This window comes from Pogona vitticeps, chromosome 1 (assembly GCF_051106095.1).
Source record: "Pogona vitticeps strain Pit_001003342236 chromosome 1, PviZW2.1, whole genome shotgun sequence".
NCBI lineage: Eukaryota > Metazoa > Chordata > Lepidosauria > Squamata > Agamidae > Pogona > Pogona vitticeps.
In genome coordinates, this window is record NC_135783.1 from 71,353,774 (window position 1) to 71,417,430 (window position 63,657).

Here is a 63,657-nt window from a genome sequence, read left to right on the forward strand (position 1 = left end):
AGCTAACACCTGAAACCCCAGTGAGATTTCTGGAGGAAAAGGGGATTTTATATAGAGAAACCCTGAGGAATATCTCAAAAGGGGGAGATGGGATCAGAAGTCAGCTGGTGGTACCTGAAAAGTATCGCCCCATGATCTTACAAAGGGGGCACTCTGACATGTTTGCTGCACACTTAGGGGTGAAAGGGCCCCTTGATTTGATCAAACAAAATTGGGAGCAGATCACCCAGGATGACCCACTAGACGTTGTGACATACATAGACACCTTGATGAATGACCTAAAGCGAAATCTAGAGCTGGCAGCAGAAAACCTGCAAGCTCAGAAGGTCAGACAGAAAACATGGTATGACCACAAAGCTAGAGAGAGGCACTTTGACCCAGGGGAAGAAGTGCTTTGGCTTAGGCCCTGCAGAGAGAATAAACTGCAGCTCAAATGGGCAGGACCATATAGGGTCATTTCCAAGATGTCAGACCTGAACTACCTAATAGAGCAGGAGGAGAACCAAGCAAGGAGGGTGGTTCATGTGAAGGCCCTAAAACCCTACTACAGAGGGGAACAGAGGGTTTTATTCGCGATAAAAGCAGCTGAGAGTGAGGAAGCTGAATTACCCTTCTGGGAGGGTAGAGGGGAAGTAAAATACAACCCAGAGGAGGTAAAGATCAGTCCTGCACTCACCCAAGACCAGCAGCAAGAACTAAAAATGCTGCTTAGTAAATATCAACAGGTGTTTTCCAACAAGCCGGGGATAGTGAAGGGAGTGATGCATCGGATCCACACAGGGGATGCACCCCCGCAGGCAGTATCCCCATACCGAGTAACGGGACCCTATAGGGACAAGGTGCGGAAGGAGCTGGACGAGATGCTTAGGGAGAACATAATCGTCCCCTCTTCTAGTCCTTGGTCCTCTCCGATAGTCCTTGTGGACAAGCCTGATGGGAGCATTAGGTTTTGTGTCGATTACAGGAAATTAAACCGTGTAACCACTCCTGATGCCTACCCAATGCCCAGGCTAGACAACCTGATTGAAACCATAGGGGGTTGTCGGTTCATCTCATCATTGGACCTGGTAAAGGGATATTGGCAATTAAGAATTGATCCCAGGGATCAAGAAAAGACTGCCTTTTGCAGCCCTTTTGGTCTCTATGAGTTTCGAGTCCTGAGCTTTGGTCTCAGAAATGCACCAGCCACATTCCAAAGGCTGATGGACCAGACCTTGGCAGGGCTCAGTGACTTTACAGTGGCCTACATTGACGACATAGGGATCTTCAGTAATACCTGGGAAGATCACCTGATACACCTGGAGTTAGTGCTGCAGAGGTTAAGTGCAGCCGGGCTAACAGTAAAGGCCAGCAAGTGTCAGCTGGGTAGCCCAGAAATAAAATACTTGGGTCACATGGTAGGGGGAGGAATGATAAAACCCCTGGAGGCCAAAATAGAAGCTGTTCGTGATTGGCCTAGACCCAACACCAAGAAAAAAGTCAAATCATTTCTTGGGTTGGTGGGCTACTACAGAAAGTTCATCCCGAGGTTTAGCGAGATTGCGGCTCCGCTGACCGATCTGACGAGGAAGAAGGCTGATGACCGCATCCCGTGGACCAGCGACTGTGAGGCGGCGTTCCAGAGGTTGAAGGAGGCGCTAATCAACTATCCTGTCCTGCGGGCTCCAGACTTCGACCGGGAGTTCATCATCTACACAGATGCGTCTAACAGCGGGGTAGGAGCAGTTCTGTGCCAGGAGGATGAGAATGGTGACCAACATCCAGTGTCCTACCTGAGTAGGAAACTTCAAAAAGGTGAGAGACATTTGGCAACCGTGGAGAAGGAGTGTCTGGCCATAGTCTACGCGATCCAGAAGGCCAAGCCTTACATCTGGGGAAGACATTTTATTCTGTGTACTGACCATTCACCATTGCAATGGTTAAAGACAATGAAAACCCACAATAGCAAACTTATGAGGTGGGCTTTAAACCTACAGGACTATGACTTTGAAGTGAAGGTGGTCAGAGGGTCAGTGAACTGTGTTGCTGACGCCTTATCAAGAAGACCTGAAGAATGAAGACGGCGAAAGAACATGGACTATATGTGTATATAATGATGACAAAAGTTAAATGTACCTGGTTTTGAATTTGGTTTGTAAGAATAAAGGTAAATTGATGTAATGTATAAGGTAAATGTTTAAATGCTTAATTGCTATGGTTTAACTTAGAATGTAAGTATGAGTAAGTATTATATGGTATGTATAACTGTTGTTGTGTATTTTATTCAGGTTGTTTTTTGGTGAAAAGCACCTTAGCTTTCCCCCTACAAAACAACTTATAAAGAGGGGAGGTGTTACATACAGCACTGATGTTACCTGTCTGTCATGGGTTTGGAGGGAAAGTTCCATCCTATGGGGAGTGGAAGGCGGGACATCAGGAGGAGGGGCTGTACTGTATAAATATGTGGAGTGTGTGTGAAGAGTTTAGGAGATGAGGAGATGCTAAGAGACACTGGGTTGTGACGAAGCAGCAGCTGGGAAGAAGAAGCTGTTGTGGGAGTCTGTGTGTCAGACAGGGTACTACTGTGTGTCAGAGTACCAACCTGATAGGTTCAGGTGTCTGTTGGTTAGCCAGAACTGATAGGTTCAGGGTCTGTGCTTCAAGTTAAGGGTTCTGGGTGAACCAAACTGTATGCTTGTATGAGTGAGAATAAGCCACGTTACTTTATGTTATTCACCTGATTGTTTATTTTTCCCTGTGTGTATTTAAATAAACCTTATTCTTTTTATTGTTTGAAAATCCATCCCTGGTCTGTGTGACTTCTTATAGGGAATGGTTGGTGGCAGCTTAGTGTAACTGTGTGACATATCCCAGTAGGTCTGGGTTTGTCACAGGCCCCTCCTGACTAATGAATTAAATCAGATACAGGTTAAAAGAGAGGAAGTTTTAGACCTAATTGATCAGTTGAAGATCAACAAATCACTGGGCCCAGATGGCATTCACCCAAGGGTTATTAAGGAACTGAGGAATTGCTGATCTCTTATACATCTTCTCCCTTAAAACGGCCACAGTGCCAGAGGACTGGAGGATAGCACATGTCACGCCAATCTTTAAAAAGGGAAGGAAACTACAGGCTGGTTAGCCTAACGTCTGTTCCAGAGAAGATGGTGGAAAATCTCATCCGAGATCAAATCTTGAAACACACAGAATAACAAGCCTTGCTGAGGGAAAATCAGCACGGCCTCTGTAAGGGTAAGTCTTGCCTCACAAACCTTTTTTTAAGAATTCTTTGAAAAGGTTAACAGGTATGCAGATGCAGGCAAACCACTCTCTGCTGAGTGGTTTTTTCCCCTTTCTTTGGTGATGTTTTTTGATGATCTGTTCAGTTCATTGCTAAATATGAGTGCAGAAAAGAAAGCAGTATACACAACCTGAAATTTCAAGCAACTGTAAGTAAAGATAATTTTTTTTCTCCTACAAATGTCTCAGAGTGAGACTTTAAGTGCCAGTTAACAAGAAAGGGGTGGACTCTGGGGAAGTCAAAGCTATTCTTTTCTGTGAATCTCTGCACTTTTACTGCATAACAAAAAGGAATTTTACCAAAGTCAAAACCCTGCAACTCTCCAAATCTGCTGACATCTCTCTCTCTTCTGTATGTGTGGAAGGTGCTATTTTGCTGTGTATGGATCTATAGTTGGAGAATGACTGTTAGTAGATACTGTGCCACTCCTGATGAAACAGCAAAGTTTACTGCTTTACCTCCTCTACTAAACTACATGCTAACACACCACATGCTAACATGACTTCTATAATGCAAAGCAAACCCATTAGCATTAGCATGGGATTTGGTAACTAGAGTTAGCTAAATTCCTTTAGCACTTGTCTGTAGTCTTTGTTGCTCAAGTACATCCTGATTGTGGCTGACTGTCTTAGAGTAGACTTATATTTGAAAGTGTATATACGCCTTTGTGTGCATGTGATTTCTTTCCTTTTCTTTTGTGTTTAACGTGTCTCACAATGCTTGCATTGCTATCGCTTTTTACCAGAAGTCATTATAGGCTGTTCACTCAGCATAGGAACCACCTACTAAAAACCTGGAATGTGTGGGCATAATGTACTGCTAAAATAGCGCATAACACAAAAGCAAAGAGCACATATTCAAATATGAAATGTGCTCTCAGAAATAGTACATGGTAAGTATTCTCATTTGTGGTAAAATATTTTAAGCCATTCTAAGCATCCTCTTTCCCAGTAAATATTGTAGCTCATTCCTTTAGTGGCATATGCAAATTAAATTCTCAGTTTTTTTTTAAAGAAATAGGTCAGAAATAAAGCATTATGCTTCTCTTGCAGAAAATAAAATTTAATTAACAATTGCCAAAAGCAACAGGACCAAGTTCTTGGCAATATACCTATAGTAATTATTAGGTTTTTCTATTATTGCAACATTGTGGCAAAGATATTAAGCCATGAACCAGGAAGTCCTTCAAACTATGAACTGCTACCAACTTACTAGTTAGCCCTAGGTAAGCTTCTCTCTCTTTCTTTCTCGCTCTGTCCACGTACATGGAGATAATCAGATACACAGAGATTATATTTGTAGATAAATAAATAAATCATGTGTCATCAAGTCAATTCCAACTTATAGCAACCCTTTTCAGGGTTTTCTAGTTAGAGAAGGCTCAGCAATGGTTTACCTTTTTTCTTTTCTTCTGGGGGCATCCTGGGGCTGTGCAACTTGGCCACGGCCACATAGGCTGACTCTTTTCCCCAGGATGGACCCACAGAGAATACATGGAAAAGAGGAGAACAATATGGCAGAAAGCAATGAGGGGGCAGCATTGGGAGGTAGCACGTACAGCGGTACCTCGACTTACGAACTTAATCTGTATTGGAACGATGTTCGTATGTTGAAATGTTCGTAAGTCGAAGTACCATTTCCCATTGAAATGCATGGGAATGGAATTAATCCATTCCAGCATTTCAGAAGGCAAAAAGGCAGGGGGAAAGGGCTGGAAATTCCAATTTCCCACCCTTTCTCCCTGCCTTTTTTGCTTCAGAGCTCTCAAAGGGCTTCCTCCGATGTCGGGCGGAAAGCCCTTTGAGAGCTCCGAAGGTGCCGATCGCGGCAGCAGGGACCCCCAGGGAGGTCTCCCAGGGCTTGCCCGCCACCATGGGCTTCCATTACATACTTCCATTATGCTTTGCCTTGAATGCCAGAATGCACCAGTTCGTATTTTCTCCCAGGTTCCCCACATTGTAATGGCTCAACACTTTCAGTTTCCCCTGAAAAAGTAAAAGGGCTAAATTCTATGCTTTAGTAGTCATGTGTGGCTCACTGTTACAATCTAATCCACAGGGAATTCTTGCTCAGCATAGAAAAACAGTTACTCTTTACTGCCCAGAAGGCAATTGTCTTTGTTGGAACATGTTTTTTGCCTCATGGAATTCAAGATGGCATGGTATTTCCAGATCATTACCAATGCAAAGAGAACTCAGATCCAAGCTGCTTAGCTGTAGCAAAGTGGACTTACATCATCTACATGCTGCTCATGCTGAACATCCATTCCTCCACAGTTCACACACACCTTGACTCAATTGCTTCTTGAGCAGTAGATTCTACCTTATTTCTTCAGTCAGCCTGTGACATGCATTGCCCTTGGGTTATGTGCATCAAAAATGAGGGTGGTACACTCATGTGAGGAGGTACTGCTTAAGGAAAGGTCAGGTTGGTAGACCTGTTTATTATCTGGCTCCTTCCAGATAAGTTACAGGTAGGTGACTACGTGTTTCCTTCTCTTTCCCTTTTAACCTCACCCTGCTTTCTGTAATACAGCTGACAGGAAGGAGAAAGAGCAACCATTTACTGGCTTTGCAGAACTGTCAAGAATGCCACAAGAACTCCTTAGGCAGATTGAACTGCAATATTAACTGGTTCACTTAACAATGAATCTGCATTCCCCTCTTTGTTGACATCAACATGCCTTTTAAGAAGAAAAAGGAAATCTAATAAAAATGTCCATGTGTAGTTATGTTGAACAGTAGCATTTGGGGAGCAAAGTGGGATATAAAAGAAATAAAATAAGAAGAAAATAAATAAATATGAAGCTATAATGTCTTGGAGAGCAAGGCCTTTTTTTTTAGCTGTGCAAAAAGAAAGGAAGAAACCTCTTAGCCACCAAATGAAGTGACCCAAGCTAAGACAAACCCATTCACATGGAACATTCCTATCACTTTTCCCCATCCACTTCTAACTCTTCCAGGGCATTTTTATACTACAACCCCTCAATGGTGGTCGGGGGGGGAGGGGTTGGGGAATGAAGTGAAAAGCTCACCTCTTTAACCACTAAAAGAGGCATCCCCACCACCACCACCACAAGTCCTGTCCTGTGAGAAACTCCAGACACACATCCCAGAATTTCTGATTGCTGGTCATACTGGAGGGCATCAGGAGAGGAGGACTGCATAACGGCATCACTTGTTTGTGACCTGATGGGCCTTTTCCATATGCTTTGGACACCTCTGATACCACTTACATTTACCCTTCCTCTCCATAATATGACACACACACCCTTGGAGAAAGAAGAGTAGCTGGGAATAGAAAACTGATATCAGGAGCATCTTTTGAGTGCTCTTTCAAATACTTGAAAATCTTTAAGGTTTCCAAAGGTTACTCAGGAATTCTCTGGAGGGTCTACTTTATTGAGGATGAAGAGGATTAAGACCAGACTGGAATTTCACTAGTTCCACTATTGACTGTGGAGCTGCCTATTCCTGTTACAAAAAGAACAAATTGACTTTGCTTTCCAAATTCAAATGAGAGAACAGTAATAATTTAAAACTCAAATCAAGGGGTGTTTTGTTTAAAAACGGTCCAGTATTTCAAGGAGAGTCAGTTCTGTGAAATGTGCCCAGGAGAGCACACTGTGCATATATTTTAAACATGATACATGTAATCCTTTTTGGAGGGATGTTTGATACTGGATGCCTTGAATAAAAGGAGCTGTGAGAAGAACAACATGCCCACTATGAAAACTTTGTCTTTTTCTATAGATAGAAGGGTGCTGTCCACTATAACGGCAGCTCCCAGAGAAAGGCAGCCATTTTGAATATACCACATAGCCTCTCCCCACAGAGACAAAGCAAAATATACAGTATAGAGATAGATGGAATGGTTCAGAAATTGTCCTATTATCTATTCAATACAGCTTTACAATTACACACTGGATAATATTTTCCTCTAATACATGGTAAGAATAATGTCTGGCATACGTCATGCCCTACGTGTTCTGCCTTATATATATGTGAGCTTTTCAAACACTTATTCTCCCTGCAAATTTAATGAGATATGAAAAAAAACACGTAAAAAGCAACCTGAAGAATAATAAAATAGCTTTCTTTGCACAATCTTTGGACACCCTTTCTGTGGCTTTGGTATAGATTTTCCAAGTATTAAAATCTTTATTTCGTATTTCAGCTTCGTGGGCTGTTATCTTCCTTGCAAGAGTTAGATAAGGATTCAAAATCATCCTCTGTTATTAATCATAGCTAATCTATTTCATATTGATAAGTAACTGTTTGATTTCAGATTTTGCTCAAAGGGCTCATTCAGGATTACATTTCTAAGAGGAACAATGCAATCATTTCTCATTCTTTAAGGGAATCATCAGTAGTAGCATAGTAAAGTTAAATCACTTGACACCATTCCCTTCTAAAACAAGTATTTTTTTTTAAAAAGGAAGAAAAATGTAAAATGTTTCACTGTACAGATGTTAACATTAAAACGTTCAGCTCTATAATTTGCTTTCTGCTGGCAATGTAGGAAATCTAGAAGACGATTTTGTGTAAGAATGAAAGTGTGTTTGCTGCAGAAGGCTGAGAATCAGTTATATAAGACAGCTGGTTTGAAAACAGCACATGATTAAGATATTATAAGCGTGACCCAGTATATGCACACAGATGCCCGTTTCCCATTTGGAATGGCCAATTTTAATCAATAAATTGTCTCATCTTTGTCTGCAAAATTAGATACTATTCCTTCCATAGGTAATTAAGTATGTGGCTTGGTTGGGGCCATGTGCTGCTGTTGGTGTCCCTAGCCTCCCAGCTCTTGCACACAATCAGAAACAAACAGCCTTAGCTCTCTCATCAATCTCTCATATACACGTACACACAACTTTTCTCTTGCCTCCACTTTCAAAATGCACATACAAGCAAAGCCTTCTCCCAACAGGCACTTTTGAATAGCTTTTAACAAACCCTAAAATTCTCCCACTCACTTCTCTCATACATAAGCATTTAAGAATGCACAAAGAATAATAGAATTGCAGCATTGGGAAGGATCCCAAGGGTCATCTAATCCAACCTCCTTCCAGTGCATGGATCTGGAGCTAAGTCATCTTTGACACCTCTTCAGCACCCAGCACACACACATGTGGAAAGACTTTATTTGATCTCAGAGTGGTGGAAGGGAGGGGGGAATTTAAACCTCCTGTTCCTGCATAGCGTGTTCATTTGTGTGTGTGTGTGTGTGTGTGTGTGTGTGTCTGTGTGCTCACACACACACACAGCATGCTGCCCAGCATATTGGCACTCATAAACATCAAGGAGTGCTGATTCTCTCTGCATAAGTCCTCCACATTGAACGTATGCTTTTTCTCATAATTTTCAAGGATGCATTTGTAACCATTTATTACATCACTCTTCTATGCAGAAATTGTATCACATGAAAAAGGAAGGAAGACCACGTATTGACATCAACAAGACTCGCGATCAAAGAAAAGTGAAGGAATTTGCCCAAGCACTCGAGGAAACCCTTCCAGGTCCAGCTAATGTAAATGCACCTGAACGATGGGAACACTTCAAGAACACTGTCTACAACACCGCCTTGTCCACCTTCGGCAAGAAGACCAGAAAGATGGCTGACTGGTTCGAAGCCCATTCGGAGGAGTTAATGCCAGCCATTGAGGATAAGAGAAGAGCTCTAGCAGCATACAAGCCTGTCCTAGCGAGTACAACCTGCAAGCTCTTCGAGCCGCTCGTAGCCAAGTCCAACAGGCTGCCAGGAGATGCTCCAATGACTATTGGCTTCAGCTTTGCTCCCAGATACAGATAGCAGCGGACACAGGTAACATCAAAGGAATGTATGATGGTATCAAGCAGGCCTTAGGTCCATTACAGAAGAAATCTGCTCCCTTGAAGTCTACTACAGGTGTGATCATCCAGGACCGAGCACAGCAGATGGAACGCTGGGTGCAGCACTACTCTGAGCTATATTCCAGAAAGAATGTAGTAACCGAAGAAGCATTAAATAACATTGAGTGCCTGCCTGTCTTGGAAGAGCTGGACAGCGAACCAACCCTAGCAGAAATAAATGCGGCCTTGGATTCCCTCACCTCTGGCAAGGCACCTGGAAGGGACAACATCCCTGTTGAAGTGCTGAAATGCGGTAAGGAGATCATCATCACTGAACTGTATGAAATCTTTTGTCTCTGCTGGAGGGAAGGTGGAGTACCACAGGACATGAAGGATGCAAACATTGTCACGTTGTACAAGAACAAAGGTGACAGGGGTGACTGCAATAACTACCGTGGTATCTCTCTTCTTAGCGTTGTAGGGAAGCTGCTTGCCCGTGTTGTGCTGAAGAGGCTCCAGGTGCTTGCAGACAGAGTCTATCCGGAATCACAGTGTGGATTTCAAGCAAATAGATCCACCACTGACATGGTATTCTCCCTCCGACAGTTGCAGGAGAAATGCAGGGAACAACAACAGCCACTCTTAGTGGCCTTCATAGACCTTACAAAAGCATTTGACTTGGTTAGCAGGGATGGCCTTTTCAAAATACTTCCCAAGATTGGATGTCCACCTCGTCTCCTTAACATCATCAGGTCCTTCCACGATGGAATGAAAGGCACTGTAGTTTTTGACGGCTCAACATCAAATCCCTTTGACATCCGAAGCGGAGTGAAACAGGGCTGTGTCCTCGCACCAACACTTTTTGGGATCTTTTTTGCTGTCATGCTGAAGCATGCCTTTGGAACTGCAACAGAAGGTGTCTATCTCCGGACTAGATCAGATGGAAAGCTCTTTAATCTCTCTAGATTGAGAGCGAAGACCAAAGTCCAGCTGAAATGCATGAGGGACTTCCTCTTTGCAGACGATGCAGCCATTGTTGCCCACTCTGCTGAAGACCTCCAACAACTCATGAACCGTTTCAGCAAGGCCTGCCAAGACTTTGGACTAACAATCAGCCTGAAGAAAACACAAGTCATGGGCCAGGGTGTGGACTCACCTCCCTCTATTACCATCTCCACACAAGAATTGGAGGTTGTTCATGACTTTGTGTACCTTGGCTCAACCATCTCTGACACCCTCTCTCTAGATGTCGAGCTGGATAAACGCATTGGGAAAGCAGCCACCATGTTCTCTAGACTCACAAAGAGAGTATGGCTCAATAAGAAACTGACAACACATACCAAGATCCAGGTCTATAGAGCCTGTGTCCTGAGCACACTCCTGTACTGCAGCGAGTCCTGGACCCTTTGTGCCCGGCAGGAGAGGAAGCTGAACACCTTCCATATGCGTTGCCTCCGACGGATTCTTGGTATCACCTGGCAGGACAGAGTTCCAAATAGAGTAGTCCTAGAACGAGCTGGAATTTTCAGCATGCATACATTACTGAAACAGCGACGTCTACGCTGGCTTGGGCACGTTGTGAGAATGGCTGATGGTCGGATTCCAAAGGATCTCCTATATGGAGAATTAGTGCAGGGAAATCGCCCCAGAGGGAGACCACAGCTGCGATACAAGGATATCTGCAAGCGAGATCTGAAGGCCTTAGGAATAGACCTCAACAGATGGGAAACTCTGACATCTGATCGTTCAGCCTGGAGGCAGGCAGTACATCACGGCCTCTCCCAATTTGAAGAGACCCTTGTCCAGCAGGCTGAGGCAAAGAGGAAGTCACAAAGGAAGCAAAACCAGGGAGCTGGACAGGGGACAGATTGGATTTGTCTCCAGTGTGGAAGGGATTGTCACTCTCGAATTGGCCTCCTCAGCCACACTAGACGCTGTTCCAAGTCCTCCATACAGAGCACGATACCATAGTCTTTCGAGACTGAAGGATGCCTACACAGTATGCAGATGGCACATGCATTTCTAATTGGAATCAGAAGATCATTGTGTATAAGTGTGATCTGAAAACAGCGGAGACCTACTGATCATGGTTTTATTGGCCACTATATGTTAAAATTGGGCAAAGGCAGAATAGGCAGCAACTTTGCCTGTACTAGTTCTCGTTCCTGTTTTCCTCCCACTGTGGCACCGGCACAGACAGGAAATGGTCATTGTTGAATCCTTCACTAAAACAAATCACTCAGCAGTATTAAGCTATCACATAACAATGGTGAAATGATTGGAAAGCTCATTTCTTTGGGGGGGGATGGAGGTGAAGTATGCATTCTTATCTGGTCACTTGGCTACTGTGGCAAGTTATTCATAGGCAGCTTTTGCACTGAATTGGGAGCATGCCCTCCGGATTAGTGAGCTACTAACTGGGTAATTGCCAAAATTTGGAAGCAAAGTGTGATACAGTGATGTGAAAAAGAAAATACACCCTCTTTGAATTCTATGGTTTTACATATCAGGACATAATAAAAATCATCTGGCCCTTAGCAGGTCTGAAAATTATGAAGTTGTATTTACCTAATTAAAAGTGGGTCTGTTTTCTTTTTCACGTGACCATAACATGTTATTTGCAACTCACTCCACTTAGCATTAATGATCATGACATGATGTTTTTACAACGAAGACTAAATTCTCCCGTTTTTGTGGTATAGAACTACCATTTGTAGTTGCTTTCAGAGCGAGCCCTCACTAATAGTGATGGAGGAAGGGTATTCCATTTTTTGAATGTTAGCTTCTTCTGTTTGCTTCAGGCTTGATCTATAACAAGGATGCTCTACTGCAGACAGCAGATTGCTGACTATAGCCCACGTGGCTGAAGCCCGGACTTGAATATGATAATAGGCTCTGCTTGCTGCTTAAGCTACCATGTTTTCTCTGAAGGTAGAGCTCAGGCAGAGCACAGCTCTTTGAAGAACTGTGCCTCAGATATTTCTTTTGCCAGCTTTGGCAGTGGGTTCTTTGAGAAACCCACATGAAGGAGGAAATCCTTACTGTTCCACTTTATCTCCCTTAGCCTGCCTTAAGGGAATCCAGGCTGCCTTTTTCAAAGATGGCAGCTCCAGCTTCCCTACCCTAAATGAAGCCACAGCCGCCATCATTGCAAAGGGCAGGCAGTGTCCCTTTCTACAGGCCATGGCTGTGGAAGCCAACTGGAGATGGCAGTGGCGGTGATTACAGTGTGGATGCATTGGCGGGTGTGGCGGGGATGCGGTGGCGGTGGGGGAGGGTTTTTTTAAGTAACCCCCCACGAATCAACAAATGAATTCATGCTTCGTCAATTAATGGGGGGAGCTTCGTGAACGTTGACGAATCATAAAGCAGGACGACTCAGTCATCCCCATTTCTAATTCAGATATTGCCTCTATTCCAGAACAGGTTTCTGGAGCATGCCCAGTGCCTTGCCTGAGAGGCATTATCACTGTTCCTAACTCATGCCCAGTTAGGGCTTCTGGTACTGGTTTTATTGGCTATCCCTGCACTATCACTGTAAGTATATTATCTGCTTGGACCATTAAAAACAGGCTACATCACAAATAATGTAACATGGTATTTGAAAAATTCCACAGTGTTAACACCAAGGTACTACTTTTCTGGGATTTGCAATGAATAACCAAATGAAATGACATACTTTACAAGCTCTGGCTATTACTTGCAAGTAACTGGTATTAGCTATTTTGTTTATCACATTTGTTCATCTTTGTCTTTCTTCCAATGTGCCAAGAATCACATATGCAAAATTGTCTCTTTTATTCTGCCTGCCAGAACAATGTTGTGAGCAGATTTAGGCTGAAAGAGGAAATATACTAGTAAATGAAGTAACCATTTGTTGCCCATTTGTGATTTCTAGATAATCCAATGAGATTTGTGTTCCATATGATTATGTTTGGACTAGGGATCATGCTTATAAGGGCAGATTACATTTCATATTATCTTCATTTACTGTATATTAAACAGTATGAAAAACTGTGTTCACAACTTCTTTTAATTTAGGAGTTGCTGTGGTGGAAACATGTCTACTATTGTTTCACTGAATAAAAATCTACACATCAGTTCTAATGGTTGCTTGTGAGATTGGCCCTTCTAAATAAATAGGATTGTTTCTCTACTCCTATAATTAATTCCGATGTGTGTATTTGGACTGTATTTCTTTCTTCTGCTATTTTCATTCATGAGTTTAATTGAAAATGTGTTTTGTTTACAGAACATCAGGGGCAGGTACATTGTCTTTTAACATGAGCGTCAAAGCACGTTTAAGCCACAAGATGGCAATATAGATTATATGGTGTAATTTCCCCCCTTTCCCTTTTCCCTATCTGATCATCTTATTTTTCTGATTTTCACAAGCAGCAAATTGAATTTGTAAGAGTCAGCTTCAGATTGCCAAGGCAAGATCATTATGTAATTACACTATTTTAGAAGAACTATCAGTAGCAAGTCCTAAAGTCTTTCAGTTAACAACTACTGTACTTTCAAATATGGATTAAAAGTAAATTGTTCAGAAGCCATATTCCAAGATAACCTATAAAGGTCCACAGCTGTTTACCTTAAGGGAGACTCAAATGGAAGGACAGGCTAGGTTAGAAGCAGCAAATAACCAAGGCCAATGGTTCCCAACCTTGAGTAACCCAAGTGTTCCTGGAATGCAATTCTCAGAAAACCCAGGCAGCATACAGCTGGTGGAGAAGGCTTCTGGGAATTGCAGTCCAAGAACTTCTGGGTTATCCAAGGTTAGGAACCGCTACCTAGAAATCAACTTGTAGAATAAAGCTTTGCAATTCATTTAAATGTTTTAAAAACCTTTCTTGATCCATTTGTTCAGGTGTGTCCTAGTTTTAAAATTTAAAAATCTTGTAACAGCCAGGGTTGAAATTAAATATTTGCCTTTTTTCCATACATTGTATCTCTCTCTCTCTCTCTTGTATACTGCTAATGTTGACTGATATCCTATATTTTGCAAAATAAAGGAGATGTAATGCAAATCAACATAAGTCAGAATCTGTTTTTCACAATCACGGAGTGCTGTCAAAGCCACCTCAAAACATTTTCCTACCTGAGGCACAAGATGAAATGCTCCTGTTCCAGGCAAAGAGTACTCAAGACCAGATGTGCTACAAACTGAAGCACAAAATGCCACACACAACTTTTCATTTCTAGTTGTTCAGATGCACCTACGTAATTACAAAGTCCCACATTTGCTTTGATTTTTTTACTTTAAGCAAAATTTCATTGCCACATTCACTGTCTGTTTCAGAGAACTAGGTCAGCATGGATTGCAAGTAGTATGGCTATATCAAAGGAATGAAGAGGCAAGGACAGAAGTGAAGCGCATCATTGGTAGGGTGAATAGTGGTAAAGGGGACAGCTGATCCACCTCAGCACATCTGGGCAGCTGCAAGGCCTGCTCATCTAGGCTTATCTCTGGAAGAAGGTGAATAGTAGCAAAGATGAACCATAAGGATAAATGTGGCTGAATATGTACTGTGATTGGGTTTCATTGGATCATGGCTCATCATCCACTTCTTTGGGATGATGCAAATGGTAATAGTTTAACACAGCTAGTGATGACTGTAACAGCCACCCTCAAACCTCAAAGAGTGGTTGCTACTTCACTTCAAAAACCTCTGCTGCCACCAACTTATCCTTAAAAATAATCATAAAAGGACAAGTATATCTTTTAAAAACAAAACTGGTTTATTGATTACAAAAATAAAAATAGTAAATCACTGGTAAAGAATCAATTAAACAATCACTGATAATAAACACTGGCTCACACAGACTATTTCACACTGACAGGCTGTCTCACTCACTAAAACTAACAATCACTTTAAACTCTCAGCTCAGACTCTCATCTCCAATCTCTCTATCAAAACTGATCTCTCAAACACCATACACCCCTTTATTTCCCAGCTCCTCCCCCTTTAGCACCACCTTCCGTCCCCTCATTGGCTGCTGTTCCACTGCCCAGCTGTGACGGACAGGTGAGAGCAGGGCTGAACGTTACAATGACCAGGTTCTCTTTCTTCAAGCACAACTCCACTGACTGTGTCAGTGTTGTTTATGAGCAGCCAAGTGCTGGGCTACATCCTCAAAGATGATCCAGTTCCAAAACAGTGGTCATCAGAGTCCCTAGGTTCAACTGAAAAGCCCTGTGCAAGTAATGTATCACCTTAAATTCAAGGGGGCAAAGCAGGTTATCAGACAATCTCATTTGTTAATTGTTCAAAGGAGCCAGACAAGGCAAAGAAGGCCTTTTTCTGTTACTGTTCTCAGACTCTGGAACTCCCTTCCACAGGAGACCAGGTTGCCCTCGTCTTTGCTGTCCTTTCACAAGCAGATGAAGACCTTTCTCTTCAGGCTGGCCTTCCTTGGTGAGTGACTGTCTAGGAGAAGTTTTAAAATGTGTTTGTTGCTTCTACATTTGTTAAAGATGGCGCCGGCAGCGGATGGATAGCGTTTTCTCGCCGCCGCTCCGGCTTGTTTTTTTTCCCCCCGTTTTTCTTTTTTGTTTTTTATTTTTCCTGGCTCTTTCTTTTATTTTATTTTTTATTTTTGGTCTGCCCTCTCCTCCTACCTGGTCCGCCTTTGGGTCCCATCCGGTTTTGGGGTCTGGACTGAAGCTAATGTGGTGAGCAGGTGAGCGTACGAGTGTGTGAGCGAGCAAGCCCAGGGGTTGGCTGTAAACGACAAGTGATGGGTGGTGAAATGGTGACCAGTGGATGGGGGTTAGAGCTCCACACAGGCTTTTGGTGGCCGGTGGAGCTTGGAAGCCTCAGTCTAATTTCGGGGGAATGTCGCTGGAGTGGGCGCTTGCAGACCGCTGGAGCTGCGCCAGGCTCTCTGAGACACTGTGGGATTCCAGAGGAGCGGGGACGCCTGGCGAGGTGGATCGGCTGGCTTTTCCCTGGCTCCAGGAGCATGGAGAGCTGAAGAACTGAAGAGGCAGTGGGGGAGTGAGAGTTACCTAGCGTGGATTTTCCTGGAATTTGCCATGTTGGATGCCTGGCCAGTAATTTCTTCTCCAGGACCTCCTCCCCCCGCTTGCTCCCCTAGGGAAATTAATGGCTCCCTAATAGCTTCCCGAGGGTGGAAAATGGCTGCGATAACCTCAGCTCCCGCCTGGACCTTGCTGTTGTTGCCACCCTCTGCTGATCCCTGTACCCCTATTGAGCCCTTTGGGGCTTTGGGGACTCTTCCTGATAGTAAGACTCATACCCTGGTACCACCAACATCATTAATATTTATAACATCTGGTTCAATAGTTTTAAGATCAACAACATTTAAAAGGACATTAACACCTATAAGGACAAGATTTGGTGGCAGAAGAGGACAAACCAAGGCTATGTGTGGGGGATAAACTTTGTGGGTTACACACACACACACACACACACACACACACACACACACACACACACACACTGTATATATATTTCTTTTTATACTATATGTATTTTATTTTATAATTTATAATTGGAATTACTGACCACATTGTGTCCGGTTTATATGTTTAATTTGTTGCTTATTTGATTGTATTAATTTAGTGTTTTTCCCCCTTCTCCTTTCCCTCCCCCCTTTTCTTCTTCTTCTTCTCTTTGTCATGGAAAGGAAGGCCTGCTTCCCCAGCGAGGGGCCTCAAAACATCTCAGTGATCATGGGTAGAGGGAGATATGGCGTTGACACAGCCCCTGCTCGTGTTAGAAGAACAGTGAACAGATGTTTAAAGGCTGTCCACCGTTCTGAGGCTGTGGTCAACCGTCAATATCGAGGTAGCCAGTTCAGCCATCCCTCCACTCTAAAACTGATGCTGTTGAATGCCAGGTCTGTATCCAATAAGTTCCAGTTGATTTATGATCTTATCCTGGAGGAGGATGTAGACCTGGCATGCATAACCGAAAAATGGATAAGTGGAGGGGGGGACTCTCCTAGCACTCACCTGTCAGCCTGGTTATGCTGTCCAGCATCAGGGTAGACTGGAGGGACGGGGGGAGTAGCCATTATATACAAAAACACCTTAGACGTTACTAGGCGCTCCTCGGTGGTGAAGCCGGGTCTAGAAGCCCTCCACGTGTCAATAGGGGCCAGGGAAGGTATTGGGATCTTGCTGGGTTACCGTGCTTCCCGCAACCCAGCCATTTCCAGAAGCTGGCGGACTTTATCTCCACGGCAATGTTGAGATCCCCAGAGCTACTGGTTCTGGGTGATTTCAACATTCACGTGGAGGCAGAGATCTCTGGGCTGGCTCTTGAGTTCTTGGAAACCATGGCTTCCTTGAACATGTCCCAACATGTCAACGGCCCCACGCATGTGGGCGGTCATACGCTAGACCTGTTTTTTTTCACCAATTGGAGTGAGCGTGATCTGATGGTGACTGACCTTGTGTTGGTCCCCTTGTCATGGTCAGACCATCACCTAATAAAATGTAACATCTCCGTGCCTCTCCCTCCCCCTCGCAGGGAGCAGGGAGCTATTTTCATGGTCTGCCCTCGAAGGCTACTAGATCCGGCTGGATTCCAGAATGCCATGAGAGGTATTATGGCTGACCTGGCTGGTGCTCCTGTCGAGGCTCTGGTTGACGTCTGGTTTGCCGCCGCGGCTAGGGCTGTAGACACAATCGCACCTAAACGCCCTCTCCAGCGCAGAGCCCGCCCGGTGCCATGGTTTAACCAGGATCTCCGGGCGTTGAAGCGGTTTAGGAGACAGCTAGAGCGCAAGTGGAGAAAGGACCCGACGGATTATAATTGGATAGCTGTCAAGGTCGCTACTAACCTTTACCTGGCTAAGGTAAAGGCTGCCAGTCGAGCATACTTCGCTAACCGGATAAGCGAAGCATCCAACCAGCAGGCGGAACTATTCCGTATAGTGTGCGACCTATCCGGAATTGGTCTGAGTGACGGGCCTCCCCCTAGTTTTTCACCAGACCAATTTGTAGCATTTTTAAAATCTAAAGTGGAGGCCATCCAACGGGACCTCTCTCCTTTTTTGAACATAGTGAGTTGAGCAGAGATGTCCAGTGCTCCGTCTTGCCTGGTAACCTTTGACTCCTTTCAGCCTGTCATGCCTGATTCTGTGGCCAAGGTGCTTGATTGCTGCCGTGCCACCACCTCCTCCCTTGACCCTTGTCCGGCCTGGCTAATCAAAGCAGCCAGGCCTACAACAACGGAATGGGCCACTGTAATAATTAATGGGTCTCTCCAGGAGGGCAGGTTTCCATCTGCCCTCAAGGAGACACTCATTAGGCCCATTAGGAAGAAACCCAGTTTGGTGGCGGACGAAATTGGCAACTATAGGCCCATCGCCAATGTTTCTTTCTTAAGCAAAGTGGTTGAGAGGGTGGTGGCCGACCAGCTCCAGGCGCACTCAGATGAAACAGATGCCCTGGATCCATTTCAGTCGGGCTTCAGGCCGCGCCATGATACAGAAACAGCATTGGTCGCCCTGTGTGATGAACTGTTGAGGGAGGCTGACAGGGGCAAAGTGCCTCTGCTGGTCCTCCTCGACATCTCAGTGGCCTTTGATACCATTGACCACGGTATCCTCCTGGGGAGGCTCTCTGAGCTGGGAATTGGTGGCCTGGCACTGGCCTGGCTCCATTCCTTCTTGGAGGACCGCCCCCAGAGAGTACAGCTTGGGGAGAGTGTTTTGGCACCGTGGAGTCTCAATTGTGGGATTCCACAGGGGTCGATTATCTCCCCAATGCTGTTTAACATCTATATGAGGCCACTGGGTGGGGTAATCAGGGGGTGTGGAGCATCATGTCACCAGTACGCTGACGACACTCAGCTCTACATCTCCTTTTTGCCAACCGCAGGAGATGCCGTTTTGTCCCTTCAGCGCTGCCTGGGGACTGTACTACAATGGATGCAGGAAAATGGGCTGAGGCTGAACCCGGACAAGATGGAGGTACTGAGGATGGACGCCCACACAGTTGGGGGCCTGGGAAACTCCCTCTCTTTTGGGGGGTGACTCTTGCCGCTAAGGATGGGGTCCGCAGCTTGGGGATCCATCTGGACCCGGCGCTCACTATGGAAACTCAGGTGGCGTCGGTGGTCCGTACTGCCTTTTTTCACCTTCGGCGGATAGCCCAGCGGCTGCCCTATCTCGATGTTGGGGTGCTCACTACCTTGGTGCATGCACTCGGAATCTCAAGATTAGACTACTGTAATGCATTCTACGTGGGGCTGCCTTTGAGGCTGTTGCGGAAACTCCAGGTGGTGCAGAACGCGGCGGCCAGACTTCTTAGTGGAGTGAAAAAATACCAACACATCTCACCCACTCTGGCCACACTGCATTGGCTGCCCATTCGGTTCTGCATCGACTTCTAGTATCCAGTGCCTCACTGACAGAACTGGTTAGCCCTTCTCTCCAAGGCTTCCCTGGGAGTGCTGTCAGCTGAGCCACTGAGTTTTTCCTCTTCCCTGGCCCTTCAGGCTGTGAGATATCCTCTTCCCCTTCTGAAGAGACTGATCAGTATGGGTCATGATGGTCGGAGAGCTAGGCTGGTATCAGTGATGTCAGGAATGCTTGCCAAATGCCTTCGCTGTCTTCACTATATTTCCTTGAGATCCCTGAACAAGGTCTCCACTGTTATGCTCAAAATGTCTCTTCACTTCATGCACAACTAGGGTCCTTTTCCTTTGAGAAACAAAGCAAACAGAAAGAGAACAACCACAGAAGTACTTGGAAATTACACATATTTTTTTTCAACAAATAATACATCAAATATTTCTGGTTGTTAAAGCCCATTTTAAAAAGCAACATCATAGTTTATGTAATTCTTGTCCAATTTGTGCAAACACTTTTTCTCACTGTCCTTAACAGCAGGAGGAAATATCTCACTGACCTCTTTAATGAGAAAAAATGCAGTAGGTGATAAGTGAGGATTTACACCCATAGCTGATACCAGCTCATATTACCAGGGGTTGCAGTAGCATTGGTATATAAAAAAGAAAATCTAAATGACAGGAGGAATATGAGAAAGACTATGCTATTGAATCAACACCATACTAGAAGACAGGAGAGCCAGAAGGTAGAAACATATGGGAATGCTTGGCTTTACGTATCAGCATCATTATATGTTAATACAGTATGCTGAGTGTTATGTAAAAAAGTGGTTAGAACTGCTCCTTGCCCAGTAAATTTTTAGATAATAATTGATTCTACATTCCTTTTGTCTAATGTTTAAATATATATGTACAGCTGAAGTGGAACCAAAATGTCTGCCTCACTTCAGACTTTGTGGTGAGAGATATATATATCACCACAAAGTCTGAAGTGAGGCAGACAGTTTGGTTCCACTTCAGCTGTATTTTCTTGGCAGAAAAAGCAGAAACAACTATATTTCATTCGACAGAGAGACTGACCTCCTTAATGTCTGGTTGTTCTTGAGATGACATTTTACCTGAGTGTATTTCTGAGTCTTTAAAGAAGTATAGCTTGGAAAACAAAAATAAACAGAAAACCTCTATCACTGAAATCCTGTGAGCCTCTGTATTTTCTTTTCTTCACCCTTTCCTTCTCTTCTACCAACATATGATTTGTTTCTCCCTTATACCACACTGTACATATTTACTTTCCAGTAAGTCCACATACAGCTTACTTAAGACAAGCGAGAACTGCAATTTTATTGTGGATTTAGTTATGAAATTACAGGGCAATGCTTCTGGACCTACAAAAAACATTGTCTAAACAACAAACAGAAAGTTGTCACCAAAAATAACATAAGTACTTAAGAAAGTGGCTGGCTCACACTTTTTATTTGCACACCCACAAATAATAACAACAGCAGAATGTGCTAGTGCTGTATGATAGTAAATCAGCACATGCCAAACAAGTGGATGTAGCTCATAATGAATCGTGCAGGATCATTACTGGCTGCCTGAAACTTACTTCCACTGAAAATGTCCATTATTTGACTGACATTGCTCCTCCATGGAAGGCAGCCCATCTAGGAGAAGGAAAACTCCAATTTCAAACCTCCACTGCCTTGTGGCTATATCCACTGATGGAAAAGGCTTCAGGAGTTAACCTAGAGGCAAAATCCGGAGCTGGAGTCCCGAAGGCAGCTCGTGTCATTCTGCCAACTCCTGCAACGTTGCTGGAACCAGTTGTATTGGCTCTTGCCTTTCCATTGGACCATTTCAGCAACATGGAGAGGGGGGATCTGCTGCTTGGGTAACAGCCTATCCTCCATATTACCTTACCTGGGCTTCATGCTCTGGAGAGGACACTCCTCGATTCAGAGCATGTTACCATAGTCTCTCAAGACTGAAGGATGCCTATGAAGCTCCTCCAGAAGTACACTAAGAGATGTCCCTGCTCACATATAAATTCCAATTTCTGAAGGTTTTTCCTTGCATACAAAGTTCTCCTGCTCTTAGGCAACCAGACCTCTAGGCACATGCAGAGGATGGAGTCAATTGCAAAGGCAAGGGTACAAGGCAGCTGGAATCTAGAGTAACAGACACTGTCTCCAATAAAGTCCCATTCCCTTTCTGAGGTTTATATGGCTCAGTTTCTAGAGCTCCATCCAGAGCTCAATTGCGGGCAGTTGGGCTGCTAGAGAAGGCAGTCAGTATTAGTAGGCAGCAGTATTTGGCCCAGGAGGACTTTGATAGGAAAGGTTTTTCCTCAAGCAGAACACCTATTCTTGAGGAGGTTTGCCCTGCAGCTGAGCATGTCACCTAGGACTGGTTTATTTTATATTATTTTGCAGCAGGGTAGACGCCCTTGCTTCTTCTCTAGTCTTCTTCTCTAGCTCAAGGTTTGCAGGATCCAGTGGTTGTTCCCCCTTACCGGGTTTGGGGACATTTGGCTCAGTTTTGCTGGAGGTTTCACCCAGCAAGGACATGACAAAAGTCTACAAGCAATCAGGATTGTCCTCCTTTGCAGACAAGATATTTTCATAGGGAGAAAGCAGGAAGGGCTATGCACTTAATAGGCATCATGATCGGTTAGATCATGGGGAGGAGGGCATGGGGAAAAAATATCCCTGAAAGTCTTTATTTCCTTTAGGACAGCTGGGGTGGAAAGACAGCAACTGGCCCAAGATCATCTAGTGTGCTTCATGGCTCAGTGAAGAGTTGGACACAGTCCTTCTTCAGCATTCCAGCTCCAACATCTTGCTAATGATATTTCATCCCAAAATTATCTGTTTTTCACATTAGGTTTGCAAAGATATTGGCTAAACCCCTCTTACCCTGCTGCACAAAAAAGCATAACATTTTGGAATCACCTCAAGTTAAAAAAAAAAATCTCCAGAAACATTATCTGTCTCATGCCGGGCCCTACAATTCAGTATGCAGCAGATAATGTCTGTGAAGATTCCTTAACTTGAGGCAATTTGCCTCCAGACGTTAGGCCTTTTACATAGCAGCACAACAGAATTTCAGCCATTATGTAATAAATGTGAAGATACACATGCAAGAGAACCATATTAAGTCTTATAATGAAAAAAGGTCTATGCACAAAAGACTGCAACTCTATTCAAGCACTCATAAAAAGGGTTAGAATGAAACATGAGAAGGGGAATGTGCCAGTCATATTTTATGTGCCTTTTATCTCCTCACCTGCAAAGCAGCAATTTGAAATGAAGGGATTCTGCTATTTAGGAATTTCCTTACAGGGCCAGAAATCCTGAGAGATCAGTGTTATCAATCAAGTGAAGAGAATTCTGATCATGTGGAGAGAATACTGTCTTTCTTAGTCTGTTGCCCTCCACATGTGGAGAGCGATGGTGAGGTGAGCATACTCTTCTCTTCATTTATTCATTAAAAACCACTGTTAATTCAGCAGTATTACTCTGATATTCCACAAAGACCGTCCACTTTCCTTTCTTTATTTTTATCAGTGTTTTCCACAATTCAAAATTATGAACATTTATAAAATATAAATGACATACAAACAAATTAAAATACTAAAATGACTAGAAGCAGGCTACTTCAATAGTGTTCTATTATTGTACATGTGGTAGGGCATAAATTGCATCACATAAATGCTTTATTGATTGAATCATTCCACTTTCACAGAAAATTTGTCTTATGTCTAAATAGTCCATTTCACTTGATTAGTCTTTGATCTTCCTACTCCATTTGAAACTTTATTAAGTGACTTATATATTTTCCAGCCAGAATCTTGTCCTGGAGGGAATTGGCATTCATTCATTCAACAAAGTATGTTGTTTTTGCTATCCATAGATTTAACCTTGCCTTTTCATATTTAATATTTAGAGTTTGAGATGTGTGCAGAAAACATTTCCTCAATATCAGCTATCATCTAAGGGGTTGGTGTCCATGAAATGAATTGGTTTGGTACTGTATTAATTTATTTTTTTCATTAATTGCTAGCACCTCTTAGCATACTTCAGGAGGGGCAATGCCAGCCAGATAACAGAACTTTTCAATAGGGGTAGGTTTCAGGCAGTCAGAAATAATCCTGCATGATTTATTAAGGGCTAAATACACTTCATGGATTTAGCCTGTGATTGGCATGTGCTGGAAATATATATATATTTTTTACCCCACCTTTCTCCTTAAAAGGACCCAAGGGCAGCTAGTGCCATATTTATACCATACTGCACTAGCATATTTGGTTGTGGAGTAGCACAGGAACAAATCTGTTGTTCTTATTGTTTGTGAGAGTGAAATCCAATCTGACCCAGCCAATTTCCTAAGTGACTTACTTCTGGCTACTTTAGTAATTAATAGTTTTACTATCAATAAGAGGCTAGAAACCAAACTGATGTGAGTCTAAGGAAGAACTGACACCAAGAAACATTGAAGATTGTGGCTTATGATAGGAAGGATCACCAGAAAAGGGTGATCCACTTCAAAAATAGTCTGCCTTTTAAAAGGGGGGAAAGAGAACTGTAAGTTCTTCTGTTTTACCAGGTCAATCATGTCTTTTCCCAAAATGCCCGTAATGTGTCCTGATAGGCCTGCATTATTATCTGTAATTGACATATATTTTTTCAGCTTCCAAAGAACAAGGCAAAGGAAAGTGATTTAACCAAGACTAATAACTGACCATTTACCATCAAGTCAGTTTCAATTTATGGCAACCTTTGCCAGGCTTTTCTAAGTACTCAGAAATCGGTTATACTTCCGTTCTTTTGGAGATGTTCTTGGAACTGCGCAGCTTGCCCAAGACAACACACAGTGTCTTTTTTCCTCAGAAACTGAGGTGGAGATTCATACTCCCAACCCCTACCTCCAGAGGCAGGCATTCTAGCTCACTGAGCTATTAACCCATGAAAAGCAATTGTCACATGAGCCTGCAGACTCAGATAGATCAGGAAAAAGCTTGTCTAGTCCATCATTATTTTTAAATGAAAAAAGGGCATAGGTGCTTCTGTTTTCACTAGATTGGTGTGTGGCTAGGACAGAATGAACATAAAATATAGCAGCAATAGCAACACTAGAAACCAGACTCAGAGGGACAGCAATAGAATTGTTTCTATGAATGATGTAGTCTCTGTTTACATATTTATTTAGAAGTATTTTGTCATCCATGTATTGGGGTTACTGTAAGTTGATTTCTACTTGATGGCACCTACATAGGGCTTTAAAAGGAAATTAAATAATTAAGGAGTTCCATCCTGTCCCTTGTGAATTTCCATGGCTGAGTGAGGATTGAAACCCAGGTCTCCTGACTCAGGTCAATCACTGTATATACTACATTACGCTCTGTCCCTCATTTGTACTCCATACTGGAGTTTATATGCTTATGGCCAACAAGAAAACTTTCCTGTTTTGAAAACAGTTTTTCAAACCCCAGCAGCAGTGGGAATAACTAATATGAAATTATTGACTGTCTTTATACTAACTTAGAATGAATGGATTTTATTTTGACCCTTAAGAGTCCAGCTAGTCAAACAATAATACTGAAAAATGCATGAGAACAGAAGTTTCAGAATGGCAATTTTACAGACAAGCTTATTTTATGCATCAGTAGCATAATTAAAACTAATTGGGATGGCATTCACTTTTCTAAGTAAGCCCTTTTAGTTGTTGTCACCTGCAGTTTTTATTGTATGTATTAGTACAGGAAATATTATTGATGGGTCACTTTTTAATTAAAGATCGAATTCTTAAGCATTACTTTTACGAAAAGTTTGGCACATAGCAATATTGAGTGGACTGTCTCAGCACTGCAGTCTTCCCAGTGCGACCTATCGGTCACTGAAGCTTGGAGTTTATGGACTTTGTAAATAGAAAGAGCCTCTGAAGGAAAACAGCTTTCTCTGCATGGCATCTTCTTGTTGTTATATGTCATCAAGTGCCTCCAACCTATGGTGACCCTATGAATAAGTGGTGACTCAATAAATGACAACTGACCATAGACAGGTTGTATTTCATGACTTTAAAGGACTGTGCATATTTGTAGGATGATGTAAATATATACCTATGAAAAAAATATTAAAAGGGAGAAAAAGCAAGATCTTTTATTGAGAAGTGCGATATATTTGAAAGTCAGGTGAATATTTTTATGTTGTCTAACATTAGCTACTGAAAATCATGCAAGACTGGTTGAATCTATCTTTAAAACTAGATATTTAAGAATCATGATAAAGACTGGTTTTTAATAAAGACTTTATTTCAGTACAAACACACACAGAAAGAGACAGAGAGGAGGGGGGAATAAAAAAAGATATTAATCAAAATTATGTTACTTAAGGAATATACCCTGTCATGAGAATTTAGGCCTCATATATTTCTAAGAAATTATTCACACAGTTTCTTGGGTATCATGACTCACACATAGACACGTTGTTGTTGTTTAGTCATTTAGTCGTGTCCGACTCTTCATGAACCCATGGACCAGTGCACGCCAGACCCTCCTGTCTTCCACTGCCTTCCGGAGTTGGGTCAAATTCATGTTGGCAGCTTCGGTGACACTGTCCAACCATCTCATCCTGGGTCGTCTCCTTCTCCTCTTTCCTTCACACTTTCCTAACATCAGGGTCTTTTCCAGGGAGTCTTCTCTTCTCATGAGATGGACAAAGTATTGGAGCATCAGCTTCAGGATCTGTCTTTCCAGTGAGCACTCAGGGTTGATTTCCTTCACAATAGATAGGTTTGATCTCCTTGCAGTCCAGGGGACTCTCAAGAGCCTCCTCCAGCACCACAGTTCAAAAGCATCAATTCTTCAGCGGTGAGCTTTCTTTATGGTCCAGCTCTCACTTCCATACATTGCTACAGGAAAAATCATAGCTTGGACTATGCAGAATTTTGTTGGCAAGGTCATGTCTCTGCTTTTTAAGATGCTGTCAAGGTTTGTCATGGCTTTCCTCCCAAGAAGCAAGGGTCTTTTAATTTCGTGGCTGCTGTCACCATCTGCAGTGATCATGGAGCCCAAGAAATTCAAATCTGTCACTGCCTCCGTATCTTCCCCTTCTATTTGCCAGGACGTGATGGGACCATGATCTTAGTTTTTTTGATGATGAGTGTCAGACCGTTTTTTGCACTCTCCTGTTTCACCCTCATTACGAGGTTCCTTAAGTCCTCCTCACTTTCTGCCATCAGACTGGTATCATCTGTAAATCGGAGGTTGTTGATATTTCTTCCAGCAATCTTAATTCCGGCTGCAGATTCCTCCACTCCGGCCTTTTGCATGATATATTCTGCATGTAAGTTAAATAAGCCAGGGGACAATATACAGCCTTGTCATACTCCTTTCCCAATTTTGAACCAATCAGTTGTTCCATATCCAGTTATAACTGTTGCTTCCTGTCCCACATATAGGTTTCTCAGGAGATAGATAAGGTGGTCAGGCACTCCCATTTCTTTAAGGACTTGCCATAGTTTGCTGTGGTCCGCACAATCAAAGGCTTTTGCATAGTCAATGAAGCAGAAGTAGATATTTTTCTGGAACTCTCTGGCTTTCTCCATAATAGAGCACAAGTTAGCAATTTGGTCTCTAGTTCCTCTGCCCCTTCAGAATCCAGCTTGTACCTCTGGGAGTTCTCAGTCCACATACTGCTGAAGCCTACCTTGAGGATTTTGAGAATAACCTTGCTAGCATGTAAAGTGAGTGTAATTGTATGGTAGTTGGAGCATTCTTTGACACTGCCTTTCTTTGGGATTGGGATGTAGACCGATCTTTTCCAATCGTCTGGCCACTGTTGAGTTTTCCAAACTTTCTGGCATATTGAATGTAGCACCTTAACAGTGTCATCTCTTAAGATTTTAAATAGTTCAACTGGAATGCCATCACCTCCACTTGCCTTGTTGTTAGCCAGGCTTTCTAAGGCCCACTTGACTTCATTCTTCAGGATGTCTGGCTCCAAGTCAGCAACCACATTATCTGGGTTGTCCGGGACATCCAGATCTTTCTGATATAATTCCTCTGTGTATTCTTGCCACCTCTTCTTTATGTCTTCTGCTTCTGTTACTTCCTTCCTATTTTTGTCCTTTATCATGTCCATCTTTACACAAAATATTCCTTTAATATCTCCAATTTTCATGAACAGATCTCTGGTTTTTTCCTTTTCTATTATATTCCTCTATTTCTGTGCACTGTTCATTTAAGAAGGACCTCTTGTCACTCCTTGCTATTCTTTGGAAGTCTGCATACAAACACTCTGTCATATATTCCTGAAATTCATGGTGGAATGACATACAAAAATGGTTGTTATTGGACAGCAACTTGCCTTTTTAGAGATGGGTGGGGTCCACAAATGAATGACACCCTCACTCACTAACCAGAGTTAACGTGAACAGTACTCAAAACCAGGATGCTATTTTGTGAAGGAGGAATACTATTCCCCTCAAACACATCTCTTCAGTGCTTACAGTAAAAATTAAGTAATGAGCAATTTGCTGCTCTTTTATGATACACCATTCCTCCTGAGGTAACTGCATCACTCTCTAATGGTTGGTTCAGATGATCACTGATGAGTCAGAATTGTCAAATCATTCTTTTGAAAAGTAGGTGATTTTCTGAAAGGTTCTTAATAGAGATGGATGAGCAAAATGAATAATATTGTGGCTCATTGTCAATTCTATTTAGTCTGGAGATTGGGTAGTGAACACAACAGTGAAGTTCAAAGAATTGCTGATGTTGGGTATCCATTAAAAAAAGTTTGGAAAAGGCTTGAGTAGTAAATAAAACTCAGAAGAGTTTCACTCAGGCAAACGCACGTACAGTATGTTATGGATTTCTTGCCAATTTCCTGAGGGTATGACCATGAGTGAATATTGCTCCAAGACAATACTTAAACTTGACAAAAGAGTAGTGTTGTCCTGGGGGCAAATTGGTCCACTTCTCATGTGGACAGTGGAAAATGGAGTGGACCAATTTTCCCCAGCAGTGCACCAAACAGGGGGGCAAATGCCTCTCTGGACATGCCCTAATTATGTGAGTCCAGAGGCATCTGTTTCTCCCAAACAGCAGTCCCCTCCAATAAACTGCATTTCAACTTGACAGACATTTTAAAAACAATTTGTGATATGGCAGGGGAATTGGCTGTTAAATTTCATTGATCATGCACAAACCCATTGCCGGTGTCTGGATGGTTCTTTGGGCTCAAATAAATACTGCAAAGCAATTTGCATGCTAGACTTTCTTTAGGAATCAATAACAACATCCTGTTTTAATTGTTTGCAAATTAAATTACATTCCTGATTCTAATTCTGAGAAGGGAAACAAAGTCTTAAGAGGAAAGTGGCACCACATCTTACAACAATATAATTGGAGAAGCTTTATTCTAAGTTTCTCAGAAAAAAATAAGTTGTAAAATCCTCAAGTTAGTCATTTTTTTAACCCAGAGAGCAATGGAGCCTTTGTATCCTATTGTGTGTCTTGGCATAAATCCTTTATATGCGAAGCCTCAACCTCGGCTAGGCTAGATTAATGGTTACCAGAATATATAATATTTATTAAACTTCCTTTTATTCTGCATGGCAATCTGTGCTGCTATCAAGCACGTTGAAATAATTGACATTTAGTGTGTCTGAGAAGCATGACATTCATGTAGATAGTAAACATTTGGCAATTGCTGTAAATGTCTCCAAATTTAACACCATGACCTTTTCTCAGGTAAATGTTTTGGGATAAAATGTAAATAGTGATTCACTGGATGTCAAATACCACTGGATGTCAAATTCTGTGCAATGCTAAGTTCACTGCCTTGTTATTTTTGAGAGGCTGGCAATTTGTTTGAGAGGTCCTGTCCTCATTCTAAAGTCTTTTAAACAGGATGACTTGAAAAATCTGTTTTCTTGTAACACATTTTCAGTTCTGTGTTTCCAGGGTTGGGAGGCATTCGTATTGCCTTTTTGATTAACTGTAGTTGAAATGAACTTCTGTAGCGCACGTCTTTAAACTGAATTTGCTTGTACTTGAAGTACGCCCAACAAGACTGAACAGTGACACTGTTTAGAAAGACTGTGTGGTACCTTGACCAATTACCCGTGAAATCATTAATATATATACTCAAATATGTTCTGAAAAATCATATTTGGTAAACTGTATTCTTCTTTTTCCTCACTTAAGAAGGACCACAGAGTTCTGATCTCCTTGGCTCCAGTCCTCCATAAGAAAGCATGAAACAGTATCTTTGGGTCTGACGTATGTCATTTCACAGCTGTATAATCCAGTACTCCTTTACTATAAACTAGAAGAAAGAGGGAAAATATTTAAATCCCCAAAATTCTTTTCAATTTTTGTAGAGTCCAGGCAAAAAAAAAAAAATTACCATCCTCTGTTGGTCGAGATGAGAACTAGGCCTTAGATATGCTGCTGGATTAATTGACTCCTAAATCTTCCTATTCTGTTTGCTGACACAAATACCTCAGGAAATACAACTTGCTCCCAATTTCAGGATCAAATTAGTAATTTAAGGGGAGTATTTACATCTTCCTGTGACTCCGTTTCCATTCCTATGACAAGATTTCCTCAGAGATATGTATCTCAGTCATCAACATTGCAAATTAAGCTCATGTTTACCTTCCAGTGAACAGTCACAAAATAAAATTCACTAAATGGAAGGAAAATAGATGAGGAAAAGGACATGCTATGGCAATCAGATTATTTCTGCCACATGAGGAAGTACTTCTAAATACACGCTCAGCATATTGTCAAGTATAATGAATAGTTGAGGAAAATTACCTTATGACAAAAAGGGATCTTTCATCAGAAGTATCAACTAGTTTGACACTAAGATCTTTTGTTGACATCCTTCTCTTGATGCCTCCTTTATCGCTCTTCAACTACAAGGGAGGGCAAATTCTCAATCATTCTCAATCATTTGAGGAAAAACTTCCCTGACAATGCTACAATCTTTTTTGGCACCACCAGGCAAAAGCAATTTAATTTTCATTAATTCATTTAATTAATGAGAGTTTTCCATGCTTTGACCCTCTCAAAAAGTAATGGTGGTAACTGTGATTGGGGCTTTTTTTTGGGGGGGAGCCTTTTTATAATGACTGTTACCCATTGATATACGTATAGCATAATCACTAAAATTGTATATGTATGCTTATATGCCCACATGCATTATGTGCATTAATTCATATTCCTCATGTGTAGGTATGTATTCACCCCCATTGTTTCCTTCATTTGAATTATGCTGAACCATAACACTATCCATGCTATAGAAAATAATCACAAGCAGCATTATTATCTGTAAATTATTCACAATGGGAAGAGGCTAGTAATATCAGGGACCACACTTCAGGAAACAAGCAAAAGAAAAATCATTACCATGCATTTAGCCTCACACCATGATTTGCACACAGCTAAAAGACATGATAACAAACAGAACACAATTAAATGAAAACTTAAATGTTGAAGGTTTCTTACCTAGTGATTATGATATAGTGTAAATGACCACATATAAAAAATTTTCTGGGAAGATGAAAGTTTTCACTATAAAACCAGATACATAAATATGTCCAGAATTTTCTGATTATTATTCAGAGCTTATCTGTAGGAGGCAGATGTGCATCCATGGATGTAAAGTATGAAATATCAGACCAGCTGAAGCAGTCAATAAATGGAATGGAACATCTGGCCAGCTAACAGCTATTCAAATAGTATACCAAGTTTGTACACACTTTATTACAACCAATAATTGCTGTGAAGTCAATAAGTGTGTCTAAAAGATATCAAAACATTACATGGACCTAACTGTCTTAGGTTTTTTTGAAGATGCTTTTCTGTATCACTTTCAGAGTTTTGACCTTCTCTATTGATTAAATAGCAATTTTGTCTGGACAGCGATTGAATTATTTAATCACACCTGTCTAAAGTGATCAAGAGTATATGGAATAAAAGGCAGGCATCATGTGATTTACAGTCCAAATTACTTGCTTGCTGTAGCTTTTATTAAATAATACAAAATAAAAATTAAATTAAATGGTGACTAAATTACAAACATGGAATTATAACAATTTAAACTTTTTCATGAGTCATTTAGTTTTAGATTGTTCACATATGTGTCAGCACTCTGTGGTCTTTTCCTTTTTCTTGATTTGCCAATAATCTTTATGATTTAAGACTTGTCCAGATGGGTGAGAATAAGCACATGCTTTTAATACTTTTATACCCACTGTTAAAGGTGATTTTTTAAAATAAAAAACCCCATTTCCAGATCCATGCCCAATATACCTTTTATTCCAATGCTCTTGTCCCCATGGGCCAGGATAAGAGCAACATCCTTTCATGGGCACTACCAGGCCCTCATCACTCTTCTCTGCTCTGCGCTTCACCCTTGTTAACCCATCCTTTTTCTGTGCCCCCATGTTTACCCAGACACTTTCTTCCCAGAAAAGAGCCTTGTTCTTCGAAGATATTTGCTGCTCCTTTGACCCACCCAGCCACTTACACACACACCCCTGATCATTTTAACAAGTCAGGAAGGGCAGGGATCCAGAATGCATATAGTGGTTTTCACCACTCAAAGGATCCTGTCCACAACTTTCGGTTGCAAAATCTAGCATCCATTCGCATACGACAAGTAAGGGGTCAAAGGCAACATCCACAGGACCCATGTCAACAACGGCATCTTAGCCAGAGCAGATCTGAGTGATTTTACCTGCAATATGTCAAGCAAATTCTTAACAGTGGGCTGATGACTGATCCATGTTGTAGCAGGCCCCTGACCTGTCAAAACAGATGTATTGGACTCTATGCACATGCAATGGTAGCAAAAAACCTTTGTTTGCTGTTGCCACTGCCATGGACTTGGCCTTCTAATGAGTTTTAGTTTGTGTTTTATTGGACCTCCTCCAAGTTTCCCATTACCATCATTTTAGTCTTTGTCCAGCTTGTTTAATCACTTATAGCTCCCTAGGAAGTCACAGGGCCATTTTAGTTCCATTAAATGGGAGGTACACTTAGGAACAATTGTATCCTCCACCTTTTCCATTTCCCTATTCCAGAGGTCAACCAGGGCTTTGATAGAATTGATTGCTGAGGGAACAGGAAATTCCACAAGAGCTGCCTGGGAACCATTTGGCTCTACCAGCCTCCTACAGTGGACCATATTAATTAGATGCCCTGCCCCCACAGAATCTCTTGTGTTACAGCAAATCTAAACCTCATTATTTAATTATCTGTCCATGCCAATGGAACTACACAAAGTTCCTCCACATCCAGATTGCCACCTTCCTGCCTAATAATAGTATTTTTAAAAAAACAGGTCTAGGGGGTTTCCTGCAGCATGGATCAGGCCAGATATCACTTAGGACAGGCCCATGTTTGTCATGGAGGACCTGAGGTCCTGATCCATTCTGACAATGCTATTTCAGCATGGGGTCTCTGATGCCACCCCTCTGTTCTGTTGGGTGGGCTGCAAAACAACAACACAAACTCTTCTGTCCCAGCAAATATACACTCAAAAACCCAACACTCTGGAGGATCTGACACCCAGTGAGGAAGATGACTATTGCAGTTCCACATTTCCACCCTGTAGCTATTGCCTGCAGCTGCACAGAGAACTTAGGTTGGCAGAGTTGAGAGAAAGATTACTTCCCTCAACAAGGGAACAAGGTCCCTGTAATATAGGCCAACTCTGCACACTCACCTTGGATCAAGTCTTGGATGTTATTTTGGTATTCACTGTCCTGGCATTAAGCAACAATGTTTTCAACCCAGCGGCCTGATGCCAAGATTATCCAAGCGATTTGAATTAATGTCAAAAGCAAATAGCAATTTAGATTAAGACATGCCTCCTATGTATGCTGCTGAGACAGGAAGCTATCAATGATAGCACTGAACGCCTTCTCATCAACAGAGACAAAACAAGAGAGACAAGATACAAGAAGATGCGTTAGGCACTCTCATGTCATACATCACTGGTGACATCATGAACCATGACAGAAGAAACACCCATCAAAAGTGTAGAAAGCACTAATACCTTTGACTACACTGTACAATATCTAGCCAAACTAGCCCAAAACTCATCACAGCAATAGCAAGAACAGCAGCAGGAGCAACTACAGAGGCTACAAAAAGAAGTGGAATTACATGCAAATAGATTGCCTGATAATCGGTATAAGCATGAACATCATTTACTGTAAGTATCAGAGAATATACTAGTGTCAGTGTGGACAAACCCACACTTTTTCTTGTATAAAAGGTGTGGCTGTAATTCAGACTGCATCCAGCTTTGTGACTTAGAAACTAAAATTAATATTTTCCATTTCTTTATGCATTTTTTCTTTCTTGAGTAGAAATACACATTGATACACCAAGCACATATACCTTCAAAGGATTTTGCATGCTGTACAGGACACTTTGAACAGGATAATTTAAAATCTTCAAGGGAGCCCCTTATCTCAGTCTGACTGCAATCATGGGCACGCGTGGGGATGGCATGGAGATCATTTTCAGTGACTTTCCTTGGTTGTAAAGTGCCTTCTCTCAAGAAGACAGGTTGCCCCCTTCCCTACCATTTTTTGACCATAAGAAAAGACTTCTAATTTGAAATGGAATTTTAATAAACAAACACAATTGGGTTTTATTGCTGGATCCTGTACATTTTTTCTGCTCATGTGAGTCTCTGTTTTCTTAAGTGTTTTTAAATTGTTCGATTTGTAGTTTTCAAATACTGGTTCATTTTCATTGCCATTTTAAATGTTTTAGCTTATTATATTTCTAACTGTATTTAAAAAAAATATTTGTGAGCCTCCTTGAGCCTCTGTATCAGGAGAAAGGTGGCATAGAAATAAAAGTAATGTAAAATATGCATGTATGTACAAATCCCCTAATTGAATTACCCTGATTTGCTAGTTAGAAGCAGCATCAGGAATCATGCCTGTTGCACTGAACAGATGCACAGCTAGCCCAATTCAGTGGTTGACATTGCCATGGACAGCATGCAGCTGAGACCCAAATATGCTAATACCAATTAACTGATCACTTTACATGGACTTCACAGAAGCAGTTTCCTGTTCCTCAGTACTCCCTTGTTCTTCAAGTGGCAGGACCATATAGGAAATATAGAATTCATCATGCTGAGCAGCTGTGAATGTGTCAAATCCTCAGGCTTCTATGCTGTGTGGATGCAATATATCTCTAAAAGAGAAGCTCTAGATTGTAATAGCAACTTCATATTTGGAAGGAAGGCATGGCTGTCCTGCATAGAACTGGTTGTAAGGATTCAGACTGTTTCTGTAGTATATTCTTGCTGTTATGTTCCTATTCAGTACCGGCTTTGTGGTATATCAAAGGAAAAAAAATTAAGGCACCCTGTTTACGGTTTATCTGTAGCCTTGGGACAGACTAGTTACTACCCATTTCAGATAATGGATATTCTCCTGCAGAGCATGGGGATGAAATGCTATTACACAAATAGGATTTAGCAAGCTCACTGTGATGAACCAAAGGATGATTTTTGTGCCACTGGATGCTTGTGTTTTGCGGATGTTTTCTTCCCTGTCCTGTCCTGTCCTAATGTCGCTTACTTGGGCAGTACGGGATGGAGACCATTTCCCCTCACGTAGGCCAATCTGTAAAGGCCCAAGGAAGCCAACACAGACCTACACATTAGCACATGGCGGTTTCTGCATCAGAATTCAGTTAAGTCACTGTCTTCCCTCCCTTACAGGTTGTGCTGGTCAGCCAGCACAAGGGTGGTTCCGCTGGCACAAGAGGCTTCTGACTATTTCAAACTGAGTAAATCCAATGGATCTCCACCTTAAGCCTGCACTGCCTGTTCTAATTCCCTTCAATATGTAACATTAGGCTTGAGAGATGAGCTGTATAAAAATAGCACCCAAAGTGTGTTTCAAATCCTGATGCTGCACAGATAGGTTGGGAAAGAGAGAGCGATAACTGCTAAGAAGCACAGTTTCCTTACATAAATTATAAAACTGCAAATTGCTTTTAATGACATTCATTTCTAATGGAAGCTCATTATGCAATAAGGAAAATTAGTGTGATTAATCTATTTGTTACAAAAAGAATCAGTATTGCTGTTCCATTGCATCTAAGTAGTCATGAGTAAAGATCACAAAAAGGAATAGAAATATGCATAAATGTTAGCTGCATTAACATACCATAACCACATGCTATGAGTGTTTCATTTATAAGGCATGATGGGCTACATCTGTGATACTAGCTAACAGCAGAACATACACCATCTGCCCCACTCAGAACATACTGGCAAATGTAATTTCAGAATTAGCTAGAAATGTATTTTTCCATGTTCCCAGAAGGATAGCCAAGAAAGCCTGTTGCAGCAAAACCATCAAAGGATCCTGTGGTGCCACAAAGACTAACAAATTCTATTAGGCATACGTTTTTGTGGATTGAAGCCCATGGCCTCTGAAGAAGTATGTCCAAAGAAGTGGGCTGCATTACATGAACACGTCTACCAGATAAAACATGTTTGTCTTAGAGGTGCCACTCTCTTTTGTACATGTAAGTGAGCAGAAAGCAACTCTGTATACATATTGGGGGTGGGGATCTTTAATTCCCATCAGTTTTCTCACAATTGCAGTTGCCACATGTGCACTAAATGCTGCTCCAGTTGTTCCCCCCACAGTCCTCAGAAATGCTTTGAATGCAGTACCAGGGTGGGGTGGGGCTGCACTGGGAAGCCCAAGAAGGAGGTAACAGTCTGTTTAGGGTGTGTGTGTGTGTTCTACTTTTATAGAGGACAAAACTTAGATCCCTCTTTGGAGGCAAGCTCTGTTTGAAGGCTGTCTACTGCCTCTGGTGTAAAGACAAGAGAACCATGGGGGAGCAAGACTTGTGATGCTACCCGCGAAGAGTTAACACATGGATTGAGCAAGCACTTAGGTCACCAGGTCATAATCTTCTCCACTGTGGTGAGATGTGTTGTATTATTTTCATTATAGCTATTCTTTTTAGCTATTCTTTCTAAATTTGCATTTATACATATTAACTGAAATCTGCAAATTTAGTACAAATCTCTGTATTATCTCATTTTCTTGGCAATAGTCAAATATTTACACCCTTGCTCTGCTTCACAAGAAGCAGACATCATCATATTGTCCTTCAACTACAAGGTTTTTCAGAGAGCAGGGATCAAAACCAATGTTATAGGGACCTTCCCAAAAGGGTCAGTTCATTTATTCATTCTAGCAAGAGGTTTCCCAGTAAATTGTAAACTGGGTTGTGTCTTTCTTTCTTTCCTTCTTTCTTTCATTTCCTTTCCTTCCTTCCTTCTTTCTTTCTTGGTCAGAAGAATATAAGCATGGGTATCAGTTGTGCACATATACCATAGTTGAAGGATTTCCCTTTTGATGAAAAATAAATTTTATCCACCTCCTAATTGCAAAGGTAGCATTTCTTCTAGTTCAGCCCTGAAAGAGGATATAATACAACACTTTTGCCTATTGCTGTTCATTTTACATGACTATTCTTTTGGGTCAAACAGGTATCTTACTATTTTTGTGCCCAGAACAAGATTTTTCTACCCACTTTGTCTTTACCTTTCTTCTGAAATTTCACTGTTTGCCATACTTTGCTCAGTAGCCCTTTTTGAGACTGGAAGGTGGAGGGTTATCTGCAGTCTGGAGAGTTGAGAAGTATGTTAGAGATGGGAAGATGGGGATGAAGTTGTGTTCCTCTGGCTTGTTGGTGCCTCTAGCACATTTTATTGTCCACCAGAGCATTCAGCTGAGTATCTCACAGCTCTGCAGCATTTCTCTTGAAGCAAGCTGCAGTTTTGGCTGGCTTACACATGTTAGTTTTTAAAATCCTCCTTCGCTGAAACATTTTGATCAGCTCCAGAATGGAAAAAGAGAAACAGATGAAGATGCAAGATTCCTTGCTGCTTTCTTTTCTGGAAGGAAACAGTTGATCAGTGCTACGTAGCTTTGTAAATTGGATAAATAAAGGGGATTGGTGGTAAAGAGGAGGGGAATAATGGCAGAGTAAGGTGTGAGGTACTATGGGGAGAAATGTACTCAGTTCAGTCCTCTGCTATGTGGACAATTGCCATGCTCTTTCCTGGGGTAATCACACATTTCCTGTGTAAACAACAATGATTTCAGATGGTACAAAGTGCCAGATTATGATCCAGAAACTTGCATCACTCTGGGTCAAGCTCCGATATAGTCGCTTCCTAATGGGAGCTTAGCTCAATCTAGTTCTTGCTTTGTAAATTGGTCAGTTGGGAGATAGCATAGCTTTGTTTGCATCTATGATGTCTTGGGTACATAGCACTGAAAGATTTGCATACCTGGAGGGATCACATTATAAGAAGACAAAATATGCATTTGCCTTAATTGTACGATCCGTGTTGGAGAGTACACATGCAGGAGTATTGAAGCAATGTTCACTTCTGGATTCAGCTCTTAAAACATGGAATGACCACATGTCTCCCTTTGTGAAGCAATCATGCCCACACTTCTTTAGAAGAAAATAAGAAAACGTATGCTTGCATCACCAACTTACTTAGAACTACTGTCACTTTTCCTATATCAAGTTTATTTCTTGAATAAACGTGAGATAGGAAAGTGTCAGTAGTTCTAAGTAAGCTGGTGATGTGAGATGCCATAGCTGCTCCTTTTATCTCTAGACAACAAAAGCATGATGTCTCCTCCTTGGAGGGACAAGAGAGAAGTGCAGGAAGGGAATAAGCGACATCAGCAACCATTAGAAGAGCTATCTAAGCTGAAAGGAAGATCTGCACATGTCTGAGCAGGTAGTCTAGGAAACTGGAGGGGTTCCTCTCTCTGACCTTCTAATGCAAGAACATTCATCTTAAGTGCAAGTTGAGCTGGACCCACTCACAACAATCTAGCCTTTACTTTTCTGAGATGAAGGTGCCGGCTATTCTCTTTCCCTGATACATAATTTCTGTGTCTTTGTGTGATGCATAATTGTGCCATAACCAATCTTTTCTCTTCTAAGGATTGTGGGAACATTTGGTGAATTGCTCATTTTATAAACTGCCAGGAATGTCTAACAACAGAAAAACGAAAGTTACCTCACATATAGTGTACAGATGTTCCCCACTGACCTTGACTGATAGGACTTTAAAGTTACAGAAGGGCTTTTATCCTAATTCACTTGAAATGCAATGCAGTTGTGTTTTGTCCCTCAAGGAAATACAAGAGGAATTAATGATACTGTAATCATTTCATCTAATTGTGCATTATGATTGCAAACTCTAAATCAAAACTCCTCACATTTGTATATCGCAGCACGAACAAGCAGGCCTGCTTGAGACATTCTTCGCAACTTCCTGGCCATCAGTTGAAGAGAAAGAATTGGGTGGAGTACTTGGATTTATCTTAGTGATGGCTAACCTTTTTGATCCCGAGTGCCCAAATGGTGACACAAAACCAAATTATTTCTTTCAAAGTGCCAACACTGCAATTAAATCTGAAAACTGAAGTTTTAGTTTAGAAAAAACAAGTCATACAGTTGTCTGAATTAATGATCACCTTTTGTCTTCAAAACATAACAGAACTTTCAATGATACAAACACTTTTTTATTGAAAAATAACCATTAACTCTAGTAAATGGAAACAAATATTAAAGTAATAAAAGCCAGGTAATTTATACAAACTTTTAAAATAATTATATGCATCTATTTTTGAGAAGGGATACTCAACTTGGCATGCTTCTGCACAACGTGATTTTTTGATGTTGTATGCATGCTGATAATTTGTCAAACCTTGGCCCATATGCTGTTAGTTTGAGAGCAACACATGCAGCACCCAGACAACCCAGATAGTGTGGCTGCTGACCTTGAGCCAGATATCTTGGAGAGTGAAGTCAAGTGGGCCTTAAAAAGCATGGCTAACAACAAGGCCAGTGGGGGTGATGGCATTCCAGTTGAACTATTTAAAATTTTCAAAGATGATGCTGTTAAGGTGCTACATTCAATATGCCAGCAAGTTTGGAAAACCCAACAGTGGCCAGAGGATTGGAAAAGATCAGTCTACATCCCAATCCCAAAGAAGGGCAGTGCCAAAGAATGCTCCAACTACCGCACAATTGCACTCATTTCACACGCTAGCAAGGTTATGCTCAAAATCCTCCAAGGTAGGCTTCAGCAGTATGTGGACCAAGAACTCTCAGAAGTACAAGCTGGATTTCGAAGGGGCAGAGGAACTAGAGACTATATTGCTAACATGCGCTGGATTATGGAGAAAGCCAGCGAGTTCCAGAAAAACATCTACTTCTGCTTCATTGACTATGCAAAAGCCTTTGACTGTGTGGACCACAGCAAACTATGGCAAGTTCTTAAAAATATGGGAGTGCCTGAACTCCTTATCTGTCTCATGAAAAATCTATATGTAGGGCAGGAAGCAACAGTTAGAACTGGATATGGAACAACTGATTGGTTCAAAACTGGGAAAGGAGTACGATGAGGCTGTATATTGTCTCCTTGCTTATTTAGCTTATATGCAGAATACCTCATGAGAAAGGCTGGACTGGAGGAATCCCAAGCCAGAATTAAGATTGCCGGAAGAAATGTCAACAACCTCAGATATGCAGGCGATACCACACTGATGGCAGAAACTGAGGAGGAATTAAAGAACCTTTTAATGAGGGTGAAAGAGGAGAGTGCAAAAAATGATCTGAAGCTCAACATAAAAAAAACCCCAAGATCATTGCCACTGGTCCCATCACCTCCTGGCACATACTGTAGAAGGGGAAGATATGGAGGCAGTGACAGATTTTACTTTCTTGGGCTCCATGATCACTGCAGCCACAAAAGTGTCAGAACCAAGGAAATTAGCAAAAAGTGGTGGCTGACGATGGTTTGAGGTTTGGCTATGGGGTGGGATGGGGTGATAGTGGGGGGCAGTGTTCTGCATGCGTGCCACAGGTGGCACATGTGCCATAGGTTCACCATCACACTCTAGCGAAACTCATCTTGTGGGTTGGTCCATTTTAGCCTGTTTGCACATACAGATTATTTATTCTCAGTATGGAGAATATAGCTGACATAACACTCTTTGTACTGAAAAAGTTTGGGGAAAGTTCTAAAAGTCTTTAGGGAAGTATCCTGGAGATCAAGGGCTAAACACTGCAATGAAAACTAGGTATGCTGTCAGTGGTCTTGGTATGTGAGGAGGACGGAGAATGGAAAACACCCTAGCTGAAATCCAGTGGTAAGTCACAGCCAGAGTAGTCCCATTGAATCAGTGGGGATTTAGTAAGTAACTCATATGTTCCATTGATTCAGTGGGCCTCACTCTAGCTGCACCTTGTTATTGGATTTCAGCCTCTGAGAGGTGGAATGGAGCAATGGAGGGAGGTGTCTGTTTTCTGTTCTGTTTTGTAATCTGTTGTATACCCTGTATCACTATATATTAGGTGCTAAATTTATATTTATCTTTCATAGCTAACTTAGAATCTATTTTATTTTCAGAGTACCAAAACATAAGTATGTCTTCATTCTATTTTTGGTTCTTTGCAAATTTAATTTTAAAAAATTCTGAAGGGAACTAGGAAATTTCCAGAAGATTATTAGCTTTCTAAAAGCTTTGTAGATAAATCAGTTGTTTTACTTGTTACTGCTAATTCTGGAGTTCCAGTGTGGACTGCAAAGGAATCATTACAACAATTATTTTTCCAGTACTAAATCTTGTTACTAGAAGAGTGCATCCAAGAGCCACCTGACAGAAGTAAGCAGCATTAGTCCCTTCATAGTAATCTAGCTAGCCAAGCATTATTTTCTCTCTAACCTATGCAGTCCTGCACTGCCAATATGCAGTGACTCATCTGTGGGTTGATGCTTCTAAATAAATATGGGTAGAGGAATTTAACTAGGACAGGAAAAAAAACTGGCAAGCAGAATGACATCTGGGTTATACCATGTGCTATTTTGATTCATCCTCCAGATGTAAAACAAAACTAAAAGAAAAGAAAAACCAGTACAATATCACTGTACTGGCAGGAATATATTTCACAGAACTGTACAATTATGCAGTTGTAGAACTGGAAGGAGACTCAAAGCAGAAATTCTTCCTTTTGCAGTACACCAGTGGTCACACCTACGCTCCCTACTGTTTGCTGCCCTTGTTCAATCAGTTTGGAATCACTATTCATGAAGAGGGGCTGGGTCTCTTTTCCAGTTATTCAGAATCTGTGGAAAAGCCTGATCTCACTTCTGTAGCTCTGAAGACACAGCATGCTTTCTGATAGTCCTCCTTCTTTGTGTTACATTCCTCCACATTCTACCTTCTTGCACTTAGCATTCTTTCAGCTTTTGTTGACATTTTCAAAGGTATATTAAATGCATGAGAACCCATCCAGCCTCTCTGATGTGTACACTTGAAAGCTTTATTTATAGGAACATTGGTTATGGAGTGTTGGGCGTGAGGTTTGCAGTGGAAGACTGCAAGAAGGAGGTGGTGGTGGTATGCATAAAACCCAGGTCATTCCTAAAGTAAACAGAAGTATCCCACAAAAATAATGTACTGATGCATGCCCCATGTATGTTAAGAAAAATAAAAATATTTATTATATCACAGTTTGTTGAAGGCAGTACAATCACTGAACACAGTATTTAAAACATGGCATTTAAATCTCTGGAAATTCAACAGAACAAGCTGAAGAGAAGGGAACAGATTCAGTGCTTGACATATGAGCATATGACAAAAACGGACCCCATCTATTTACTAGCCCTATTCAGGTACAGTACTATGCTTTAAAAAGTGAAAGGCTAAATGAGTGGTAGAGTTGTGGGGATGCATGCAAGCCCCATCCTCACATTCTCACCCCAGCTGGAAACAAGGCAGACTTTTCCATGTTCGGAGTGAAGATGTGCAGACAAGAGGCAATCATAAGCATGTCCAGGTGAATGTGCTCAATTTGCTCCTTTAACAAAAGTAAATTCTGCCTTACTTCTGGGTGGGGTAAATCTTACATCTGTGAAGCAGGTCCTCTCCTCCCACCCCACACAGAGCTCTCCTTGGTTTCAGACATAACCCTTGAACAAGGCTACTCCTTTTCTGGGACAAAATACAGATTGTGTTGTCCGTGTGTTCTGTGCTGTCAAGTTGGGACGGAGTTATAGTGACCCTATTAGTACCCAGCTGTTTTTTTTGGGGGGGGGACAATGTGTAGTCTGCATAATTAAATTGTAAACTGCCTGGAGAGTGCTTCAAGCACTTTGGGGGTGGTACAGAAGCACACACTTTCAAGATTAAGTGAGATATTTAAGGAGTAGCTTTACCAGTTCCACTCCCCCAGTGAGTTTTGGCTTTGTGTGATTTATCATTTTTGAAGAAATAGCTGAGATGGGGGAGAGACTGAGACAAACTGGGGGAAGTGGGGTGAGGAGCATGGGGATTTAACCCTTTGCATTCACCATGATCCCACTCAGACATTCCCTTCCACTGCTTATAGCAGCTATTTGCAGTGATAGCCTTTTCTTTACAGTGAACAGCAGACAAAGATGGAGAATTGGAGAAGAGTTTTCACTGAAGATTTGAAATCCCTTCCTTTCCAAATTCCGGGCTGGACCATGGTGGAGATGGAAGCTAATCTCATACTTCTGCTGCCACATAATGCCCTTGATTCAAGCTGCAACTTGTCAGTTACATTGAACAAAGGAACAGATGAGATGCCAGCTTTGCAGCTGGAAGTGGACATCTTTGGAAGAACAAAATTTTATCTCCTTCTAATTGTAAAGCTAGTGTCTCATTTATTTCCACCCTCACTTGTTTGACTCTAAGCCTCAACACTGAAAATTTCATTTAAAAAGACAGGAAACAATCCTGCTCCTCACATGTAGAGCCCACTGATTCCAATAAGACAGTTACCTGTCACATAAAGACTTTTTCTATTTCAAAAGACTTTCCCAACAATAGATCACTGGAAGGGGGCACATTAAAAGAGGGGAAAAGCAAGCCTAGACACTAGATCTTTTCATGGCCATCTGCAATAGAAACAGTTCAGGTATGATGCACTGGATACATTCACAGACTTTGAACCAGGAGACCTAGGTTCAAATCCCTGCCGATCCATAAAAACTCACCAGACGTTTTCAATGGTAAATATCTCGCATATCTTGAAAACCATATTAGAGTTGTCATACGTCCAATGAGATTTGATGGCCCATCACAACAGAAAACCTAATTTTAATGGCTGCTTCCTCAATGCCAGTCGGGAAAGTCAAAAGCAGATGTTTTATCAGCAGAAGCAAATGGAAATCTGACAGGGCTCAACAGGATCTGCTCCTAAATAAATGTGCATATGTGACCTCCCCTATGGACTAATCTGTTCAGCCCAGTAAGTGAGGAAATCTTAGGAGGGGGCTATGATTCAAAATTCCAGTTGAGAGAAAGAGAGAGGTGGAGAAGGCAGGGACTGCTATTTCTCTGGAAGATGATACAAGCTCATGCCATATTGATCTAGGTTGTAGAATTTCAATGTGTTTGTGCAGGAGGGGCACTGGGAGGGTGAATCCATGTAGAGATATTATGTATTTATATCTGAATTTGTATTTTCTTTCAGGGCCTCAAAGATTGTACACCCAGAGCTATTTCCTTTGTGGTGTGGATTTTCTGCCTACGGCAATAAAGATATCTACAACTTTGTTCCTGACCATTTTTGCTTCAAGGAGACATCTGCACGACTTCATTTTGCTCACAAGCAATTCATGGAGTTGGTGAATAGAACAAAAGGGTATATATTTTGTAACTTCCTGTTTGGTTTGTGTTTCCATTACTGTTGTTGTTGATTTTTATGTGAGAAAAGGAAGAGAATTAATCCATTGTCTCTGCAATACTCACAAGAAAAAGACAGCCACACAGAACCCAGAGAGCTTTATCAAACTGCTACCCAGCATGGTAATACAATGAGCTTTGTAAAAATGTGATCCCCCCCAAATAACAAAAAAACAACAGTGAGAGAAATGCAGGCCAAAACTGAATGCTACAAATTGTACACCCTGAGTTTTATTCTCCAATATCGTAGCAGAGCATGAGTGGCTTGTAGGAAAAAGAGGTATGCAAATTTTCTTTGAAACAAATGGATCAGAAACAAATTTCCAGGTATCTTTATCACTCCAGGCAGGAGACTGACAGCACAAAGGAAATAGCTCAAGGTGTGCAATCTTTAATGCCCTAAATAAAATACACATACAATCATCTCAGTTCATGGATTTACCCTTCCATATTCCTTCCTGCACAAATATACTGAAATTCTGCTACCTATACCAAGGTGTCACGGGCCAATATAATCCTCTAGGGAAGTGGTCCCCAACCGTGGGCCTCCAGATGTTCTTGGACTTCAACTCCAAGAAATCCTGGCCAGCAAAGGTGGTGGTGAAGGCTTCTGGGAGTTGTAGTCCAAGAACATCTGGAGGCCCATGGCTGGGGGCCACTGCTCTAGGGGAATAGTGGTTTCTGTCCTTTCCAGTTCTCCTTCTCTTTTTTTCTACTAGAATTTCAATCACAGCCCTGTCCTAAGACTTTCTCATTCATTGCGCTGAACCACTTAGTTCTTAGGGGCTATATATACAGCTCTTGCCTCAAACATTTCTGATCAAACTTTCTCATGAGTTGGTTTTGTTTGTTTGTTTCCACCACAGGACACAACAAAGGCAAAATGACAACAATGGCAAAAGCCTCTAATCAAATAAAATGCACATTTCACATTTACAGAGCCAACATATAACTATGTACATCCTTTGTCAAGCTTACAATCAACTGGGGGGAAAATCTCTGCAAGATCTCACAACTGGTGCTGCATAATGCCAGGTCTGTAGCCAATAAATCCCAGATAATTCAAGACCTTATCCTGGAGGAGGATGCAGACCTGGCATACATAACTGAGACTTGGATGGGTGGGGAAGGGGGTGTTCCCCTGACCCTTGCCTGCCCTCCAGGTTATACAGTCCAGCACCAGGGTAGACTGGAAGGGCAGGGGGGAGAGTAGTCATTGTAAAAACACTCTAGAGGTTATTAGGTGCTCTGCGGTGGTGACACCAGGTCTTGAGGCCCTTCACGTGTTGATTGGAGCCAGGGATGGTATTGGAATCTTGCTTTCCGGAACCCAGCCATTTCCTTACCAGAGCTGGCGGACTTCATCTCCGTGGCACTGTTGGAATCCCCAAGGCTTTTAGTCTTGGGTGATTTCATCATCCATACAGAGGCAGAGGTCTAGCTCTTGAGTTCTTGGAAACAATTGCTTCCTTGGACATGTCCCAATATGTCAACGGACCCACCCACGTGGGCGGCCACACCTGGTGTTCTCCCCCGAGCAGAGAAATCTAGAGGCCATCTATGAATTTCATTGTATGGTATACTGTGTATATACTTACAATGACAATGAATTATATTATTATTATCTGCCAGGAGCTCTCTCCTTTTTTGAACACAGTAGATCGAGCAGAGACATCTAGCGCTCTGCCTTGCCTGATGAGACTTGATCTCTTTCAGCCTGTGATGCCAGATATGATGGACAAGGTGCTTGACCACTGTCGTGCCACCACCTCCTCACTTGAGCCTAGCTAATCAAAGCAGCCAGGCCTAAAACAACTGAATGGGCCAATCCAATAATTAATGGGTATCTCCAGGAGGGCAAGGTTCCCCTTGTCCTCAAGGAAACACTCATTAGGCCAATTAGGAAGAAACCAAGCTTGGCGGCAAACAACATTGGCAATTATAGGCCCGTCGCCATTGTTTCTTTCCTTAGTAAATTGGTAGAGAGGGTGGTAGCTGACCAGCTTCAGGCACTTCTGGATGAAACAAACACCCTGGATCCATGTCATCCTGGCTTCAGGCCATGTCACGCTACGGAAATGGCATTGGTCGCCCTATTTGATGACCTCCTGAGTCCTTCTCGATATCTCAGCTGCCTTCGATACTGTTGACTATGGTATCCTCCTGGGGATCGGTGGTCTGGCTTTAGCCTGGCTCCGATCCTTCTTGGAGGACTGTCCTCAGAGAGTATTTATTTATTTATTTATTTATTTATTTATTTATTTATTTATTTATTTATTTATATCCCGCCTATCTGATCTTGCGACCAGCTTGGTGAGAGTGTATCGACTCCGTGGAATCTCAATTGTGGAGTTTCGCAGGATTATCTCCCTAATGCTATTTAATATCTACATGAGGCTGCTGGGTCAGGTCATCAGGGGGTGTGGGACTTCGTGTCATCAGTACGCAGATGACACCCAGCTCTACATCTCCTTTTTTCCTACAAACAGTGGATGTCGTTCTGTCCCTTCAAGCGCTGTCTGGATGCCTACTGGGATGGATGCAGGCGAAAGGTCTGAGGCTGAACCCGGGCAAGATGGAGGTTTTAAGGGTGGGTGGTCCAGACACTGGTGGTTTGGAAAACTCCCTCACTTTCAGGTGGGGGTGACTCTCACCACGAAGACTGAGGTACGCAGCTTGGGGGTACATCTTGATCCAATGCTTACCATGGATACTCAGGTAGCGTCAATAGTCCACATCGCTTACTTCCATCTTTGGCAGATTGCCCAGCTGCATCCCTATCTTGATGTTGGGGCCCTCACCACTCTGGTCCATGTGCTTGTAGTCTTGAGATTAGACTACTGTAATGCACTCTATGTGGGGCTCCCTTTGAGATTGATTCAAATGGTGCAGAATGCGGCAGCCAGACTTCTTACTGGGGTGAGAAAACATCAACATATCTCCCTCACTCTGGCGGCCTTGCATTGGCTACATGTTCCTTTCCGCATTGATTTCAAAGTATTAATGATGACATATAAAGCCTTAAACAGTTTAGGACCTCAATATCTTCTCCCACCTAGATCTTATCCATATCACTTGCTCTAGCCAGGAGGGGCAGCTGAGGGGTCAACACTGAGGGAAGTCCAAAGATAAAGAACAAGACTTCTTGGCAGTGGCCCCTCGGCTCTGGAACAATCTCCCCCCAGAAATTTGTCTGGGTCCCTCACTGGGCATTTTTAAGGCCTTGCCTCCTGTTGATACCTAACTTATTTCACCATCTTCTAGTGTATTAATATTGTTGTTTCTTATTTTAATATTGTTGTTAGCCATCCAGAGTAGACTTCGGTCTAAATGGGTGGGATATAAATGAATTAAATAAATATAAATAAATAAACTGCCAAATCAAAGTTGACTGCATTCAGCATGACCTCTTTGTTTCTGTTGGTTTGTGAAAGGCAGATTAATAATCATGTTGCTCTGATAAGTGAGAAAGAAACATCTGTCTCTCATTTCAGTTGTTGAAGAATATGACAGTGAGAAATGTCATCATTTTTATATCTACAGTATCTTTAATTATATGATATTTCTAGTCAGCCGCCTCTGATAGTATGAATTGGAACTACAGTGGTGCCTCACAAGACGGGCACTCCGTTTAACGACGAATCCGCATTATGACGAGGTTTTTGCGATCGCAAAAGCAATTGCAAAATGAGATTTTGAATGGGGGAATTTCGCTGCACGATGATCAGTTCCCTGTTTCGGGAACCGATTTTCGCTTCCCGGTGATCAAAACAGCTGATCGTCCGGTTTTCAAAATGGCTGCTGGGTCCTCAAAATGGTTCCCCGCTGTGTTAAGGAGCCATTTTTCACTGCACAGGCACCTGAAAATGGCCGCCCCATGGAGGATCTTCGCTGGACGGTGAGTTCTTAGCCGATTGGAACGCATTAGCCAGATTTTAATGCGTTTCAATGGCTTTTTAATTTTCGCTTTACGACGTTTTCGTTCTACAGCGATTTCGCTGGAACGAATTAACATCATAATGCGAGGCACCACTGTATTTGAAGCCCAGTACAACACTGGACTATTGTGGAGTTTGAGGCAAGTGAACAATTTTGGGTATAAGTAATGTGAAACACCACCACTTCACATTTTTTTGCTAAAACGGGGGGAAAAACCTTTGTGGCTAAGTGACTTGATAACAATAACAAAAGAAGAAAAGAAAAGAAAAAATGCCATAAGCTAGCAGTCGGTTTAGTTTCTGAGAGCTGTTATGTTTGCTTGAAAGAATATTTTTGCAACTGTTCTTATCTTAGGCAACCTTTTTTCCAGGCAACAGCTGCAGTAGGAACTAGGAATGTCCCTCAGATTCAGCTGAAACTTTAATTCCATTTGAGGTCATTCTCATGCTTCCCAAGATGAGCTGGGCTTCTTTCTGAAACAACCAGAAACAAAGCTGGGTCTATGCAAACTTCAGGAGAGCTTCACTTAACTCTCACTTTAACATCTGTTCTGCTTCACGCATAACGAGGCAAAAAATATTTAGGTCATCCAGGCCAGGGAAAAGTTCCATTATGTCACAATTACACACTGAGATTCAGTGCCATCCGATACTCCACTTCTTTGTTTCATGAAACTTTAAACAAAATGAAAAGAACTCTGGTGAGCAGTGTGACAGGGCCAAAAAAAGGACCCAGGGATGTGCACGGGGAGCCCTTCATTTTGTATGGGATGATTTGGCCACCACCAAACCCAGCCAGATGGGGGACAACATGCAGAGGCGGGGGAATGTTTAAATCTTCTCTCTCCCATCCTGCTAATTTACACACACACCAACCTGACATGGAGACTATAAAAGGCAAAAAAAAAAAAATCCATTGGTGTCAATTAATTGCTCTCTCCTTCTCTCTCTTTCTCTCCCCTGTAGGGCAAAAAATAATTTGGAGAAACTTTAGATACCCCCCTGCCTGTGCACGATGTTTCTGATCCAGAACCAGGACTGCACAAATTAGCTTGAATGTCTTACTTACCTACCTCATGCCAGATTGACAAAATAAACTGATTAAAAGTCTCACTCTGCCAGCCTACAAGGTATCACCAGCAGCAGCTCCTGTCTCCCCCTTGCTCCATGCTTCCTGGTTAGCTGTTCTTTTGGTGCAAAGCAGATACTTTTCTCCTTAATCTTCTTGTCAACGACTACTTCTGCCTGCTGTCTGATTGCCTACCCTGCTCTTCATTAGCAAGCCTAATGGTGGCCTCGGTAACCACACATTGGTAGACACACACACACACACACACACACACACACACACACACACACACACACACACACACACACACACACACACACACACACACACACACACACACACACACACACACACACACACACACACACACAAAATTGGTTTTTCTATAAAATCTAGCCTCGGCTTTATTGGCTGCAGGTGCCAAAATCCCTGACACTAGCCTAGGGAACGGATCACCATCAGTCACTCATCTCTAATGCAGACCAGGGAGAGAAATACCGGGTGAACTGTACACGGACATAGGCCACTGTGTTGCCCTGCCTGTCCCCCAAGGAGCAAGGGCATACAACAGCCCCTAAGCTGAGTATGCACATGACCACCCTGCCCCTAACCCACAAAGAGGCTCAACCACAGAGGGCACCCCACATCACCATTACCCAACCAACACCACCTGGATCCATCCCCACCTTTCCAAAATGCCTGCAATGAAGTTGTGACATGAACCTAAAGAACATACTTCAGCTCTTTATTGACTAGCCAGGTATTTTCTAACACCTGTTTGCTAACCAACAGTTACAAAAATTTCAAACAACACGGAGCGGGTGGGTAGAAGAAGCTCCAGGAATGAAGACTGATCTGGGGTTGCAGGCAACAGTTTTGAAATCCCCTGTGGACTGAATGTGATATCTCAACACCTCTGGTCTGCCTGAGAAACTGCTCTTGCACATCTGCCATTTCCATTGAATGATTTAAAATCCAGTCTAGGAACTGCTCACCACAATGCAGTGAGACCCAGAAGGAAAGATGGCACCTGCCATGACACCTGTGCCAACAATACATGCCCCCCAGCTGAGTTCAAGAACTGGCACTTTAGTGCAGACCAACATCTTTCTGGTCTGTGCAGAAGGCTTACCATTTGCCACCCAAGCCTTCTGCTAGAGTGGTAAGGTTGGCATGTAGCTTTGGATAGCTGTTAGCTATTGTCTCTGTAGCCTTCACTCACAGCCCCTGCCATTGACCATTACTGTCACTCTTAGCACCAATCACTGCTATTGCCTTTCCCTAGTTTGCATAAAATTGTAAATCTTCTAAGTCTGCTGCCCTTTGCATGATTTTTGCCTCACAATGAACCGAGAGTGGTAGGTCCTTTTTCAAAAACGCCTTTCAAATAAAAAGGTTGCTTTTATGCAAAAATCGCTATGCATATTGATCTGAAGCTTTGACAACCTTGAATTCCTCTGAACATGGAACAGTCCATGTTCTCATGTTTGTTGTTATTTCCATGTTCCATGTTGTCATTCCATGTTTGTTGTCATTTCCGACAACAAAAACTCAACAAAACTTGGCTCCCATCACTGAAAAATATAGCGTGCAAAAGGTCAATGAATACCCAGCCACAAGGACTGGTGATCACTACACATAAAAGACCAGCTAACGACATCCGGATAATTTCTCCTCCTTATCACAACAATATACCCACAACAAAAACACACTGATCACCATAATCACCCATCTCCTGCAAAGGACAAAAGCTGATCCCACAGCCATAAATACTCAACTCCCAAACAAACTGCACCAGAGCACAGAGTGCTACTCCTGTCCTTTGAAGATGCCGGCCACAGAGACTGGTGAAACGTTAGGAAGAACAACCTTCAGAACACGGCCAAAGAGCCCGAAAAATCCACAACAACCATTAGATCCCGGCTGTGAAAGCCTTCTCAAATACATTAAACAATAATATGATTGAAAGATCCAGAGTTTTTAAAGCAAACTTTCAAAGACCCATAGCATGAAACTTCTCATTGTTTTGGAAAACATAATCTTCTCCTAAGTGGTTACTATGCCTTCACATGATCCAGAGGACAAATATTAACAACCATTCATTGATTTCCAGTTAAAGTCAGCTGGAGACATGGTTTTCTGTATCTGATGTTGATTATCCTTTTCAAATCAGATGGTTCTCTGGATATTCCACTCCAGGCTAAATTGGGCTATTTTCTGAACTATCAAATCAGAATCCATTTCATGTTGATAATTGGTGCATACCCCTAATGTAAACTAGCCATTAAATGTTTAGGATTATAGAAGCATTTAATTAAAGTAGCAACATTCTCATTTCACCTCTTCATGTGACTCTCTTTAATATCCAGAGAAGTGTGGAAATTGAGCAATGACCAAAGATGGAGCACTTGGTTATACCACATATTTTATCCAACTTATTTGAAAACATCTCATCAATCTTGTATGTGTTTGAATACGAGCCCAAAGTAAGATCCTCTTAAGCCAATCATCTATGTTTTAAACAAACAAGGAAAAATTAATTTTGTAAAACTGTTAGTCTTGGGTAGCTAGAACATTAACTGCATAATTCCCTGGAGTGTAGTAAAACAAACAGTGATGGAAGGTTATGCTAACTTAAGAACGGAACAATTCATGCAGTAAAATATGTTTTGTAGCTGAAGAAAAACATATACTATCACAATTTGATGTTACTCCATACAGTTGTACAATCCATTTAACTGCATTAGTTTGTATTCATATAATAAAAGTACTGATAATACAAGAGGACACACTGAGTCTGTTCACTAGGATATTCAAAACCTATAATTTCCATCTGAAAATTAAATCTACAAACTAGATAGAATAGCATATAATATATATTTACTGGGATTATATAAAATGGAAGACAATTTTTAAGGACATTTTGGTCAGCATATTACAGAGAAAGCTAAACAGTCAATATTCCTTGTTCCCCATGTTTATTTTCTATAAATTTCTTTTGAATCAATTAAATATATGTCTAACCAATAGCAATTTTATTAAATGCAACAAAGGCATTTCTCTACCACTGTGCCTCCACATAACGCTCCATATCTGTAGATCCAACTGTGCTGCCTGTGTTCTGCCAAATTCCTTTGTGAACACAGGAGACGAAGATACTCTTGGAATGCTAACGGGGAAGCCCTTTGATGAGACTGAAAATCTTTCTCTAGGACTTCAGTTAGAGAAAACAAAGCTTGTTTGAACTGTGTGGATTGTAGTGCCTTGGTGAGATCAACACCCAGGAGATCCCATCTGTAACCTACTCACACTTATGTCCTTATTTATAACCCTGTTCCCAGACGATTGAAAAGCTGCTTATTTTCTCCTGGTAATTTTATAACCCTGACTGAATAAAAATCATTTACACACTTACCAAACCTAGCTACGTTCAATGGTCACAATATTCTTGCTAGTGCCAACTAGTCTAGGCCCAATTCTTGAATGGTAAATGAACACTTATATCAATCTCTTCGATTCAAGGGACTAGTAAATGAAACTAGGCCATTGGCCACTTGTAATAGGCAGAATATTGGCCTTCCTCCCCCCGCCTTTGTTTGTGAAGGCAGACTGCAAGAAGCTGCCATTTCTGCTCTCATCCAAATGCATTAGGAAGGAGACGGAAATCCAGTACCTCTGAGGTATTATCTAAAAGGCTGTTTGTTCTGTGTGCAGAACCTGCTAGAGAGGTAAAACCGAGGAATCTCAGTGTGTGGCTGACATGGGATAAGGAGCAGAGCTTTAGATTTGTAGGGCATTGTAGGATAAGTTGGAACAGTACAACTTAAATGTGAATTCCAAGAGCTCACAACATTGTCCCACATCACTGTTGTCAACATGCATTGTGACAGCTATCTCCTCCCCAGCACTATGTACCAAAATACATAGATGGCACGTAATGTCCCCAACCCGTGCATCAGAAAGGCAATTCACCTAGTAGTCAATGTGCCAATGAGAAATCCAACTATGTACATTTCTAATAATAGACTGTTCACAAGACTTCTGTCCATCAGCACAGAGGATATCTACTCGTCCACTAAACCATAGGTTCTTAATCTGTGGTCCACAGACACCCCCGTCCCCATTACAGGCCTGCAATGTCCTCACAGGTGGTCTGTGAAGGCTTGAAAAAATGTTATGATCTTTTAGTTAAAACAGGAAGGAAGGAAGGAAGGAAGGAAGGAAGGAAGGAAGGAAGGAAGGAAGGAAGGAAGGAAGGAAGGAAGGAAGGAAGGAAGGAAGGAAGGAAGGAAGGAAGGAAATTAAACATAGAAAAAGATCTTAATTTCTCTTGCTTGGTTGTATAAAACAGCTTTTCTAACCTACCACCTCCATTAAAACAAATAAAAGTAAAAATGGTTATGAAAATAACCGTTTGAGAGCAAATAACTGTTTGCTATTTCTGCACATGGTGAGAACATGCAAGTAAATGATGGTGAGTGGCTAAGAGACAGCCTGTGACATTTCTTGCTACTCTAGACAGTTAGAAGTCACAGGAAGAGAGAGTCAGAGTCAGTCATGTCAGTGTGAATGAGTGTTCGGACAAACTTTTTGTTCTTGTTTCTTCTTTGATTTCTGCTAATAAAACAGTTTAGTTATTGTCAGATACAATGACTTTTCAATATTATTGCAGTGAATTTTGTACCAATACATTTTGGCTGAGCCTCGGAATGGATTGCTGGCTGAATCTGACACATAAAATAACTGATGCTGTTGATGAGGGTGCCTCCTGTTCAAAGCAAAATGAAGCTTCTTCCAGTCATCTTAAAAAGTGTTGCTGCTATAGAAAGGCATATCTGTCAATGAGAAAATTCATGAGAAACTTGAAATAAATATTTGATGCACTTCAGGGTTTAAAATCTTGAATTAGGTCTTGGTTGTCTGTGACAACAAAATATATTTTAAAGGGGTCTGTGGTAAAGAAAAGGTTAAGAAGCGCTGCACTAAATTATAGGTCTCATCTAAGGTACCATTTATTTCTTTGTTGATATCATGCTTTCCTTCTGAGAAAGTGAATGGCTGGTCAAATCAATTACTAAGCTTCTTGATCCATTCAGCAGAGAGACATATGTCACACTGTTAGTTCTTTTGGAAATTGGCAAACGAGGCTACATTTATTATTATTTTCAAAGCAATATTTTAAATTCTTTTCAAAAGCTTCAGCAATAATGCAGTATATCCTGTGTCAGTTATTTTCTAGGCAAATGAAGCCTAGAAAATTAAGAATGCATGCCTAGTAAAATATGATTTGCCACTTACATCTTCAGTTTACCGTTCACACAGCCAGCTACATACGGATAATATACAGTGAGATATATACTGTATGAGGTACCAGGTTGAGCACATCAGAGATTATACAAACATAGACCAACCCTGCCTACTAAAAAAAGAAAAGTTTTGTATGGGCACCCTGTTCTTGTGCATTTGCTTCTGCCAATGTTCTAAGACTGTGAAATCTACGTAATTTCCTGAAATTTGGGTGTCCGCCTCTCTTCTGGTGCTTCCTTCCATTTTTCAGAGAGGGGTCACCATCCATCTCCTTCTAAACTCTCAAGATGGACTTCTTCCATCTAAATCTCTTAAATTTTCTCTAGGGCTTTGGCACCCTCTCGTATGTGCTTTGGAAATCTTGATATCACATGCCACACTAATAAGATAGATTTGAAATAAAAAAATGAATTATTCATTACACTGTATAATTAATTCATTCTATTTTCCTCCCTGTTGTTCCTCAGGGAATATTAAGACTCCCTGCCAGTTTTAATAGCTCCTTTCAATCTTCTCCTAACAGAAATACTCATTTTGAACAGAATGAGAAACATTTTGTATCCACCTGTTACATAGCAACATTTTTAAAACCTTCAAATGCATTTTTTTCCTCAAGCATTAAAAGCCTGAGGCTAGCCTAAAGCATATAGCTCTGGAGAGGGAGGGAAGAATGAGGAAAATTGCCAGTCTCCCCATTTTTCCCAATAACTCAGGCTGTTATCCTACTCACAGTTTAGTTTAATTAAAATCACAGGAACTGTATCAGATCCACATTTGTTGCATTTTACAGAGAGTAAATATTTAAATATCTCAGGGGTGGAGGAATGAGATGTGGGTGAAGGAAGCAGGAGAGAAGCTCCCTGAACAAGCAAAAAGGCCTTCCTTTTCAGGCAGGTGTTTAAACAATAAGTGTCTAGACAGGATGCTCTGTTTTTTTTTTTTTTAAGATATATTTTAAAATGTTTTCAAAATTGTTTATAATCTCAATCAACGTTGAATTGTTTTAATATATAGTTTTGTATGGCATATTTGGCTTAGTATTATATGATTTTAATTGTTGCAAGCCACCTTAGGTCCCCTATACTATGGTTCAGGTGTCTATGAATGCAAGGCTTGATTTCTCTCAGTTTGAGAGAGAGCCATAGTTGTGTTCTTTCATTTTCATTGGGGCCTAAGGCACTGAATGTGCTGCTGACTTACTAGACACACAGAGAAGCTTCCTGTATTCTTTCTTTGATGGGCAAAAGCCTGACCTGTGCTAAGATTTGCATGTTGTTTTATCACTCACAAGACCTCTTTCTAGTGTAACCATTCATAACTGTTATACTGAGAATACATCTTTCCATGACTGTTGTTTGCTGTGGTACTAAAGGCCTGATCCAGAAAAACACTCTGGGGGCAGTGAGGGGAGGCAGTCCTGTATCTGCTCACCCAACAGTATGTTCCATTCAGCTCATTTGGACTCTGAGGAGACATGTTTAGGTTTGCAAATGTCTAGCTACAAAGCAAGTTCTTCCAGTAAATAGGTCAAGGTAAATTGACCTAAAATATAGGGTCCCAGGAACAAGACAGTTGGGCCACCTGCCTGCAACATCAGCTATAATGAAAATACAGGCATGCAAAGCACAGCCACTGGTATTATTGTCCAGATTCTTATTAATAATTGGTAGGTTTTTCCTTACTTTCCAAACTAAATCATGATCTACTAAGAGTCATAAAGAGTAGTGTTATGTAGGGATTCAGCTTGTCCACTGGAAGGCTAAAATTGAGGGGAGAACAGGAGCACCCCTACAACGCTTCCAATGGCTCCATGCCTCCTCTGCCACACCTTTGTCACCTTTAAAATATTTAGGAATTAAGTGTGCTTTCCTCCTTTATCAGTTATTTTCTATTCTGCTCTCTTTTGTTGTTGTTGTTGTTGGCGGCGGCTGTGTATTTCATTTTAATTCAAAACTAGCACCGGCGCTCCTCCTTGCATGATTTAGGAGCCCCGAAATCTCTCGAGCTTCCCGCTGCTTCTTCCTTCTCATCTACTGAGGTATACCTTGTTCTTGGCTCATCCTCCCATGGACCCATCCAATGACCCAGTCTTCCTCTCCACTCAGCTGTCGTGATTCTTTTTTCCTCCTCCCTAATTCCCAACAATTACCCTTTCTTTTTCTCTCTTCTCTTCCTTTTCTGTCCCACCTCACTTTTTTCCATTGCACGTCTATCCCGGGGCTAATTCAGATTTTCACTCTGCTCACTCGTCTCCCACCAGGCCGCGAGGTATTTTCTCTTTTTCAACATTTGGAAGAGCTTTGTTGTAGTCATGTCCAGGATGATGGTTTCTACTCACCTGAGGATGATCAGGGGACTGGAAATCAAGCCCTATGAGGAAATTGTCACGGTTTTGGCGACAGTAAAATACGCAGAGTTATTGAAGACACTTTACCAGTTCTTCTTGTGTTGCAAGACGGTTGTATTTACAAGTATTTACAGTTATATACAGGCAGGCATCTGAACATCATGGCAGGAACTCTTTTTACAATCTGGCAGCATGCATGGCAGCAAGTGGTGGTGGAGGAAGAGAGAGAAGCAAAGACACAGTCCACTTATATACATGTACATGGCACATTCAGTCCAATCAGAATACAGATGACTTCATCCTTTTGCACCTGGTCTTCTCCTGGTTTCAAGTCATTGCATCAGCTCCAGAGTGATTCAGCATTCTCACATCTGTGCACAATGGCAGCTCGTTAATGAAACACATATACAGGTTCAGGCCTATAAAATTTCTATATTCTGACAGAAATGCTGAAAGAGCTGAAAATGTTTAGCCTTGAGAAAAGGGGACTGAGAGCAGATATGAAAGCACTTTTCAAATACTTGAAAGGCCGTTGTACTGAGAAGAGGCAGGATCTGTTCTCACTCATCCCAGACAGCAGGACACATGATAAAAGGCCCAAATTACAGGAAGCCTGATTTAGGCTGAATATAGAGAAAAACATCTTAACTGTTAAAGCTGTTAAAGCTGCCAGTTTCCTTGGCAGGTGGTGAGTGCACCCATGTTGGAGGCATTCAAGAGAAAATTGGTCAACCTTGTGTCAGATAAGCTTTGACTTGGATGACAGCATTGAGCAGGGGGTTGGACCCCATGGCCTTGTATGCTCCTTCCAACTCAATTATTTTATGATACTTGGATTCTGTGAATTCCACAATCACATGTATCACATTTTGCAATAACAGGAAGTACAACATTATTAATGTTTTATTCTAGAGGTGTTAACACTGAATACACTTATATTATTAATATTATATTGGGAGGCTTTGGGAATTTCAGTTCCTTAAGAACATAAGAACATATAAGAAGAGCCCTGCTGGATCAGGCCAAGGGCCCATGTAGCCCAGCTCCCTGTATCTCACAGGGGCCCCACCAGATGCCTCTGGCAGCACATGAAACAACTAGATACCTTTCTCTTGATACCGTCCCCTGCACTTGGTATTTGGAGGTAACCCCTCCCCCATTTAAGCCTGGAGATTATACGTCCCCATCATGGCTTGTAACCTGCGATGGACTTTTCCTCCAGGAATCTGTCCAATCCCCTTTTAAAGGCATCTAGGCCAGATGCCATCACTACATCCTGTGGCAAGGAGTTCTACAGACTAACAACAAGCTGGGTCAAGAAATACTTTCTTTTGTCTGTTTTCACTCTCCCAACACTCAATTGGAATGGATGTCCCTTTGTTCTGGTATTGCATGAGAGGGAAAAGAGCTTCCCTCTATCCACTTTATTCATCTTCTGCATATTTTTATAGTGTATTCCCCTTCTTGTGTCAGCAGGTCTGTGAGTTCAGCTGGCTGTGACTTGATTTCAGCATTTTGGTAAGGAAGCAATTTGTACGGGTATGCATAACACACTATGTATGTACAAATGTTGACACGGGGAGTGATTTTGGAACTAGAAAACACAGTTTCTGAATCAGGAAGAACAGTCGGAACCCCATATCTGCGGGGGATTGGTTACAAGCCCCCCAGAGATGCAGAAAACTGTGGATAATAGTGAACACCATAATAATAATGACTAGCATGGTAAAAGAGCAAAATCCAAGAATATGTATTTTCACCTATATCACCAGAACTGGCCAACCAAGGGTGTCAGAGACCATACTATGTATTCTTCAACAATAACAATACCTAGTAAGGTCTCGGGCTCCCTGTAGTGGCCAGTTTGGGTAAATACATTGTGAAAATACCTATTTCTAATTTTTTCTTTTTCTTTTAATCGTTTTCAAAATTTCAGGCTACAGACAAGTGAAACTGTGGATACTGATCCAGTGGATACAGGGGTCCTACTGTATGTCCAGCCTGAGAGAAATGGATGTCTACCCAACTGTCTGCAGTACTTTTGCAGTAATGTGCTCAATGCTGAAAGTGAAACAGAATCCTCTCAGAAGTCCAACACGGGGAGATTTAACTATCAGAGGGATTGGTGACAGGGGATACATTTATAGGTCAATAATAATAATAATAATAATAATAATAATAATAATAATAATAATAATAATAATAATAATAATAATAATAAATACACACACACACACATGGTGGTGCCTCGCAAGACGAGCACTTCGTTTAACGAAGAAATCGCATCACGATGAAGATGTTTCCTATGGGGTTTTTTTGCTTTGCGATGATCGTTTACCTGCTTCACTAACTGATTATCGCAAAATGAAGATTTTCTCACAGCTGATCGGCGGGTTCAAAATGGCCACCGGGTAAAAAAATGGCCGCCCGCTGTTTTCTGGGATGGATTCCTCGCTGCACGGGCAGCGAAAATGGCCATGCTATGGAGGATCTTCGCTGGGCGGTGAGTTTCAAGCCCATAGGAATGCATTAATCGGGTTTTAATGCATTTCTATGGGCTTTTTAAAATCGCTTTACAATGTTTTCGTTCTACAGCAATTTCGCTGGAACGAATTAACATCTTAATGAGAGGCACCACTCTCTCTCTCTCTCTCTCTCTCTGTGTGTGTGTGTGTGTGTGTGTGTGTGTATAAATAATGCAAGCTTTTGTGGGTGAATCACATGTTCAGAGGGACTGTTGACATCATCTTCAGGACTCAGCCAATCCTGAGGGTGCTGCTGCTGCTGCCTTGGGAACCCAACCCATTTTCTTCTAGGCCTTTGTGACCTCACAGGGGCCCCCACCTCTCTGCAGGCAGATAAAAGGGGCTTGCTGGGCAGGGCAGGAGACCAGAAGGGAGGCCAGTGGCCAGAAGGCAGTCTGGCAGAGAGAGTGGCAGTGGCTACAGGGGACCCAGCCCTTCTGCCCAAGGCACGTTCTCTGGCAAAAGCAGAGGAACTTGCTAAGTGGGCTTGCGAGTTAACAGTTCGAGGCTGGCGGAGATCCGTGGCTTGAAGCTGGCTGATGTCGGCGATGGACCAGAGGAGGGAAGTTGGTGGATGTTGGCAGACAGAAGCTGGTGAAATCTCCCTGTGGAAGCTGGCTGAGGTCACCAGGCAGAGGCTGGCAGAGGTTGGAGGATGAAGCCAGGGGACGTTATCCTCCTGAAATCAGCTGGCAGATGCTTGGTGGATATTGGTGGATGCAAGCCCGGGCCTGTGTGTGAATGGCTGGTGGAGGGAAGGTGTGTGTGTGTTGGGGGTGGCTGGTGTGTGTGTGAATGTGTGTGTGAATGGGCTGGCTGGCATTCCATAGGGATATTGCCAGGGCATGAGTGTGACCCAAGCATTTGGGAGCTGGCGGAGGCTGGCTTCAGAAGCGGAGTGGAAGCGGAGTGGAAGAGATGAACGGGTGGATATTCCTGGTGGAAGCCAGTGGATGTTGGCAGGTGGACCTTCGGGATGAAGTTGCCAGAACATTGGTCGGTGGATATGCCTGGGTTGAAGTCAGTTGACAGCAGTGGACGAGCTTGCCCCTTAGTGGGGTTTTTCCCCTCTCTTTCTTTTGCAGGGCCCAAAGCTTCCTATTCCCCAGGGGGATGCGAGGGACCAGAAGGCAAGCGTCCTGCTGGAGCTGAACCAGGCCGTTGTCTCCACTGAGGATACCCAAACCAATAAAATAATTTTTTCCAGAATGGTTTTGAAGTGTTGTCTTGTTTGTCAGGGGCTGTCATGGATTATCTTCCCCATCCCCTCATTATATTTAGGGCCCAATGCCTGGGGTGGGTCTTGTTGTGTTTTGTTTGAAGAATTTAGCAGATGTCCAGCAGAAAGAAGCACAATGAACGAAGTCAGTCCTTCTTTAGAGGTATTTTACTTGAGATGATAAGCAGTAGTAGTAGAAAATAACAGTAGATATACAGCAGTTAACAGCAAACGAACACTCCTACACACGTAACTCTTCACCAACATTAACCCACACCAAGTACTGGCGTTTTTGCCTTATATACAATGTCTCTTATCAGCTACAGCTGTGATGTCTTGCAGCTGTTCTTTTAGTAAGTCTTTCCAGAATCTCAGGGAACAAATGCCGGTTTAACCATACCACGACACTCCTCCCATTTGTCTCTGAGTTTCTGGTTCTTATTTATATATATATTGTTTTACAGTTTAATTTTACATGTATACAGACCTTCATTTGGTTATTGTATACTGTACATATACATTTCATTTATACAGTGTACATTTTACATATTTGTTAGGCATATACATATTACATATTCATTTCATTCCCATCATTTGTACACCTTTAATGAATTTTGGTTCTGACAGAGGCTTCGTCAGTATATCTGCCAGATTTTCTTCTGTTGGGCAATAATTTAGGGTAATTATCCCTTCTTGTACCGCTTGCCTCACATTGTGATATCTGATGTCCACATGTTTGCTTCTTGTTTTAACCTTTTCAGAGTTGGCTAATTTTATACATGCCATATTATCTTCATATACAGTAATTGGATCATTTTGGTCTATTCCCAAATCTTTCATCAATTGTTTAATCCATACCAGACTTGTACATAGTTGTGAAATTGATGCAAATTCTGATTCGCAGGTTGATAATGCTAGGTATGCTTGTTTCTTTACTGACCAATCTACCAAAGTGTTTCCAAATATTATGGCATTACCTGATGTGGACTTTCTATCTTCTGTATCATTTGCCCAGTCACTATCCACATAACATTTAATTGTTAGTTCACCCACTGGTGTAATGTTAAGTTTCAGATCTGTTGTGCCTTTTAGATATCTTAACACTCTCTTTAGATCTGTCCAGTTTTTGTGGCTTGGATTATTTGAATATCTACTTAGAATGTTAATTGCATTACATATGTCAGGCCTTGTCCATAAGGCTATGTGTTGCAAACTTCCTAACAATGATTTGTATTGTTCTACATGAGGATATTGTTCAGTATTTTCTTCTGCAATTTGGCTTCCTACAGTCATAGGAGTTCTAGCCGGTTTACAATCTGACATCCTCCATGTTTCTAGGAGTTGTTTAATTTTCTGATTTTGATGCAGTGCAAAACCCTTTGGTATTATTTCTATTTCTACTCCTAGGTATTGCTTTACTGGTCCTAGTGCTTTTAGAGTAAATTCTTTCTTTAGGTTTATTGCTGTGTGTTCTATTTGCTTCATATCAGCACTCATTATCAGTAGGTCATCAACATAACATATCACTATTATTTGTTTAGTACCTGTACCTTTTATGAATAAACATGCATCAGCTTTTGTGGCTTTAAAGCCCAAGCTTTCCAGTTTTTCCTTTAGATGTAGAGCCCATCTTCTAGCAGATTGTTTTAGGCCGTATATAGAGCGATTTAATTGGTATACCTTTTGCTCTATGCCTATTTCTGGTAGCTCGAAACCTGGTGCTTGTTCCATATACAATGTTTCCTCAAGTGTGGCATTCAGGTAAGCTGTCTGTACATCATAGTGATGCACATGCCACTGTCTTTGAGCTGCTAGTGCTAAGACATATCTAATGGTCTGAGCTGCTACCGTAGGAGAAAATATTTCCCCATAATCTATATCTTTCTTTTGTGAGAATCCTTTTGCTACTAAACGTGCCCTATATATGGGATCTGCTCCCTCCTGGGGTTTGATTCTATATACCCACCTGCAACCTATAGCTTGCTTTCCTGGTGGTAAATTACAAGTGGTGAAGACACCGAGTGTTTTCATGGCTTGCATCTCTTGATGCATTGCTTCAAACCACTTTTTCCTTTCACTTGTTGGTAATTCGAGAATGTCCTCATATTTTTGGGGTTCAAGTTGTACATTATATGCTACAGCTTCTCCTACAACGAACCTTTGGGGTGGTACTCCCCTTGTTGTTCTTGGTGGAAGTTCTCTTCTCTGTACTATAGGACTGCGCTCTATAGGCGGTGTTGTTTCTTGTTTTATAGCTTTTGGAGTTATGGAAGGAGTTAAAGGTTTATGCTCCTCATCCTCACTATCTGTTTTTGCTGGTGTATGTTGCTTTGTCAACTCATTTTCTCTTTCCTGCAATATGAGGGGTATGTCTGATGTAGGAAAATAATTCTCCTCTCTTTGGGGTAATAGTTCCTGTTCACAGAAATTAGCTGATCTGGAAATCACTATATTTCGCTTATCTTTAGTTAGAAATCTATACCCTTTTGTGAAAGGTGAATATCCAACACATATGAGTTTTTGAGTTTTAGAGGCTCCCTTCTTTCTTTGGGATTTTGGCAGATGTACAAAAGCATAAGCACCAAAACTTCTGATATAGGATAGATCTGGTGCCTTCCCATACAGCAAGTTATATGGAATGTTATCTACAGATCTACTATATACCCTATTAACCAAATGTGTAGCACATTGTAGTGCTTCCCCCCAGAATACTTGACTTAGCTTTGATTGATTTAGTAAAGCATCTTTCATGATCTGTAGTACTCCTGCCTTTCTTTCTGCAACTGAATTTTCAGCTGGTGAGTACGGGTTAGTAGTCCTATGTTGGATTCCTGTCTTTTCAAGCCAGGATTTCATGGCATTGCTCATGAATTCTCCCCCTCTATCTGTTTGTAATTGCGCCACCTTGTGGTTGAATCTGCGCTCTATCATATGAACCCAATCTCTAAATTTTTGAAATGCTTCCCTCTTTTCTTTCAGTAGGTA

General features: G+C 41.8%; 1 long non-coding RNA gene across 1 annotated transcript; it reads left to right on the forward strand.

Annotated features, from left to right (window-relative positions):
* Positions 1-19,454: 19,454 nt before the first annotated feature.
* Positions 19,455-60,744, forward strand: LOC140707176 (uncharacterized). The gene is made up of 3 exons (XR_012087145.2): positions 19,455-20,188; positions 58,405-58,446; positions 60,539-60,744. It is a non-coding gene; the product is annotated as an uncharacterized LOC140707176 (long non-coding RNA).
* The last annotated feature ends 2,913 nt before the right edge of the window (positions 60,745-63,657 follow it).